This window comes from Glycine max, chromosome 6 (assembly GCF_000004515.6).
Source record: "Glycine max cultivar Williams 82 chromosome 6, Glycine_max_v4.0, whole genome shotgun sequence".
Lineage (NCBI taxonomy): Eukaryota > Viridiplantae > Streptophyta > Magnoliopsida > Fabales > Fabaceae > Glycine > Glycine max.
In genome coordinates, this window is record NC_038242.2 from 11,996,789 (window position 1) to 12,057,736 (window position 60,948).

Sequence of the window (60,948 nt, forward strand, 5' to 3'; positions counted from 1 at the left end):
ATTTTTTTACATTGTTGATGTATAACTATTTTTCTTTAATACTGCTATCACCTTCTACTATAACTATTTTATTTTTAACATAATTTATGATTGGTTAAAAGTGGAAAAACTTTTTGCACCTGTACCTAGAAGTTAAACTAAAATTATATTCCTTCAAAGATTTCATAATTGTAAAACTAATGTGAGCCCGTATCCGCCAAAAATTATTGGACTTGTTGTGTATTCTTATTTATTAGAGTCAAATGTATTCTCTTTAGTGATTAGATTTCTTAGCTCATTATTTGATAAGAGATAATACACATTATTTGTAAATTTTTTATCTGTTATATTTTTATATGTATTTTCTATATTAGTTGAAAATACTAACACTTACTTTTGTGTTTCGTAGATAAAATTAAAGATAATGTTACTTGAAACGTGATCAACTATTTAAATATAAAAATCAATCCACTTTGGTGAAAAATTAGTCCTCTCTAGTGAACTCAATGAATCCCTGTTTGGCTTACCCATACTTACATTACATGTGTCATTGATTACTAATAAGGGAATCGGAAGGAACGGAGCATGACCAGGTCCGTGCGTGGAATCTGAGATTGTTTTTGTCAATTTTATAGTGAAGTAAAAGAAAGATATTTTAAAAATAGCAACTTACTACTAAAAAGTTGAATGCTTTGAATATTGGTGTTATAAAGCTTTTTGGTTCCCGCATGAAAATAACACGGCGCAGAAAACGAGCAAACAAAAAGAAAATTGGCAGCTGGTGAAGAAAAATACATTTAAAAAAAAATGGTGGCCGCGAGATTGATAATGGTAAGGTGATGTTTATCCAGATGGGAGGTGGGGCCCAGCGAGAACGCACGTGCGGAGGGCAGATGAAGGGGCTGCTCATAAGTGTAAAGGGTTACAATAATTTGATGTGGCCCACTTGCCCCCATACGCTGCCACTTTCTCTGTCTGTTACTTCAGGTCCCACGTGTGGAGTACCATGCATGGTCCTTAATCCTTACCAGCCTTGCCTTTCAACGTCACCCCTTTATTAATTTACAACAATCTCTATCATTTTCTTATTCATCAACAAGATTTTTCTAAATGTTAGTATAAAATATATTTATTGTATAAAACTAACTCAAAATTAACCTTTAAATTATTTATATTATTTAAGGTCTACTTTTATTTTGTCTAGTCAACAAATATTTTTTAATAAATTTTATCATTATATGTATAAAATATTATACTTGGTGTCCGGTGGTATTTTAACATAATGTTTAATTATCAATATATTCAAATTTGTTACGCTGCATGAGATATTAATACAAGATTAAATGATGATACCAAAAATTATACTAATGATGAATGCACGTATCAAAATTATTCTTTCAAATTAAAACATATCAGTGATCTTAAAAATATTTTTGATTTGTATGTTCTTAATAAAAAAATTGTACGTGCAATGTGTCGTAACAATTTTTATTATGTGGTATGAGAAAATATTTATAACGTGAGAGATTATTATTTATTTTACTATTATAAAATAAATTTTTTACATCGATTATTAATGACTTTTAATATCAGTTATTAATTGATGTTGAAACTATCAACGTTAAATTATTAACGTTAATATTAGTTATTTAAAAATTGATGTTATTTTTTGGTTTTTTTAATATCTTATTTTTTTTTTAATTGTCAACCTGTAATTAATTCGAATCGTAACTTATCATTTAAAGTTGTAAATAAACACATAAAATTAGTCATGCACCAAAAATTATAAATAAAGTATATTAATATATCATGCACCAAGAATATATATAAACATTTACAAATAAAATATACAATAAATGTGTTCAACATGTTCCAATATTTCTCACCAAATAACTTATAAACAAAAATTTATAAATTGATAATAGTAGAGTAGTGATGTACTTTAATTACAAACAAAGTCAAAATAAAACAAAGTTAGAAGTTGTATATGGAAACTCAAATATAATTTAAGTTTCAAGAAGCAAATTCCGTGATTGTGAAAAATTCCTCCATCCATATTGAATATTTGTCGTCTTCCTATGATAATTATAAATTATCTTACACTCCGTAGTCTCTTCCAAGTTCAGATAGGTGAATCTTGCAGCTTTTATAAATGTGTACATGGTACTCGACACATCCTGAAATTAACATGAAATTCAAATTCGATATGTATTTGAATTTAAAATTTGACATACAGAGAAATGCTTAATTACTCACCAAACTGTTGCAAGTCACTTTGTACTTAGTCAATAGGACTTAAAAAGTGATTGAATTACGAACTTGGTGGTACGAGAAGTGTCATTTAGGGTAAGCTTTTGGTTTAGAGATGCTTTTGAAGATGGTGGGGAAGAAAACACTTTGTGCCTAGTGGGTCAAGGTGACCTAATGATTTCCAGTGAACCCATGGAACTCTCTTAGTTTTGTCCATCTAACAAGTAAAGCTAGGCTCACCAGATCTTGGTTATATGTGACCAAGTACATGTTGCCACTAGAGTGTAGCAGATGCTAAGTAGGCTCTAGTTCATTCTTCATTCTTCCATCTTATAGCAAATGACCTACTGACTTCACCATAAGACTACATTTAACAAGCAAAGTAATATAAGCAAATGTGTTATATCAAGTCATGTTTATTTTAGAATAGTTTTAAAATTTTTAACCTGATCAATAACATAAACAATGTTGAATATTTCCTCTGCTTTTTTGTTAATCTTCATCATTGTGTTAGCCATTTTCTTCTAGTTTTATTGATGTCCATCCATCGTTTTTAAACTTCATTTACAATATAAACATGATATTGTCAAACCATCTAAATCCACTAACATATCCATGCACAAACTCACTATGCATCATGCTTATCTAGGAGCTTATACCATGCAACTAATATAATGAAGAGGAACTAGAACCATGCAAAACATAACCTAAGGTTAATCTACAACCAAAATAGAACCTAACCTAAGTAAAATTTTCATTGATTTCATTGTAAAAAAAAAAGACCAACATTGTCCAAAACAACTAGAACCATGAGCAATCAACACAATGTTGAAAATACTGTTGAATCAAACCAAAATACTATCGAAAACAATCAATACAACCAAAATAACCAGAACCATGAACAACCAACACAATGTCAAAAATACTGTCAAATCCAACCAAAACAACCAAAATAATCAGAACCATGAATAACCATTGTTGAAAAAAGCTTCGAGAGAAAAACATACCGTGAGAGCGAGAGTGGCATGACACCTACACCGTGAGCAAGAGTGAAACCGTGAGCGAGATTTAGAGTGAATGGTGGTCTTAGCGCCGCGAGAGTGATACCGTGAGCAAGACACCGTCAGCGACAGTGGTTTCAGTGCCACGAGAGTAAGAGTGAGACTGACAAAGGAGGGTTCGTGAGGGAGACGAAGCATGAGGGAGAGACGAGTGAACGGCCAAAAACGCGAAAAAAATTTATAAATAAGACAATACAACGTCGATTTCTAGAAAATCGATATTAACCAACTCATGTTAACATCAGTTTTCTAGAAACTGATGTTAACAAACTTAAGTTAACATCGATTTTTTGTAGAACCTATATTGACAAAATCACATTATTTACAATTATGCCACTGTATTTTGGTTTACATTGATTATCTATGAAACTAATGTTATTCTACTAATGTGAAAAGCAAATTTTGAAGCAAATTTTGAAGTACTGTTTATTTATCTTTGTTTTTTTTAATACATGTATCGTTGTTTAGAGTTAAATCATATGTTTGGAACTTGCTCAAGCAAGCATAAAATTTTAGTTCAGCACACATTGTAGGAGACCAAGTCCTTGTGAAAAGCATGGTGGATTGAGAGAAGATGTTTATAAATACTATTTGATCTTAACTTTTAAGTGATATAGAATTTTGTGACTATCAAAATACCTTCTAATCAACTTAACTCAAATTAGTATTGTGTTGATAGAAGATAAATGAGATCATCTTAAAATTGATAATTAAAAACTCCTAATAAGCAAGTTAATGTTAGGGAAATTTAATTTTATATATATATATATATATATATATATATATATATATATATATATATATATATATATATATATATATATATATTAAAATTAAAGGTGTTTAAATTTTCATAAATATTTACAAAGTTTTAATTAATTTATTTATTTTAAAAGTAATCACTTTTAATAATTTGTCTTTAAAAAATTATTCTTGTAATAGTAACACATTTTTCTTATTATATATAAAAAAATTACTCATTTATTCTTGTAATATAACACGTGTGTATGATTATATACAACTTGAGTCGACGAAACTAAGACAGATATCAGTAAAAAGAACCTTATTTAGTATCGGTTAGTGAATTACCTAATGACGAAAGTTATCACATTCTACATTAGCCTTATCAGAAATCGACTTAAAAAGTCACCACTTTAGTTTTTGTCACTCACGTCATCAGTTTTAGAATTGCTATAGTATCCCGCCTATAACCGATACATGATTCCCTTCCTGTAGTGATTTTTATGAATATAGAAGTCGAATCTTGGAGTAAATAAGAGGAGCAAAGAGCAAGTAAAGGAGAACTCTAAAAAACGAATAGAAATGAAAGCATGAGAGAGAAGAAGAAGAAGAAGTAAAAGTCTCCTAAGTTTTATTATAGAAAAAAATTCTTCTCATTAAATATAATACATGTTATAAATTTTAATGATATATTATAAGAGTATTCTACAAAAGAAATTACTTCAATAAAAATCTAAATTTTTGTACGTAAATTATTTGAATCCTTTCTATTTAAAACATTTTTCTACCATAAATCATTCATAATCTTACGCAAACAATTTGTCACATCAGACTAATTAAAAACAAAAAATCTCACACTAGCTAGCTTGTTTGCTAATATATACAGCCTTTGCGTAGTCAAACTCTATGGTGTAGATATCTACGAATTGAATTGGTTTGGGTTTAGGGTAAAATCAAATCCAAACAAATTATATTTGATTAAATTAATTTTGCTCAAGTTTTGAAATTCTTTTTAGCCAATCCAGGCCATCGGGTTATAATAAAAATAAATGAATTATTATATTTTGAAGGTTTAATTTATACTTACTGTCTATTTTATATAATTATTTGATTTTATTCTAATGCATGATGAAAGTATATAAAAAAACTTAATTAACGATGAAATAAAATAAAAAAATATGCTGAACCAACTATGTAACCCCACCAATTGAACATGTAAAAATATGTTGATCTTTTTCAGCCACCTCATTTAACTATAAGAAAAAAATATTCAATTTCATTTTAACAGTGAATTTCACAAAAGATTATAAAATCGGAGCCTTATGGTCGTCTGCAATATAAATTATTTTCAATATATAGTGTTAAAGAAATCAAATATTAAAGCTGAAAACTTTATATATTATTATATATGAAGCTTAATACAAGTACTCATCAAATATAGTGGTAGACAATTAGACATCATAAGTCATGGGTGTATGCATGGTGTTGAACCTGTGTATCACACGGTTCGAGTAATAAACCAATTAGGCAAGCAAGGGGAGAAATTGTTGCGAGTTGCAACCAACGAAATTGGAAAGGGCATGAAGAGAGAAAAATGGCGTGACTCATCGTCCCGTCTTTTGCATTTCTACAATTCTACTGATGGATCTAGCAGCATATATGCCACCAATCATGGGAGCATAAACGACACTCCATGCTCGTACACGTTTCACATTACTAGAATCTTTTCTTAAAATCATTTGACCATATAAATACTACACAACGTCACAACCTGTAAAATTCACGCACTGATCAATGATTGTGCATGGCCCCCCCTTCTTCCTTTTCCTCTCCTACTACTGTACCGCAACGTTTTGTCTACATGTCTTTGTAGTTTTGTTGGATCTCTTCAGTTTAATTTCGCATCACATATGTTGTTTTATTTTATATTTATAATCTTTTCAAAACTTCTGATTTTATTTGATAATTAAAATAACATACATTCATAATTGTCTAGCTTCACTTCATATTGAAATTCAACAATAAATATAATATTTATAAATTTGGAACATTGAGATTAAACGATACTGATTTTTTATTATTAATTTCCAGCATTGGGTTTTCTTAAGCAGTTCACCTTTCAATCTTCTCCCTGAACTAAATTAAAGAAAGTGAATTAAATTTTTAACACAAACTAAATTAACTACATGGATTCAAAACAAAGAAAAAGGAAAATATCTTGAGTTAATGTGCTATTTCTTTAGAAGATATGCAAGACACAAAGAATGCAGCCCCCATTCACTTTCGGATTTTAGTTACAAATTCCATAAAGCTTAAATACAAACGAGATATTTCCATATTTTTGCAAGGAAGGTGCTAATGGACAAAGCCATAAGGACATCTAAGAACTTATAATGTTTCATATAACTCTCTTCTTTGTCAGTTAATTGATGGAGAATAATCTTAATATGTAGATGACTTTTCCATATTTTTCCTCTTGAAGTATATATACTCTTCTTTAATGCTCTTATTATGGATCTTAACCTCTTTTGTTAAACTTTCATCATCTGTGGTCATAGGATGTTCAACAATATTGTTTCCCAGCAATTTGTTCCCCTAGCTAATTGTCCAACTTGAATTTCAAGATTCTTGATGGAAGCTTTGGTGTTCTTAAAACAACTTTGGGTGACTTAAATGAAATCTATAAAGAAATTATTGATTCATAATAATTGGTTTCACCACAGAACTAGCATTTCGACTATGTTGATTGGATTGGCATTGCTCTGAATTGCTCCCAATACACTTTCAAGAGTGTTCATGGCTTAATAGCTTCTTTTTTAAAATCACAGTATATATGCTACCTCACAAATATGGAGACAAGAAGAGAGAGTGAAAGTTTAAAACAAAAAATCAAAATAAGGAAAAATAAAAGAAAACACGTAAAATTAAAATAAAGAAGTACAAGAGAAATATCCAAAACAGACAATTGAGAATAACATCGAAAAAATGTCAAATCTAACAACTCTTAAATTTAATGATATTGAAACTAAAAGCTCAGACAACGATGCCCAAACCCCAATGGTTACTTGCTTAAAACAAACTACCTCAACAAGTATGCCGATTACGTTAAGTAATATAATGATATGTAAGTAAAATATCAATCCCACAAACATTTTTACAGGAGTTGCCAAATCTTACTACGTAGTATTAAGTTTTTACTAGTTGAGCTAACATCATATAATATTTTTTAAAAGAATAACATCATGTAATCTAATCATTCCTAAATGAAAAATAAGAAATAAAATGCAATTGAATGAAAAACATGCACTGATATGCAAGATATGAACAAGGACTAATGGTGATTAAGCGCTAAGGAAATAGAATACTTCTATATTAACATAATCTCCTTTCCAATAATGGCCAATGCCATCACTAACCGTTCAAGTCCATTAATTAATTTTTTAAAATAATTTTTTTATATTTTTATTTATTTAGTTAATTTTTAAAACATGAAAAAAAGTCTTCATCCCCCACCCCTAATATTTCATGCTATCTTGAGGAGAAATTTCAATTGTAAAAAAAAACGAACAAATTTTGTATACTTTCTATTTTTCCTAGAAAAATAATAAAATTTGATATTTGCATCATACTGCTCCTCTCTTTATTTTTTTCCCTAAAACATACAATGAATTAGTTTTGCTTTCTAACGTAATCATGCATGTTAAAATATTTATTTAGGTACAAACAAGTATCTTATATGATGCAATCTTATTTAAATTAAGTGTGATTACTGTAAAACTCATCTCTCAAGTATTTGCCGATCAATCTTTGCATTAAGTATGTTTGAGACAATTAATTAAATTAAAATAATTTCATATCAATCAATCTTCGCATTAGTATGTGTTTTGAGAAACTAAAGTTTTAACATTCGACTTTTTTATTCAAAAAAAAAAATCAAATTAGTGGGATGTTAGAATATTTACTTAGTCTCATTATTAGATTACCATAGTATCAAATAAGTTTAGTCTAATGAAATACTAATCCGAAACTAGTGAGGATTTTAAGGAATCATCATATGGTGATTAATATTTTAAACTCCGGGGTCAATTCAAGCGGGGGCGGGGCCCGAAAGCGATGGCATCGTATAGCAAAGGCGACGCTGCAGGGTAAGCGTTCCGACAGAACCAGATGGTCCATTGGCCCACGTGTCACTCACCCTGCGCGTGCCATTCTGATGGCTGTGGCTGGGAATGTGCGAACCACACGAATCTTACTTTCTTAAATCCCATGTTGGGCTTCTATGATGTTGCAAAAGCTACATTCACATGCCTCGTATCAAATACTACAGTTTTGGGTCAAACAGCTCCATCACTATGTACATGGATGTCCGTGATACTTTCAACAATACTACGGTTCGGTAACTTAGCTAGCTAGAAGAAGAAAAAAATTTAACAACAAACAAAACCATAAGGTTCCGTTTCAATTTTTTTAATTTCCAATTCTCTTTCCCTGATTGATTTTTCTGGCAATGTATTCTTTTTCCTTTGTTTCGTGTAGTTGGGTGAAGGAACAAATTCTTTGGATATGCCAACCTTATTGCTTTCGGGGTTAAGTGAGGGGTAAAAAAGATTCTTAGGGAATAAGCACAATATTAAGAATTAATGGGTAATTTAACCGTACGTACCACCTTATGTACCTTCATAACGACAATAGCATTGTAATTATCTAATTCAAATGGCAGATTAAGAGGACTAGAGTGTTTCCAACTCGTTCAGAGTTGTAACCCGGACAATGGAACAAGAAACGACAGGAGATGAACACAAAATAAATTAAAAGTAGAATGAAATTATTAAGACAGAAGAAACAAATACTATAGCATTAATTATACAAATACATTAGTCTGAGCTGTGAAGGGGACTACTGATAATAAGGGATGGCCATGGTGAGTGCTAGCTAGTATTTAATAGGTGAGAGGTTAACTTACGCTTCAAGATACTATATATATATATATATATATATATATATATATATATATATATCCAAATTAAATGCAGCCTTATTTCCTTCAGGTTCTGTTTTCAATTTTCATCACTGTGTATGAACATTTTATTATTGGCATTTCTACTCTTTTTATCTTCAATTTATTTTTTATTTAACGGAATAATATGTATTTGATTCTTACCGCGTATAAAATTTTGTCCAACAAACGATAATTACAAACCGCCGTGACCCAGGATCAAAAAATATTCAGAGTATACGCTAGTAAGAAAATACCGTAATTTAATATAAAAAAAATACCGTAATTGTTTTTCTCTAAACAAAGGCACATATTGCACATGTTAAGTTTAATAAAATAAAATCAAACCCCTTCTAATTAGTACTCGTAATTTATTAAAAATTGTTTTTGTCTTTGTCTAATGGTTTCCATTCTTTATTGTTGATTATATAAATATTAGTGTTCTGGCACAAGGTTTACCAATACGTGGTGGCCACTGGAGGAGGACATTGTCCCAGTCACAGAGAAAGTAATAATTTACCGCATCTATGATGCATCACGTGCCTAGCACGACATCCATGGAGAACAGACAAAATGGATTCATTTACTCTTTTTTTTTCTTAATCAGAAATGAGCAATCACTGATGAGTTGAAGATTCTTGATAATTATGAAAATACTAGTTTCGTATAAAAGGTTGGCAATTATGAGATCGGGGACTTTGATCAAAGATGGTTCAACCTATTTTGCTATCCGTGGGGGAAAGTTGAACTTCTTAAAGCTGTTTATTTGTGGTCCGAACTATTATTATTAATCATCCTAAATCCTGTGACAATAATTACCTTAGCACTCAGTTTTCCTTAGGTCAAGGTTTGGTCCCTTTCTCCGTTGCTTTTATCTTTTGACAACTAACATTTACTTCTTATCATCCTACACTCCTCTTTTTTACAGTCTTCATTCTAATAACACCCCACCATCCACACGGGCACAAAATGAAAAATGTTTTGAGAAATGGCAGTCCACACAATTTGATTTGTCTATTTTAATTTTCTCTCAACTTGCAAACAAAGGATTGTCAAGCATTTAATTCTGAGGTTGTTCCAATAAGCGTGCACACTCAACAGAACGACACGGGTGGTGGCACCTACGTTGGTCCTAATTCAAGTGGGTTACCTGTTCCTTTTTGTTTTTTAACAGGAAAAATACATAAGAAAATGGGATGTGAAAGTAACACGGAGAGAGATGATAAATACAGACAGACACAGACAGCGTAGTATTGACTCCTGATATGTGATGCTGAATTAGGCCAAAATTATTTATGGCCAGAAGAGGTGAAAATACTATTTGAGTAGAGTGATACTTTTTCCTACAGGGTAAACTAGCAAACAAAACAAGAAGGGTCAGAAGGCGCAGAACAAGTTGGGGGAGGGGAGGGTATAAAATTGTAATTCAAGAAAATTTATGTTATGAGTGATTTTAGAAGAAGCATGTTTTGACAAATTATATCGCAAATCGGAGCAAAAGTTGCAGTTGATCAAATGGGGGGAAACAAATCAAGAGGCCTAAAGAAATGGCCAAAAGATCCTCCACTTAGTCGCCATCACTGGGGTCGCCAGATTGAACAGAGATCCTTTTCAGGATTATATCTGAATGAGAAAAGTACTTTTGAAAATTCTAGGAAAACACAGATGGTAACAACTGAAGCTGTTTATATACAAGTTAAACAACTTTTTTTTTTTGTATAAAATAACAAGACTACATACATCAAAGGCATTCATTCCCCCCTTTAACCGTTTCCCCCTTGTGTCTGAAATAATTTGAAGCGGCAAAGAGGAAGGAAAAAACTTTGAGGGGAGCTGAATCCGTCATCTCCTCCTTTTCTCTCTTCTTGTCTGTTTCCCAAAGAATCCACATGACACTTCCGGAATTTGTTGCCTAATGCTTGCTCAATTCAGGGGTTTCTTTAATGCTCATCTCCACCATTTCAACTGCATTGAAACTGTCATCTTCATTGGCTATGGTTGACTGAGAATCAATCCCAGATCCTGCCTGAATCTCCTTGAACATTGTCAACACTTGAATCATCGTTGGACGTCTCCAATGCCGATCATCCAAACAGGAAACTGCAATCTTCAGGTGCTGCAAAAGCTCCATCTCCAAATTGGGGTCTTCCTTCATGAGCTCTGGGTCAAAAATATCACTTATTTTCAGCTTGGCATGTTGTTTAACCCATCCAACAAGATTATTATCACCAAAATCAGCCGAATCTGTTGGCCTTTTCCCAGTTAGCAGCTCCAACAAAACCACACCATAACTGTAGACATCACCTTTGGTAGAGCATCTGAAGCTCTCATAGTACTCCGGAGGAACATACCCTGGTGTGCCTGCCAGTGTGCTCACACTCAAATGTGTATCCATAGCACTCATATGCCTAGCCATTCCAAAATCAGAGACTCTAGCTTCCAGGTTTTCATCAAGTAACACATTGCTTGACTTCATGTCTCTATGAATGATGTGGGGGCTACAATTGTGGTGAAGAAAAGACAATCCCCTAGCAGCTCCAATAGCAATTTTCCTCCTAATCGACCAATTCAACTTGATCCCAGCTTTCTTCGGATCATGAAGAACATCCTCTAAGCTTCCATATTTCATGTACTCATAAACCAAGAGCCTCTCTTCCCCAACCTTGCAGTATCCCAACAGAGGAACAAGGTTCCTGTGCTTGATCTTCCCAATGGTCTCCATTTCAGCAGTGAATTCCCTGTCCCCTTGGCCGCTGACATGAATCAGCTTCTTGATAGCCACAACACTTCCATCCTTCAACTGAGCCTTGTAAACATCCCCAAACCCACCAGAGCCAATGAGACTATCATTGTGAAAGCCATTGGTAGCGTCAAGAAGGTCCGCAAAAGTAAGCCTCCTGAGCGGCCTCTTAAACGTTGCAAGGTTTATGCTAAGCGCTTCCCGGGTACTGGTGTGCTTCCAGCTCACGTTGGCAGGACCCGAATGCAAATTACCATCAGCATAGGCTTCAAGAGCAGCCTCCTTCTTCTTCCTCCTCTTCCTGGTCTCAATGGCAATAATGATCAAACCAAAGACGCAGAAGAGGGAAAACAACAAACCCATGGCCACACTCCCCACCAGAGAAGCCTGCCTCCTGTGAGACTTCATATGTTGCGCATTCCCGTTATTCGCCGGGTCCGAACCACATGGGCCGAGAGGAACTCCACAGAGACCAGAGTTGTTCTGAAATCTCGCCGCAGGGAAAGTATCAAATTGACCCGACTCAGGAATCGTCCCCGTAAGCAAGTTATTCGACAGGTCAATCTCAGTGAGCAAGGAAAGCCCCGTGAGACTCTGAGGAATTTGCCCCTCCAGTCTATTACTTGAGAGATCAAGGATGTTGAGATTCTTCATCTTCCCAAGCTCTTGAGGAATGCTCCCAGACACATTATTATGACCCAAATTGAGAATGTACAAATAGTACATGGCCCCAATCTCCTTGGGAATACTCCCTGACAACATGTTGTGCGAGATATCCAAAAATATCATAGAACCATTATGGTTAAACGTTGGCTGCAACTTACCTCCATAAACCCTAGTGAAATTGCACGGGTTCCTCGTCGAAATCCTGTTCAACTGCTGCTGACTGATCCCGGCAAACTCCAGCAAGTTCCCCGCACCATGACACTCTTTGCTCCCATCGTTCTTTATATACACATACGTCTTCCCACTGATGAAATTCACCGCGATCTTCCCCGACTGCTTGAACAGCTCCGGCGGAATGGGCCCGGTGAGCATATTAGTATTCAGATCCAACCATATTAAACTAGTACAATCGCCGAGCTCCGGCGGAATCCGGCCGGAGAAAGAGTTATTACTGAGCTTAAGTATGGCGAGATTAGAAAGCTTCCCAATCCACCGCGGAATCTCGCCGCTGAGCCTGTTGTTGGAGAGGGAGATCCAGTTCAGCTTGGTGCAGTTAACAAGCCCAGAGGGAATGTTCCCAGTCAAGTCGTTGAAATCCAGGATCAAATTCTCGAGGCTTTTCAGATACATGAGCTCCTGCGGTATTTCTCCATGGAGCTGGTTGAGCCAGATGATCAAGTCTTTAAGCTTGGAAAGAGACCCTAGGCTTGGAGGAATAGTTCCCGTGAGGAAGTTGAAACTCAAGTCCAAAGCAACGAGGTTTGAACAGTTGCTGAGCGTGGGTGGAATAAAACCCGTGAACCGGTTGTTCTGCAGGTAAAGTTCCTTCAGAATATTATTATTCCCAGCGTCACCACCGCACAGCGTTGTCGGGATTGAGCCGCTGAAGTTGTTGGAGCTAAGATCCAGCGACTCTAAAGTGGAGAGCTTCGTCAGAGACTCCGGAAGGGGACCAAGGAACGCGTTGAACGCCACCGCGAGCTCTTTGAGGCTTTTCATTTGCGTGAGAACGTCCATAGGCAGCGCACCGGCGAAGAGGTTGCTGGAGATGTCGAAGGACTGAAGAGAAGTGCAAGCGCCGAAGGCTTCGGGGAGAGCGCCTGAGAGGTTGTTGGAGGAGAGATCGAGCTGGAGGAGAGTGGAGCAGAGGTCGGCGAGGGGGAGAGGAATCTGGCCGTGGAAGTGGTTTGAAGCAAGGTACACGAACTGTAGCGAACCGGAGGGAAGGGAAGGAACCGGACCGGAGAACTGGTTGCTGGAGAAGTTTAAGTAAACGAGGTTCTTGCAAGGCGAGAGAGTGCGAGCAATGTCGCCGAAGTACTTGTTGGCGGAGAGGTCCAAATACTCAAGCGAAGAACACTCGCCGAAAGTAGGAAGCGTAACAGAAAAGTTGTTGGAAGAAAGGTCTAAAAACTGGAGAGAATTGGAACCGGAGAAGTCGGTTTCGCCGGTGACTTTGTTGCCTTTCAGAGCGAGGTGTTCGATTTCAGGGTTGAGAAGCCAGGGGAGGATACCGGGGCCGGAAATCTTGTTGTAGGAAAAGTCGGCGACGAGGAGGTGGAGCTTCCAGTGAGAGGAGTCGAATTCAAGAAGGTTGCTGGAGAGATTGAGGGATTGGAGGTTGGAGCAGGAGGAGAGAAACGACATGTCGTTGAGGGAACCGGAGAGGGCGTTTTGTGATAGATCTAGGGAGGTTAATGTGGAGGCGCACTTGGAGTGGGAGAGAGGAGGAGGCATGGCGGCGGGGCCGGAGAGGTTGGTGGATTTTAAGGAGAGTGACTGGAGGTTGTCGAGGGTGAGGAGGAAGGTGGCGATGACGGTGAGGTTTGTGGTGAGAGGGACGCCGGAGAGGTCTATGGAAGTGAGGTGCTGGGTGTCGTTGCAGGTGATGCCGGTGAATGAGCATGGGCTTTGGTTCGGGAGCCAGTTCGGGAGCAGGGTTGGGTTCGGGAGAGAGTTTTTGAAGCTTAGGAGTTGCAGAGTGGGAACCGAAGAAGAAGATGCAGAACAGACGGAGAGGAAGAAGAGGAGCAAGAGAGAGCTTCTGTACAGAGCTTTCATTTTCGCCAGATATGGAAGGTGAAAGGTTAAGGAGAGTGAGAGTGAGAGTGGTTTCTCTCAGAGGCTGTGGTCTGTGTTAAGGGTCTGAGCTAGCTCTGCCATTAGAGAGAGAGAGAGAGAGATAGTGTGTGTGTGACATGATATCAAGTATGAATATGAATGAATACTACTACTACTACTGTAGAGAGAGAGAGAGAGAGAGTCAAAAGTCGCAGTAAGGAAGTTAAGAAGGGTATTTATCAAGTGGAAGAGTGAAGACAGCTGTTGCTCACATGCCATGTGACTCTTCCTGTTCGTAAATCTCTCTAATCTAAGCTTCCTGTTTATTTTTATTTTTCCCTATTTCCACTCTCCTCCATTCTTCTATCTACAGTCCTCTTTTCTTATCATCAACTTAAATTATTAATGTTATGTCCTCCTTGTTCTTTGTACAAACATAAATGTATTCAATGAGAAACACAATTTAAAAATAATATCATTAAAACACAAAACCGCACAATAATAATGGAGTGTGAAGATTCATTAATAGTAGTATTTATGATTTAGTAACATTTATCCTATTTCTGCTTCCTTCATCTTTGCTAAAAACTCTCAAAGATATTGTCCTTTTATATTTCCTAAATTATCTGTGTACATTATTAAGAAATAGAGTGATAGTAAGAAAATATCAATTAATTTTATTTTTTAAATGCTATTATCTCTAAAATATGTTTGATTTAATTAAAAGGTTAGTTTTAATGATTATTTTTTATCCTTGATATCAAATTCTAATAAAGGGTAAATTGAAAAAAAAAATATTATTTTTTAATAAAAATTAATGTAATTAACTAAATTTCTTAATTAGCCTAACATGATCTTTCTTCTTCTTATATTTGAGACAGTAAGATTTAATTTGAATATAACTAAGACTCTTTGGTTGTTTGTTAGTAATTTTTTGTCATTTTATCTTTTTTATTAAACAAACCTTCATTGAATTTTAATTAAAATGTCTTGACAATTTGATTGTAAAATCTCTGTAAATTATTAAGATATTCATCTTACATATTCCAAAAAATATATTTAATTTGTTGAATAATAAGTTAAGTAAAGCGTGCATGTTGCACAGGTGAGTTTCATTTGTGAAAAAATAATCATTCACATGAAAATTGTTCTACTTAATATTCGTTACACATCAAAAACAGATATTTTAATTTGTTAAAAAATAGGTTAAGAAAAACATACATGTTACATGAGTGAGTCTCATTTATAAAAAGATGGTCATTTAAGTTTATTTTGTTTTATTTGTTATATGTTAAATATCTCAAAAAATATATTTTTTTTATCTCTTGAAGAACATATTAACAACAAAAGTGGACATGTTGGACAAGTGAGTCTTATTTATGAAAAGATGGTCATTCAGGTGAACTAGTTATGCATTACATATGTCAAAAAAGTATTTTAATCTTTTGAAGGACGGGTTAATAAAAATACACATGTTACACGAGTGAGTTTTATTTATTAAAAAAATGTTCATTCATGTGAATTTTGTTCTACTTATTATGCGTTATATATCTCAAAAATTATATTTTTTAATCTATTGAAGAACATATTAACAACAAAAATACACATGTTGTAGGAGTGAGTCTTATTTATGAAAAGATGATCATTCACGTGAACTTTGTTCTACTTTTTATGCGTTACATATCTCAAAAAAGTATTTTAATCATTTGAAGGACATGTTAACAAAAAATGCACATATTGCATGAGTGAGTTTCATTTATTAAAATAATGTTTATTTAGGTGAATTTTGTTCTACTTGTTATGCGTTACCTATCTCAAAAATTATATTTTTAATTTATTGAAGAACAGGTTAACAAAAACATACATATTGTACGAGTGAGTCTTGTTTATGAAAACATTTTCACATCAATTTTATTCTACTTGTTATACATTACATATCTCAAAAAAATATTTTAATCTATTCAAGAGCAAGTTAAAAAAATGTGCATGTTTCACAAGTGAGTCTCTTTTATGAAAAGATGGTCATTCATATGAAATTTCTATACTTGTTATTCATTACATATCTCAAAAAACTTATTTGAATATATTGAACAACATTTTAAGAAAATTGTACATATTGCATAAGTGAATATCATTTATGAAAAGATAGTCATTCACCCATATTTTTTTGTCCTTAACATAAGTTACATACCCCATCAAGTTTATTTAAATTGATCGATGAACACTTCAACTAAGTTGTGTAACATCCCGACGAATCACATTGAAAAAAAAGGGATCCAAAAGTCGTATAGGTATAAGGTCGTACAATTGAGAATGACTTATATGAATTAATTGATACTACCTATACCAATAAAATACATATACTTTTTGGAAGTTTATTACATAAGAACTTCACAGTTAGACGTGTTTGGCTTAAAACAATTATGTAATGAATGACTTTCTGAAAAGTTGTTCAAGAATAGTAAATTAAGGCAAAATATACTGAAAAGTCTCGTGTTGATTTATGGGAATAATCATTTATCTTGAAAGCAATTGAAACAAATTATTAAGGTCTCAAAAAGAATTATTTACAAATGATTGTGACCGCTAGAAAGTTTTCACTAACAAACAGTTTGAGTGATAACTGCCGAGAGATTAACCATCACAAATGTTACAAGTTATGCATATTTCACAAATTAAATTTTAAATATGTGCAAAAACTTCTACCGTCACATTCAAATATTCAAGTGATTAATAGGAAAATGTTCTTATTAGTTTGAATGCTTGCAAAAAAAAATATATATATAACAAACAATTCAAAGCAAGGAAAAACCTTATAGGTTCTTTAAGAGAAGACAAAACAAAAAGAATCAATATTAAACAAAATCAAATTTATTGTTTTTAAGATATGAGTGAAAATTAAAACAAAAAATCAAAGAGTCTCAAGGAGCATATAATTGATGACGCAATTAAAGGTACCAAAATACTATACAATAACAATATGAATGATAAATGGAACATTGTTCAATTAATGATCCTAACATTGATGTTGAGAAATCATTAGAAATTAGGTAACATTTAATGTTATTAAATTCCTCAGTGCCCATTGTGAATGAATGACAACAATGCCGTTTGATGAACATGAGAAAAAAAAAATAAAGTTGTTCTTTAAAGCAAAATTTTGACAACGGGTATTTATAATATTTAAATTAATTAAGATCACATTTTAATTGGATCGAGGGAGCATTTAGGTGATCAAGTATTTTGTTCAACAAGGTTGATCGAGACATTTATTGAAATAAGTTCACAATATTTATTTTGATGAGTTTTACCTCAATACTTGGTGAGATTTATTAAGACAAGTTGAAGGGTTATAAAACGGTTATAAAATACTTTCACAAGTCTAAATATACTTTATACAAATTATTTTATACGCATGCTAAATGTAATAAGGAATGAAAATGGTATATTTAATCCACAATAAAAGCTATAAATCATGAATTATGAATGAGAATTATATGACGTTAATTTATTTTTATCTTATTCCGTTTTTAAAAGATCAACATTCTTTTGTAGATGTATTTTTAATCAATCCAAGAAGATACTAAAGTAGTTATTTTTATTAAAGTGATTTCTCTTTCGATGATTTTTTTTGTCACCATATAATGCGTGTAAAAATATTTACTAAATTTATCGATAACTAATCCTCATCGAAAAAATTGATTAGTTATCCTTAATAGAGTTTATCATTTTAATTACATTTTTTATTCATAAATTTTAAATATAAATTTTTGTTTAAGAAATATGAATCTAATTTCACTTAAACTAACGACATATATATTGGTGTTTCAGTGATAATTTAAGTTCAAATATTAGCTCCATAAACACAGAGAAAAAACAAAATCTCCTATATACTTACTTCTTTGGGCATTTTGACTCTTTAATATGTAAAAAGATTTTTCCTAGTATAACTTATTAATAAGCATGCCAACAAAATATGTTAAGGGCGAATTTGCCTTTCCTTGTCCCCTATCTCCACAAAAAGCAGTGCAAAGTTTGAGGTTGAGTTGAAGAGAGACAAAGATTAAAAAGAAATTAAACCTAATCTTATCCTTGTTAGATTTTATCAAATTAGGAAAAATCTGCAAAAAACCATCTCACATTTTTTAAAAAGTTTCAATTTTTTTTATATTTTAAAATAAACTATATATTATGTTATTAATTATGCCTTAATTTTATTAGCAGATAATAGTTAATAAATCATAAAGTCTTCCAAAATTAAAAAGTATGATATAAATGATATTTTTAGTTAAATATATAATATTAACTCTATTATTTAATTATTATTTAAATTTTTTACCTATTAAAAAAATAATTTAGGTTTTATAAGTTGGAAAAAAAAACTTGAATCCAAACCTAATCGAAGTGAATTTTTTCCACCAAAGTCAAGTTAGGGTTAGAATGAAACTATACACTTAAAACTAATTAAAAAGAACCTAGTATTAGTTAACTTGAAAATTGATACATTAAAAATCATAAATTGATATTAAAAATGTTTCATTAGCTTCTTACTCTTTTCCACAAATTCTTAATTAGCCTTTATATTCTCTCTCTCTCTCTCTCTCTCTCTCTCTCTCTCTCTCTCTCTCTCTCTCTCTCTCTCTCTCTCTCTCTCTCTAAAGTTTCATTCTTGTGGTTTATACCTTTATAGTCGTTATCTTAACTTTCGAAATCGGTTATGAAGCAAGAATGGTTAATCTACTTCATGATTACATGTACTTATTGAATAATGTTGCTATATCAAATAAGAAATTTCAATTTTCTAAAATGAAAAGCGTGCGTTAGAAAACAAACTTTTTCTACAAAATAACGAAGTAACAATGTGTGTTTTCTGATATAAAAAAAAAGTGTTTGTCGGGGTTATATTATCAAATATAATTTTTCTAAAAATAATTATAAGTAACACCGCATTCACTTATTCAATCCAAATTTAATTTTGTTTTCCGTTTGAATTCCACTAGTAAATGAACTGGTGATGAATTTTATCAACAAAAAGTGAAGGGGGTAGTGGCAGAGGTAGAAATGGATGGTATATAGCAATTCCTGACTAATTAATTACTTGGATATCATCAAATGAAAAAGAAGTGAATGAATCTCTGCTAACGACAACAAAATTTATCGCCTTCACTTCAGTTTCAAAACTTTCTCCACTCTCTCGTCGCTTCCGTAACAGTGTACCTTCCAGGTTTTACTATCCTCACCAATCTCACTACTCACGTTTCTGTCTTACCTTTTTTTTCTCTTCTGCCAACACATGTTTTTTTCTGCTGACCGTGAAAATCCACATACATACTTCTTGCCATGTGGCACTCATCTAACTTGAATAACACAGTAAGGGATTTCTTTATTTTTCTTCTTAAGATATTATATTTATTTTAAAATAACTGTAATTTAAACTTTTTATGTATAAGTAGTATTTTTTTAATTTCTTTATAAAATTACTAATTTTATTTCACATTTCTACCTTTATTATTTCTAAAAGTTTGCCTTAATTATATTTTTAAGTGTTTCAAGTATCACCAATTTTATGCAATTTTAGTTTGAGATTTTTTTATCAGTTTTTTAATTACAATTTTTTACCGGTAGTTTATGAGATTCTAAGTAAGCCATTTTTTCCCTTCAAAAAAAAGTAAGCCATTATTTTTTTTTATAGATTTTTCTTATCTACAATTAAGACCTTAAATGTTGTTAAGATATAATTTTTTTTATTATCTTCTTAATGTTTTTGAATAAAATTTATATTTTTATTGCCTTCTTAAATGTTCATAAGAGAAATTTCATTTTCTATTGTCTTCTTAAATGTTCTTGAGATCAAATTTATTTATCTTTATTGTCTTCTTAAATGTTTTTCAGTTAAAATAACTTTTTATTGTCTACATAAATGTTCTTTTCAATGTATTAAAAAAGTACCGAAAAATTATAAAAATAATAATAGTTTAATACTTTTTGGGGTTAAGTAGTTTAAGTATATTGTAATGCATTGATGCGTAAGCTACTAACTAAAAAGTTTTGTTGTTAAATGAGAGTGATGTATCTGGCAATTTGGTTGAGAATAAGAGAATATAACTCAGCTGCTTATTATCGTCCATGAATTATTGTAAACTTATCATTTATCTTTAATTTCTATGAAAAAATTTATATAGATGATTTTTGTTATTGTTTGGTTAAATGCTCTTGAATAAAGTTTCTTTTTATGTTATCTACTTAAATGTTCTTGAGATAAAAAAAAAAATACTTTTTCTGTTGTCTTCTTAAATGTTATTTCAATCTATTCAAAAAGTTCCGTAAAAAAAAACTATTTTTTGATATATTTTAATATATTGATGCGTAGGCAATGACTAAATATAGTTTGTAGTTAAATGAGGGTGAAGTGTGTCAATTTGTCACCGCACCGCTTCGGGCTTCTCTCAGCAAAATGAACGGTGGATGAAACAAGAAACAATATTTTTAACTCAGTCTCTTGTAATCTAAAGGGTCCATCCAAACAAGTAAGTGGGGCCCAAATTGATGGGTCTCTCTCAGCATGAATAAATGGGCACTGAAAATGGGGAAAAAAGGTTTGGGTAGTTTTGTGAAAAAAAGTCAAAATAATAATAATAATTTTTTAAAAAATTAGTAAAAGGAAAAAAGAAATGATGATGATGATTATGACGTGGAGGGACCTCAAGCTGCGATCAACACGTGCTACTGTCCAGTATGATTACGTGGCCAAATAACAGAATTTCTATCCACCATATAGGTAGCTTTGACTGCATGGTTACCGACACGTTGGCCAACATTGCCAATTCACACGAACCCGTTTTTTTTCTTCTTTTTTTTTCACGGTGAAATTAATGACCAAACATATTCTACGCATAATAATTGTGTTTGATGATGCTAATTAATTTTGGTATAGGAGCCAATTAAGCGAGGGAAGAGAAGGATCAATTATGAATGCGAGATAGGGATAGAGAGGACACCACACGTGCACAAGCACGCGCATAAAATAATTGAAGAGTTGGAGGGTCCTACATGAAAGGACTAGGGTGGGTCCAAGTACCTCGTGTTATTAGAAGAAGAAGAAGTAGTAAGAGGAGGTGTGTGTTGAGAACATTGAAGAAAGGACTGAAAGGGGTGGTGGGTAGGGTAAGGGATTATTAGGATATTAAGCCTTAAGGACGTGCGCATTAGGTCATGGTCTAAATCTTTAAAGTTAAATAAATAAAAAAGTGGTGTTATTTGTTAGTGTAATGTAATGAAAGTTCTATGATTATTGTTATCATCTAGTGCTTAGAAAGAGAGAGATTTTGGAGGAACCAAAAAAAAAAGAGTGGGTCTCGCCGTCTTTTTGGTCTTTCTTTGCATCAAAATAATAACAAGTACAAAAGAGAAATGAGAATGAAAATGAATGCCACACGGGAGCCATGACCTTTTGAGAGCGACCCTACCCAATTATTTTCGCAATGAACAACGTAAATGCCAGAGAGAGGGGATGGTTACCATTCACTTAATTTTTGGTTACATTACCAAGCTAATAGCACTTGAATTAGCATTTGTGATGCTTGATTAGAAATACTTTGAGCCTTTTTTATTTTGGTTTTTCCATAATGGGTTTTGAAGCTGACCAAATGCTTTTTGTCCCCCGCATAGGCGTTCAAGATAGGGAAGGGCTAATATGAAAACATTAGTGACATAGATGAAGGTGTGTTATCGTTGATATTAATTTTGGAAATTTCAACTTTTTGACGGTGTTGGCTCGAATTAGAATATCATTCTAGGAAAATTATTTAATGCAAATTTTAACACGTGTAAATAAAATCTACTTCATAAAGCTGAAACTTGATAGTGTAGAAATAGATACACACACAAATAGCAAGTGTACAATTATAAGATCATCTAATAATTTCCATTTCCCACTGAATTGTTAGGCCAGGATGGCTTGGTCTCTCTTGCACAGATAAATTCAATAAAGTGGGACCTAATAGCAGCTGTATTAGAACCTAAATTTTGGCATTTATTGAGCAGATTTCTCGGAAAAAAATTCTTTATCATCATTCTTCCTACCGTAATGTACTAATGTTATACAACTAAAAAAAAAGTTCATATACTTTTACAAAACTGAATTAAATTTAACTGGTTTTTTTTTACAGAATTAAATATACCTGTTAAGTGAACTAAAAAAAAAGTATGAAAAAAATGCCACCTTTGTTATATTGAAATTTATAAACGTCCAGTTTTTTGTTCTTTTTTAAAGCAAAAATAATATCACTAGCAAAAATTATTTTTCCCTATTCCACGGTTTTGTGGTACTTGAATCTTTCCTTAAGGGAAGATCACTCGCCAAAGGAAGGAATGACAACAAAAAAATCGTTGGAGGAAAGATCCAAATATTACAAAGAGGTGGAATTAGAGAAATTGGTTTCACTTATGATTATGTTTTCCTTTGATAGTGAGGTGTTTAAGTTTGGGGTTGAGGAGCCACAAGAGAATGTTAGGAGTTGAAATATAGTTTTAAGAGAAGTACGCGACATAGAGATTGAGTCTTTAGCATGGGGAATCAAATTTGATGAGGTTGTTAGAGAGGTAAAGGAATTGAAGGCTTGGACAATATGCTAAACACATGTTAAAAAAGGGAACTTGAGAGAGTGTTTTGGGATATATTTATGGTGGTCAATGAGAGAAGGGGATAGTGACATGATCAATGAGGTTGATGGATTTGAGGGAGAGAGATTAGAGGTAGGGGTGGGCAACAGTTGAGTACGGCAAAGTTCGGGTTCAAAATGTTCGATTTGTTGAAAGTCGAGTTTGAGCGAAGACGAATTGGTTATTTTGGGTTTACCACACCATCAAGCTTGTTGTTGTGCCTTTTTTAACAAGAAAAGACAAAACTGAAAATCAACAACAATGTTAAGGGGAAAGAGAGTTTAGGTAGGATGGAACATGCATTACTAGTGTGAAGGATGAGGAGGTGAAGTGAAGCTATGCAGGCATGAAGGAGATCAGAGATAAAGTTTTTAAAGTGTAAAACAATGGAGTTGCAAACTTCTAATATCAAACTTCATATAGTACTTTTCCACACTCGTTGTAGTTCATTGTCATCTCATAATTTTCTTGTAAAATTTTATATGACATTTTTTCTTTAAAATATTTCATGTTAGTATTTGGTGAATTGACCAGGTGAACAATGCAATCCAATTTCAAATTTCAAAGTTAAATATTGTCACATTAGTTCATGTTTGACAATGATGTCTATTAGCATTAACACATCATAATAGGCCACATTTTTATATTTACACTTAAGAAATAAATTTTGGCTCTGGACAAGTGTTTCAACTCTGTCGGTTCAAGTTTTAATGGGAAAAAAATTCAAGATTGCACTCACGTGTAATTAATTGCTGGGTTATTGATTTTACATCTTTTTTATGTGATTAATCGCCTAAGCCTATCCAAGAACATTTCATTTTATTTTTTGGTTATTTTGGGTTTGAGTTGGACCTTGATTTTTTGCGTAGTCTTTAGTAAAGGTTGTTGAGGGTGAATAGGTAGGTGGCGAAGACAACAAGGTTTATGCTAAAAGATTGGAAGTGTGACAAAACAATGATGGTGAATGCCTACTACAAATGAGGAACATGATTTTCCCAGCATCTTGGACTCCATATCATGTATGTACTTGGAATGAAAAAATGGCTTATAATTTGAAAAGATTAATTTTCTCAAGGTGATCATGCCAAGCTCATAACCATGCTTGAAGCAATTGTGCCACAAGACGTATGGATTTGCATGCATTTTTGACAATGTGGGTTGATATAATAAAATTAACAGGTCAAATCAATTCAATATGTCTATAATGTTTTAGAAGGACAAACTCATCTTGTATAATATATAGTTAATGGAAGTTAATATAAATGGGGTACTAACTAGTAAATGAATTTTTTTATTGGATGAGCCACGATCTTCAATACCATTTGAGTGTTTTAATGCTAAAAGAAAAAATCATTCATGCAATAACAAGAACCAATTAGAAAAGACAACCGCATAGTCTTGATTCTTGATTATACTTAATTCGATACTATGTAGCATGTGATCAATGTAATTAAGCAAATAATATAATATATGCATAGATCATATTGAATAACAATATAACATAACTGTTGTAGATGAAAGCACACACATGGTTGCCTTTATCCAGATTTTCCAAGATACCCTCAAAGGATAAACTTGTTCATCAAAAGAAAATTCATTGGCTACTTTAAGCATTTTTGATGGAGCTTGTTTGGGAGCGTTGTGCATGTGAGGATAATGAAAGATAAATTTTATTTTAATTACATAATTTTATATATTTCTCATAAAATTCTTATTGCAATACAAAATGTTGAACTAAATTTACTATATTTTTAATATTTTTTGCAATATATATTTATTGTGATAAAAATATCGTGATAATATTTTTTTTTGTATATTTATTGTTTCAGAAATCAAAACATAAATGGATTATTATCTTGAAATAAAAATAAATACAAATATAAGTGAAAATAAATCATACACCAATAGTATAAAATAATTTTATATTATCATTTAATCACAAATTCTCATGTATGTTAAATTTATTAATTTTCACCGTAACTACCTTAAGTTATACTATCGCTCATTTCAAATTAATTGAAAGTGTAAAATTTTCACACTAACAATATATAACCATTAAACTCAAAATATAAAGTTGTAAAATAATATGTATAACTCATGTTAAATTTTTAAGTGGGTTAGATAGACTAATCTAGTGAGTTCAAATCATTTTGTCATCCCTACTCTTTGATCCTTATTTATGAAAATATATAATATCTAGAATGAAGGACAAAAAAAAAATCATTTTTTAAGTACAAGGCATACATTTTCATAAATGAGAAATCAAAACAAAAAATTATTTTCGAGGAATTAAAAATGAACATTTTTATGATATTTATAAGATAAAAAATATATTTAACTTAATAAAAAATAATCTAAGGTCCCATTCCAGGTGATCTTTTGTTTCCAATTTTGAAATTAGTAAAAATTATACCCGATTTCAATTTTGAGTGTTGAGTTCAATTTTAGTTTTGAAATTTTAGAGGTTGTTATAAGTAGAAATAGATAAAATAAATTCATTGTTCTATTTTATCGTGTTCCATTATGAAATTATGCAATATAAAAAAATAATTAAAAAGTGTTAAAAAAACAAATTTTTTTCTTAAAACTAAAAAAAAATATTGACACAAACATAATAATAATAATATGCCGGATTACATAATATTATCGAACAAAAAATTACACGTGCAAACAAAAAAAAAATGGATAGGGTTTATATATAAAAAATGAAATAATAATAACAATTAAGTATAATACAATTATTTAAAAAAATTGTCATTCGAAGTTACACATAATAACCTCTATTGTTGTATCATTTTATTTCCATCTACTAATAACAATTAAGTATAATACTTCAATGTTTTCCCTTTCCTCACCGAAGCCTTCTTACACACAATTACATATATTTAAATTTCCATTTTGTTAGAAGAAGTTATACTAGTAATAGAAAATTTACAAAAATTGGTCTTTATCCTTTGAAACCATTATTCCAGCCATAATAGAATCCATCTTTCACACACACACCTTTTTCATTAAAAATTTCTTTAGTTGATAGAAGTTGGAGTAATAGAAGAAAGTGATAAAGGTTTCACTCTTGTTCTGGAAACACCATCACCGTTCTCTCACGCTCACATATTTTTTCATACAAATAGTTTTAGGCTTACGAATTAGAACAATATACAGCTTTTTAAATAAAACTTTCTTTCTTTTTTGAGAAATATAGAAGGGAGAAAGAAAACTTTTTGGGCCTATTTTTCTTGTATCAACACCACAACTCAGAGTAAAAAAAATAATTAAAACTTGACAGATTTGGGGTTAACAAAGAAGAGAAATCAAAATTTTATCTAATTGCTTAAACAATTAACAACAGATTCAAATGAAAGCTTGAGCATGATATCCCCTTCATCAATTAATACACATACTCATACACATTATCACACATACAGAAAAATCTTCTTTCAGAAAACCTTCAAATCTACTCCCCTCAAACAAATCTTTGCTTCCCCAAAGAGAACGACGACCGTAGGCGAGAGAGAGAAAGAGTCGGCAAAAGAGAACTCACTGACTGACAAAGGCGGCAATGGGTGGCGACGACCAACGACCAGCGACCAATGAAGAACGACGGCGAGAGAGAGGGTCAGGTGGAGAGAGAGAGAAGTCGTGGAGACTTGAGAAAGAGATCAGTGTGAGGGATAAAACAGTTTTAAAAACCTATAAAAAAATAAATTCCTCAATTTTACCCAACACATTTTTGTTTTGAATTTCTATTTTAAAATCAGAAATAAAAAACTTACCACCACTCTGAACCGGCCTAAGATGTGATTTTTAAAACGTTCAGTACAAAAATAAACAAACTTATCATAAGATTGAATCATTGTAAAAAAAACTTTTGTTATCAACACATTCTAAATAAATCAAAAGAAAATTCCTGTTTTTTAAGTAAAAGTTTGCTTTACTTTATATCAATTATCGTTATATATAATAATAATAATATAATCATCAAAACAGTTTGGAGCATAGTACATTAAAAAAAACATGTCTCCCTTTCGATATTGACATCTTAGGAGGAACATGGTGATAGTGGCAATTCTCATTCAGTCAGCAAGATCTCAACAACAAACATAATAAGCCCAGCAAGCATAGGCTTTCTCATTGGTGATCTCATTCTGCTACTATAACGAATTCACCCCTTTGATTCCTCCCTATTGTCCTCGGCAACCAACAAAGTTCTCCATCATCGGATATCCTTGATAGTAATAAAGAATACTCTACAAAAGTCAATATACCCAAATTCCAAGAACTGGTTTTATTTTATTTTTTGTTTTGTTTTTGATAAAATGTGCATGAGTAACCAGTTGAAAACTCTTCTGAAAATGTATATATTTAATAAATTGTGGTAAAAGGTTTTTTAGATTAGGTTTCAATTTTAAATTATTTACCTGAAAGTTAAGCTGTGAGAATGATCAGTTTATTGAAACAAAGATTATCAATAAAAAAAGAAGTCTTCTGAAAATACATTTTGATCATACAAATTATCGAATTGAAACAAAGTACTAGTAAATTGAAGAATTGAATTAGTAAAGTAACAAAAATTACTTTTTTTTGCCGAAAATGTATTCTAAAATTCTAAGCCAAAGCTCAATTTTTTCCTGTAAAAGTAATTGACAGGTAAAGAAGCATTTTACTTTCTATAATAAAAACAATGCACTGTGGGGAATATCTGAAACTAGCAAGTAGCAAGCCGTGTAATTTATGTGAAAATGAAATAGTAAAAGGGGAAAAAATAGCAAATATTTTAGCTTGGGTTGGGACAGAGCCAGGTGCTGACCTGCTGCAACAGAAGTGCTGGTACGTGACGCCTTAAATGTCAAATTTTAACCTAATTTTTACTGTTTTGCATGAATGCATCATTCCCCATGTCTCAGAAAATCAGGCTTTTATTACAGGCCCTGCTTTCCCATTGTCTCAAAAGTGCTGTGTAAAATATGCAGATCTAGCTGTTGTTGGGACCATGGCAAGTGAATCCTACAAAAAACTTCCAGAAAGCAACTTCAATTATTCAGGATTACGTTACTGCGAAGCCCACCTAACATAACGTTAGGCATTTACTATGCTCTTTTATTTAGCTCTGCCAATCGCTGCTACAACTTACTTCAAGCTTTGTTGTTTTTTTCCTACAGACAAATCAGTGCCCAATATATTTTTATTCATCATAACATATATTACTATTATTTTTATTTTATTTTAACTGGAGAGCATATTAAACATAATAGGAGGACATCATCCTCATTTTGTAAGTGAAATTCCTTCCATTAAAACCTAAAGACTGGATTTCAAGGCCTTACAAGGTAAATTAGTCCCACTAATAATCCATAGGTTGCAACTTGGTCCATTTATTATGGATGCCCATGGGCCGAGTGGTCAAGCAATATCTACTTTTTACTTCCTGTTCATTCCTGTATGTCTGGTTTCTTTGTTGAGTGTTTGCTTGCTTGTTTTAGCACAGCAATCCATTTGAAAACGAAATTGATACTTAATAATTTACGAAAGGTTATATTGAATATCGATTCTAAGGTGGAGCCGAAGTAATCACACTACGACTATAGAATAGTAGTATATAGATCATCTTTTTTTTTTTTTTTTGCTGCATAGATATAGATCATCTACCAACACACTCCTAAATTAGAATCCAACACATCTTTTTGAATGCAAATAACGTATAACATGTCTGTGCTACCATCGTAAAACTTTCAAAAGTATTTTATAGAGTAAAACATTTCATAACTAGGTAATCCAAACATGCTAATAGTTGTCATGAGTAGAAGGTAACAACGGAACCAACCCTAATGGGAAAAATGGAATTAAACTTTTACTATAAAAGTAACAGTAACATTTTCTGTCATAAAAAAAAAGGAACATAACGTAGATTTTTCCATCCCTTAACGCTGTTTCCTCTCATTTCTTTCCCAAACAATTCATTAACACATAAGAAAAGATATAACCATGATCTATAAATAATTGGGAATTCACTCCTGGTATAAAGAAAATGAACCAGCTCGCCTAATGGGCACCTGATTTTTTTCATGCAGTTCACCAGAAGTTTCATCACTTTTTCTCTAATTAGTTTCTATTATTTTCTATTCCTTCGTATCTGGTTCAGAGGACACAGGTAGTGAACTATAATCTTGTGTTTTGGGGAGGGAAAAGCTACGACGCTCTTTCCCCCCTGGCTTGGAAGAAGCACTGCCATACCAAACCATTCCTGCTATTGCGATGATCATGCCTAGAACAACATGTAGATTGAGACCCTCTTTTCCAAAGAAAATGAATCCTAAGATCAGGACCAGGATAGTCTTCATGTGACCAAGGACTTGGAACGTTACAGCCGTGAACCTACCAATGCAGATGAACTGGCTGAGGTTTGTCCCTACTGCGATAGTGCAAGACAGAATGATGAACAACTGCAGACAGCAGGAGCAGCTCAGTTTAATAATAGTATTCCAGGAGTCACAGTATTCATTATTGTTTTCTTGAGTAAAGGTAAACTATACAGTATTTATAAAGTTGACATAAAGTGTATACATATTTGGATTCTCTCCTTTTTCTTAGGAAAGTGACAGTCATTTTTAAGATAGAAAGACAAACAAAACGTGCAGAGTCTATGCACAGGAAACAGTTGGTCCCTCTATAGAATAAATGTTCTTAAAAAATGACAGTATTTTCCTAAGGTAAAGGGATAGGATCCAAATCCACCAAAAAACAAAATGACAAATAGAACATTTGGTTCTAAGGAAGACCAAGGATGGGCACCCTCACAAGATCTGTGTATACTGAGCAACCAGTTATTGATGAGTACCGATTGCCAAGAATACACTGCTTTTATGAATAAAAAGATCTATATGCATGCTGCTGCCTACCAGTATAGTGATACAAGCAAATTTACATGGATGCAGTCAGTTTGTCATGCCTTTTACAGGTACCATATGGATAGGCACACTAATAATCATATTTAGCATTAGTCACAAGCAACATCAAAGACCAAGGAAATTATTGTAGAAGCACCACTGGCAAATCAGGGTGGATGAAATAAAAATCTCCAATAAGTCATAAATGGGGGACATGATTGGTCTACAGAAACAAGATTATATAAATATAATTAAAATTTTCAACATTCACAGGGAACTTAAAAAAAGTAATGATTCAAATAGATAGTTCTCCTCTAGAGTCTAGACTGTACATGATAAACAGATCTGATAGATCTTTCTTAAAGAGAATTGCTCATAACATGTTCATATTTTAAACTAGATTGGTCACATTAAGAATACAAAGAACCAAACATTCAGTATCTAAATGAATTTAAAGGATTAGTTAATGTCCCCAAGCTGTACTAGTTTGCACAAAATACAAAATAATTGTGTCACTTTTAGGATTACTTTCTTTTCCACTCTAAACATTTTGAAAGAGAAAATTAGAAACAAACATGCATTAGATTTTACATTGAGATGGTATTAGTTGTAAGGCTAAAGTCAACAACATATCCGCTAAAGGGAGCAAAAAAAAAGGGAATGGTAAAGAAGAATGCATTCGTTAAGAATGAAATGCCACCTCTTCAAAAGAGACTGAAAAGGTAATTTCACTCTAAAAAGAAAAATGATGTTGCATTAATGGAAGTTATCTTGATTATGACACTTTGAACTTCAAATGCTATTTACTGACCCTAAACAGCAAATCTGGAGTTTTGAAAAACTCTTAATGGAAGAAACCTTCGAGAACTTATAGCTGCCAGCAAGGCTTACAGGATTTATAAATTCATAATTAGTTAAGGCTTAGGCTTAGGTAGGGTTTGGCCCGACTTATTTTTAGCTTTTTTTCTCCTTAAAAGGAGATGCTGAGCCAAGAAGTATTTATATAAAAGTTCTTAAAATTATAAGGAGCTTATTTTATAGTATACATACATCTTAGGAAAAAAGGAGCTACTTAAAAAGCTCCTTGGTTTTATAGTATACATACATCTTAGGAAAAAAGGAGCTACTTAAAAAAGCTCCTTGGAGTAGCTTCTCGTTCACTTTTGCGGAACTTTTTTCCAGCAAGACTCAGGATTTATTTTTAGTATCAATAAAATAATTTGATGTAAATTAAAATAATTTTACACAGTATTATTTTATAAATATATTTTTTCATTGGACGGTGTAACTAGTTTTAAATAAAGCTAAAGTATTTTAAAAAGTTACCAAATAACTTTTGGCTCAAAGGAGCTTTTAAGCTAAAAAAATGAAATTTGAGAAACAACTACTTTTCTTTAAGTTCTTATTTTTAGCTTTAAAAGTAGTTTTTGAGTAAAACAAAAAAAGTTGGGTCAAACATAACCTTGATCTTAGTCAACCAAAGGATTCTTTCTCAATGTCACTAAGCAACCTGACACTGAAATTAGGCAGTCGAATTTGGTACCCAGTTCCATGATAAGCAATGCGCAGCATATTAACCTCTATAACAAATAGGAGTTCACCATGCAACAGATACACAACATTCAAGATTAGTCCATACGGTTGCAAGTTACTTTAAACTTCTCACTAGGGGTGGCAAAAATGACGCATCAGATAAATCCACCATCCAACATTCAAAAAGTTCTCACCAAAAAAATAAGGCAGACTAAACCCGATACATAAATAAATTTCACAAGTCTCTGTTTCTCTTCCTCCTCACAACAAAACATTAAAAAAAAAAAAAAACTAGAAAAGAAATAGAGAAACTTACCGTGGATGTCAAACCATAGCCGTAGGCATCAACTCGTTTGCCAGTCAACCAGTAGTCCATAAAGGGGCCTACTAGAAGTAAACTTGCTGCCTGTGCTGGTGCAGTATGGCCCAACAAGTTAAATGACCCAATAGAATACTTCCTCTGAAGAAAATGCACGTACTGCCAAAAAAAATTATGTTAAATATCAAACCAACAAGACTTAGGAAATGAAACCCAAATAAGGCAGGAATAATTAGAACCATTGTGAACTAAAACAAGTTATTGAAGTCTGTTGTAGAAGAAAAGCATCTGAGAATACTGCTTGTGATAAAAATACAGATAAACAAACAAATATTATTGTAGGCTTCCTAATTTGTCATTTTTAGTTCTATAACAAAGCTATTAATTGCTATGTACACGAATGTTGCCAACAAGCATCATGAACCAAGAACTGAACATTTAAATCTGGAACTGCCTTGGTGACATGGAATTCAAACTGATTGGTTTCTATCTCCCAACTAAAGATTCAGGATTTGATGATAGTGTATGTTACTTACATACTGTTGCAGGGCTGTGCTCCAAACTGCTATTACAGCAGCTATGAAACCCTTTGCATTGACACTGACATCAGTGACTGTACAGACAGCAACGCCGAGCAAAACCAAAACAATACTAAGCTTTGTGTCCCTTGAATATCGTACATTGTCCAAGACAACCTCCAGGAAGCAAGATACTGGAATCATGCTCAGCTTAGCAATCTGACAATTTTATTTCAAGGAATAATTATTATAAATATTATCTAGAGTTTACTATAAAGAGGGTTCAAAATGTTATAGGCTACTAAAAGCCTTAAAGTTACCTGATAGAAACCAACAGAGTTCCACATTAAACTCACATTCATCCCAACAATGGAGAAATTTGCAAACAAGACAAATTTGATTATATCAGATAATGGAAGATGAGAGGTCTGGATATATCCCAACGATTTAAGAATGAGTGTCAACAAGGTTGTCGTGGCAAAATGGAGACCAGTTAAAGTTGTAGCTGCATAATAGCATTATATGATATAGAATGTCAGAATTCAGGAATGGTCCAGAAGTTCAGACTTCAGAAGCAACCATCTGTAGCCTTACAAGTTACATATAAAGAAATCATATACCAAAATATTCTTTGCTTGACTAGTTATAGAAGAGATTTTTAATCTATCATCTGATGCTATTCTCAGTACTTTAATGCTATTTTAGTTGTGGGATCTACGAATGGTAATACTTCTGTTATTGATCTCAAGTTCTCAACCAAAAAACATGCAAATGAAAAGGTTGTTTTGGATGAGAAAATGTTTTTGCAGATTTTGCTCATATTTTAGGATTTAACACCACTGATACAAAAGGTTTGCAGACTGTATGACCTCAGCTTGTCATCTGAATGCATACCTTTTGCTCAGATTTTCTCTCAACCACTCTTTTACTGAAAAAAATAGTAGCTTACAACATCAGTGATGCTAATTTGTCCCCTATTCAACTACCAACAAGACATATGGATGCCTCTTTCAAATCCTAGGATAGTCAGCACAACTGATACATATCTTGAATGACTTAATCCAAGAGACTAAAGTTGTACAATCTGAATGACACTAACAGATAACATCAAGGTGAAATTACACTCATAAAACATGCAATTCTATTGTACCAAAAAGGTTTCTCCTTCTTTACTACTTCACATACACAAACACACATACATACGTGTATTACACCAAAAAGGAACACACAAGATTGGTAGTTTATCCAAACAACAAATAGAAAAGAAGCATGACATCTTTAAAATCATAGGCATGACAGATCAAAGATTCAAGAGAGGAAATGGGAAAAGTCATGATGAGGTCATACCAAAACTAAAACCATATGTAGCCATCAAGGCCTTATTGACAAGAATAATTCCCACAGACGTGACCACATTGAACAGCCATGATGCTGCATCAATGGAAGCCTTCCTATCACCCTTGCTTACAGAAGACATGTTGAACTAGATCTTCCAATACACTAACTGAATTCCTCAATACGCTGCCTTCATGCAAGAAAATGTATCACTAGTTTCAGAATCCCAAAAATTTATCTGTACAGAAAAACCAGTCATCAGTATAAACAGATATTACTATAAATAGAGTAAAATTCTCTTCCTGCTCCACATTTCAGAGAGGGAAAAATAAAACAAAAAATGCAATTGTCTTTGGAGGGAATGTGGTGGGGGTAAATAGTGGGAGTTTATATTAATTCACAAGGGGACTTATAACCAAAGGAAAACAACATGAAATATGAAAAATCTTATCCACCCTTCATAAACATCTCCGTCCAGAAAGTTGACATCTGCAGCAGAGGGATCTTTCTATATATATATATATATATATATATATATATATATATATATATATATATATATATATATATACACACTACACACATAGATATAGATAGATATATACAAAGTTAAAAACAATTGATTCTGAGTTTCTTATGAGAAGCCCCTTGTTTTATTGGTCAAAACATCCAAAAAAATAGGGAAACAAAAAACAGAACTAAAAATAAAAAGAAACAAGTCAAGGCTAAGGACAGGGACATGGACATTGAAGTTCACGAAATACACACTTAACACAGTGAACTATGATTAACTAAAACCACAATCCTACATCCTCAAAGACACGATTCAGCTAATAAAAAACCAATATCAAGCAAAATCAGACCAAAATACAGCAATCTCATCAGATCCATTACTATTTTCAACAATATATAGTAATTCACAGCAGATTCGAGCTCCAAAGTGAACAAAAATAACGAAATTACAAAAACTCTGAAAGCAGAAGAAAAGAACTTGGGCAGAAATCAACCTCAAACGGAAACCCAAGTACGGATCCGCGATCCCTAATAATTAAAGACTGCGGTAGTAAGGAACAATAAGAATAAGAATCCACAAAACACATGAATCTTAACAGAACGACAGAAACAAAAAAGCATGGTGATATTGATATATTACGTGAAGGAGTTAAACGACGCACCGTTTAGAGGAAGGCAACGATGTGGTGGTTCTGTGCTTTCTGTGTTGGCTTTTAAAATGGTGCGTGGATGGCTGGGCTGCTTTAGTAACGTCCAGATTCAGGGATCGAAGGAAAGCTGAGTTGCGTTTGCGGGGAAAGCAGCAACAACTGCAAAGTCATCGCCAACGCCAAATAAATACTACTAGTCAACTCTATTTCATTTTTACCATAATTATATTTACTCTATTTAATCACATTTATGATGTCATTAATTACTTGCTACTATGTTTAGTCAGGGCAAAAAAGATAGCCCATCAGAAAGGTAAATGTTCCTTTGCCCCACCACCACTTTAAGTTAGGTTTTATGATTAATTTTACACTTTCATTCCATCCTACATATGATTCATATAATTTTTAGGATTATTAAAAGTAAATAAACTTATTATATGTCATAAATTTGTGATTATAAAATAATATAAATTTTTTTAACTATTTTACACGATTGTCATTACATAATTTATTTTTTCTGTTATTTTTTTTAGTAGAGACCATAGTTTGGAATATCATTTTATTTGAGTAAAATAATTTTTTTACATAAATAATGATAAAATTTTCATTTTGAGCATTTAATATATACAAATTTTGAACTTAAACTTTTGATTAAGAGATATGATATGTATAATGGCTCTTACAATAATTTATATAATATTATTTTATGTGTTAATTTCTCTTTATTATATATATAATTTTTTTCTCTTTTCAATTTTCTCTCCTTGTAAGATTTATTGTAGAAATATAATTTCTCTTTGAATAAACTGAAACAATTATGACACAAATCTACGTAACTAGAATTTGAAAATAAATTTTTGATTAAGCCGAAAGAATCTCGCCCAAGTTATTTTTTTATGACTTTATTAGTGTTGTTTTGGTTTGTGTTTGGTGTGAAAATTTGTGTGTCTTTTCAATTGGTGTGAGCATGAGCGTGAAGCTTATTTTTTGGTTATTCTCCCAGTCCCACTATTTTCGTCGTCCCTGTCTGTGTAGTTGGTGTTTATTATCCACAATAATTTATTCCGCGCTTTTGGGAACCAAAGTGCCACCTATGTTTACGTGAAGAGTTTATTTTCTGGTTAGTAATAAGTTTTCAGGGGAAAAAGAATTAGTTGCTATGTGTCGATCATGTAAACGTCAACATTTTCTTTTACTACTTTCTGAATTTTAATACGTCAAGTATCACATAAACAAAAATGATGAGACTTATATATAGTTTTTAAGGTCCTTTTAATATTATATTTTAATTTGAAATAATAACGATTTGCGTTAAAAGTTAGCATAGATAATTTTGATTTAAAAACTACATTTAAATTTTGTCTTAACAAAAAATAGAAAATAACTATCTTATAAAAAATGATTTCAAAGGACTCATGTAACTTAATTGTTAATTTTCTTCATTTATAACGTTTTTTGTTTTGTTTTACTGCATCATATAACGTTCTACTTCATCAATATATATATATATATATTTTAACTGAAAGGCACATGCAGAACCTTGATTGAAGGATCTAATGGCATGCATGACACTAATATATACCTCCTTTTGACGCAAAGGGTACACGGATGCTTAGTTTGGAACTGCTTCAGTATTATTTTTTTAATAACTTAAAATCACCTTCGAGATCTATTAACACACTTTTCGTCAAATTCCTAACTTGTCCTAGAAAAAGCGTATTGTCTAATTGTATTCAAATTCACTAGGAAACATCAAAATCCCAGAGGAATATTTTAACGCAAAGAGATATATGATGAACAATTTCCATCTGTGGAGACACAAAAGAGGTTGATTTTTATATAAGATTGTTGTAAAATGTTTTACATAATCATTTAATAAAAAATTATAGTAGATATGTTTTTTAAAATTTTATCAAGGTAAAAAAATTTATTATACATGTCAATTTAATAAAAATATAAAATTTCTTTACGATTCTAATAGATAACTATTTGTTCATATAAATATAAAAGGGGAATAAATTACTCTTACTAAAATTACTTCTTTTAATTATTTTTTGTATAATTTTATTAATATTGAATTAAAATATTTTATTTAGCAGATCAAGTTTAAAAAGATATATAAAAATTTTAAATCATCTGATAATTGATTAAATAAATTTAACATAAGTCACCTTTTAAAAAATTAACGTATGAGTTCTAACTTAACAAGCAATTTTCCTAAACAAAAATTAACAAGCAAATATTTACCACCAGTCTACAGCTATGGTACCTTACAATATGACGAAAAAACGGAAAGCTTCTATGATTCTATCAAGTATCAACTGTGAGTCAATTCCCTCTCCCTCTCATGAGTATAATAGACAGGTAAGGACATATTTGTCCATTCATGTTCTTTAAAATTTCCAATGAGGTGCATAAAGTAAAAAACGAGGTGTAGGAAAAGATTAAGCCCCTATTTGTTTGTAGTAAAAAAGAATTGAAAATGAATAATAAAACAAGATAGAACTTATATTTTTACATTTTAATTTAAAATTTTCATCTCAATTTATTTTCATTTCATTATACCAAACACTCTATAAAATTTCCTGCATATTTTGCTCCCTAGATTCCATTACATTCTATTTTACATTTAAGATAGGACTTTCCATAATGCAACAGAGTGCAGAAAGCAAAATAAGAATGAGCAGAAAGTAACAGTCCAGGCAGCAATGGTCCCAGCTAATAAGATGAGCCCAATGGGAGCCCAATAAGAAGCTGGTCCCTACCTCTCCCGTTCAAATTTGCTAGTAGCAGACTTTTTTTAACAAATGCTAGACTTAAAAAAATTAAATACTTGATTTTTGTTTAAACTAATCATTTGACCTAATTTAATCTTTAAAAATTAATATTCAATAATATTTTTTTTACAGAAATGTTGAATAGTACCTTAAAATTATAAATGTCAGTCATTTAGCCCTTCATTTATTTTAAGCTTAATTGTACTTTTAGTTTTCATAAGCTAAAATTAACTTATAAATAAGTTAATTTATAAAAGTTTTCTCGTATTATTCCTAACCAAAAAGAAGTTCTCTCATATAATTAGCTTGTTTAAAAATTGTTATTTAACTTATGTAAAAATTAATTTTAGCTTATGAAAAAAAATTCATTTGTTCTTCTTAAATTTTTTTTATCTTCTATAAGTATTTATGGAGAAATTTATTTAAACAAACCTTCAGAAGAAAAATAATTTTTTTGTAATTAAGGCCAACTACATGATTATAACTTAGGGTTAATTATATAAAAAATATGAGACTCTATATTTATCCTCTGTATAAAAGTGTTAATTATATATAAAAACATAAGACTCCATATTTATTCTCAGTATAAAAAATAGTAGTATCTTTTGACTGTGCATAAATGTAGATTGATCACACCGGTGATCAACCGTGTAAATGCCTTGTGTATTTTTCCTTTTTGTTTACTTCTTTTTGTCTATATCATAATTGTTATGATAAAAAAGGGTCTCCTGGGTTTAAGAGGAATTAAATGGACACTTATTTTTTTAATTAAATTATTCCTACGGTCATTGTGTTAATTTTATTTTCCGTATTACTCTTTTAAATAGTATGCTATCTGAATAAAGAATGATTCTTTTTTGATCTTGGCACGGCAGCTAAGAATTGAATTGGCAAAGACAGTGTTAGCATCGGTGGATTTGTTTGATGGCATGCAGCTCAGACATTGGAGGACTTTTGAAGATTGTTGTTTATTTGGTAAAGTGGAAAACTGAAGAATTGGAGATTGTACAAATAAATAGAAACAGATAGTGAAAAGACAAAAGAAAATTGGAAAACGTAAAGAAGGAAACTGGCCTCCAAAACACATGTTCGATCCATTAAAAAAAAATGGTTGTAAAGTGCAAACAAAACAACAGTAGTAACTGCTAGATATCATGTGTAAAATTTAGAGCGAGGACTCAACTCTTTAGGCATTTTGCCTTGTTTTTGCTTTTGTACCACAAAAATGTACTTGTCGTCAACATTCCTTATCAAGGAAGGAGTATATTATTGAACCTCTCTTCTTATGTCTAACGTCCGCAATATATAAAATTTATGCATACGAAATTGAAAGTATTGACCGGATCAGGGAAAATGACTGCTCTTTAAAAGTATAATTATTATTCATTTCACCTTAAATTCAACAACTTAGTTTCAACTAAATATGAGCTCAACAGTAATTATCAGCTCTAGAAGAATATTAGTAGGGTGAACTCAGGAAATTTTTTGGCCGAAAATAAATAAATAATTCTTTAAAATATTCTGATCGATTTAAAAAATTAAAATCTTCTGATAAATATTTTTTCATAGATTTACTTTAAAATCTTCTGATTGATCATGTACTTTAATGTATCAACTTTTCTACACCATGTTAGTAATTGGATGATAGTTGCACTTACTACCATTTATCCTAAAATTAATAATTAGTCTTGTATAGTGTAACGCGCCGCCAGTGTTTTCAGAAAACAATTTCCATATATATGCTGCCGGTTCGTTAGTACCAACCATAGTTGTTACTAGTTGGTCTCAGGAATAATAATCCAATCATTAAACTTCAAGTTTCAGTGTCACGCTCAATCACCGTTGACGGAGAACGCATTGGTCTATTCACCATCCTTCCAGTATTCTTGGCCATGCCAGCACAGCTTAGAGGGACGCTTCCATTTAGCTTCTTCTTAATGCTTTTGCCAGTGATGAATTAAATCAAATCATATATAGCCCCCTCTCTGTTTGTAGCTTTCAACCATTATTAACATTAATTTAGTTTTTATATATTAATAATATGTCACCTGATTCTTACCGAAACAGAAATATCTGCTATCAATTAATGGGTTGCGTTTGTGGCAAGTTTTCTCCCCCTCGAGAAGAGAGGCCGAGACCACCGCAAGTGAAGAGAGTTGCAAGCAAAGAGGGTTCGAGAACTACGCGTTCCTCTAAGCATGTGGGAGAGGGTGTGAAGAGGGAGACTCAGAGACAGAGAGTGAGTGTGAGTGTTAATAAGGATTCAACTGCTAATGATGGTGGTGTTGTAGAAGGAGAAAAGGGAAAAACGGTTGCTAAAAAGGGCAAGACTACTAAGGATTTGGATGTTAAGGAGGAGAAGATGGCCGAATATGGATTTGTGGACGGGTGGCCAAAGTGGTTGCTCGATAATATCCCCGCAAATGTTTTGGCTAAAATTGTTCCAAAGAGCGCTGATTCCTTTGAAAAACTTGCCAAGGTAATATCAACACGACCTACCAACATTTTGAACATTAGCTTAAAATGTTTTAGACTTTTTCAATCGATTAGAAATTATATATAGTAACGGTGACTACGACTTTTGGCTATGGTTGATAAAGTTAATAAACTTACTCCATATATATGATAATATGTGTGATTGGTTCACTTACTCGTTTTGTTTATGTTAATTTGGCGAATATAATTTATTTAACTTACATTGCATTGCATAATGAAATATTTGCGTAATTTATGTGACATGCATGGAGAAACTTCCTTCAGAGTATAGAACTCCCCCAGTGATGAAGTGATTTGAATTTTGATTTTGGGTTGCAGATAGGACGTGGAACATATAGTAATGTGTACAAAGCAAGAGAAAAGGGCACGGGAAAGATTGTTGCTTTGAAGAAGGTAAGGTTTGACACGTCGGATTCTGAGAGTATCAAGTTTATGGCAAGAGAGATCATGATACTGCAGATGCTGGATCATCCCAATGTGATCAAACTTAAAGGACTGGCAACATCAAGGATGCAGTATAGTCTTTATCTAGTTTTTGACTTCATGCAGTCTGATCTCACCCGCATTATCTCCCGACCCGGGGAGAAACTCACCGAAGCACAGGTTGGCTTTCTAGCTACCTGATTCTTTTAACAATTAGATTAGAATTTTAGATGTTTGTGTTGGAGATGATCAAAATAATATATATAAGTGAATAACAGAAGTTAATTTATGATCTAATTTTTGGAGTTAAATTAGTTGTAAAATCCAAATTTTCAGATATGAGAAACTAGGTGACTGTTGTTGGCCCTACACGACCACTCGTAATCTGATCATTTTTATCTGATTTTTTTAACAGTTAGAAGCTTAGAATTTGGTATGTTTGTGTTGGAGATCTCATTTTTATTTAGAGAATAATGTATATAAGTTAAGAATAACTGTTACATATATGAATTAATTTTTAGAGTTAAATTAAGTTTAAAATTCAAAATTTTAAGATAATATTAGATACAAGTAATGACTATTTTTTAGTCTATTGAATCATTCGTGATTGAGATGTTATCGAATCACTTGCATTCTGTCTTACAAATTTCATATTCAAGATATACAAAGAAAAACTATCCCCTAAATCATCTTTTGAGTTGAGTTATGGTCAACTCAAATTGTAAGAGTTTGTAATATCAGCACTTTGATCATTATACTAAGAATTAAAAAAATGATTACCTTAGCTTTGTTTGTCAATAACTTTAGGATTTGCAGTCTTTTTGTGACATAATGTAGTTTTTTATTTTATTTTATTTCGTACCAGATCAAGTGTTATATGCAGCAGCTCCTTTCTGGCCTGCAGCACTGTCATGAGACGGGAATCATGCACCGAGATATCAAGGCTTCTAACTTATTAATAGACAGAAGAGGAGTGCTGAAAATTGCAGATTTTGGACTTGCAACTTCCATTGAAGCTGAAAGGCCACTAACAAATAGAGTGGTGACACTTTGGTATAGGGCTCCAGAACTTCTTTTGGGTTCAACCGATTATGGATTCAGCATTGATCTCTGGAGTGCAGGGTGCCTGTTGGCTGAGATGCTTGTTGGAAGACCTATTATGCCTGGCAGGACAGAGGTAACAGTTAGCTAACTTGAGCATATGATCATGAAAGATTTTAGATTCCCATTAATCTCAATCTCATGCATTATAGGGCTCCAGAACTTCTTTTAAAAAAATACGACAAATAAATGAATCCAATCCTATGTATCTAACCTTGTGACTTGTCTACTAAATTAAACTATATTACTCCATGCATATATATATTGTATCATACGGTCCAATATTGCTAATTTTTTTATTAGCAAATGGATGGCGCTAAACTGTCGTCTTTACCAACAAAGTCCGGCAAAATGTCACTTCCGTAATGAAACAACTTTGTTGAGAAAAATAAGATTTATTTCGGAGATCTTCTTTATAGTATTTTGGAAAGTCCAACTCTCTATGTTTCGAATCTCTATACCGTACGGAAATACTATCAATTGTTTTCGTGTTTGATTTCATTTTGCAAGGATTTTTGTTTGAATTTGACGAGGGCCCAAAAAGTTAGTGGAAACAAAAAGGAAATAACAAGGAATTACAGAGGACATCATAATTTAAGCAAATAAATACCTTGCCGTCCAATAATTTTTAAATTAGGAAATTGGATACTATTTCTTCTATTTTTGTGGTTGAAGATGCTTTCCTTTTACGTACGACTCCGAGAGAGAAGGTTACAATATTCATGTCTGCTCATGTCTCATGCATGTTAGAGGAATTCTTGGTTTTCTTTTCTTGTCTTACTAATTCTATTTCCCCTCTCTCTTTTCATTCTGGATGGACGTATACATGGTTGTTTATGTCCTTTTTTTCTGAATTGTCTTAGTAATGTCTTTTTTTATGTCTTTTAAAAATTTAATATGTTTCTTTTTTGTGTTCGATAAAATTAGAAGATAAATTAGCTCATTAAATGAAAAATATTCATTAAAATTAGTTGCTAATTAATTGATCGTATAGAAATTTTGGTAAATGCATATATTTTTTATATGTTAATTTATTTAAAATAATTCTTTTTTCTTAAAAATTAGGATAATGAATATTTTATTTTTAAATATTTTAGAGATTAAAAATAAAAATGGATTTATACTATAATTTTGATGATTTTATATATCATAAAGAAATGTTATTTGATGAGAATGAGAGTGAAAGAAAGTGTTCAGAATTGTTAATATAAAAAAAATGTAAAAGAAGAATTCTAATAAGATAGTAAGAAAAAATAGAGAAGAAAAACTAAAACTATAAGTTTTTTTTAAAGTTAAAACTATAAGTTTAAACGGTATATAAATAGGGTAATGAAAAGTCTTTTAAGTTAGTTTTTAACTTATTTAATTACTTTGAAACTTATTTGGCAAAAAAATATTTGAAAAAATACTAAAAGCTAGGGATATGAGCTGTTTTTCCAAACAACTGTATATTGTAATAATCAGGATCTATTATGAAGAAAAAATTGAAATGAAAACTTCATTAGGTTTAAATTTTATTACTCCCTCCCTCCATAAATATAATGGAGTAATAAAATTGTATTGGAAACTAGTAAAATGAGTTGATTTTACGAAGTTTTCCGTGTGTATAGGTTGAACAGATTCATATGATCTTCAAACTTTGTGGTTCTCCTTCAGAGGATTATTTTAAAAAACTGAAGCTAAGAACAAGTTATCGGCCTCCAAACCATTACAAACTAAGTTTCAAAGAAAACTTTCAGAATTTTCCTTCCTCTTCCCAGGGTCTCTTGGCTACATTTCTTGATCTCAATCCTGCCCATCGTGGCAGTGCTGCCTCTGCTCTCCAAAGTGAAGTGAGTTTTTCTGTTGTTGCTAATTATGCTTCTTGCTTTTTTTTCAGTTCATTCTATTTTGATTGATGATCTTTCTCTTACAATATCTTAAGTTATTCTTTTGGTTCTTCTATTATTTTAAATTATTCAACTTAGTCCTTCAATTGATAAAATGTTCAATGTGATCTTCTAGTAGCCAAAATATATGCAATGTGACCTGTTTTGTTTATTTTTCACTAATGAGTTAGCCTTGTCCTATGTGTCAGTGAGAAAATGGACCAAAAAAAAAACCACATTGTATATATTTTGCCAATTAGACAACTAAATTGAACATTTTAATAATCAAGAAATAAAGTTGAGTTTTAAAATTTTTGTAATAATGAAGCTTGGATTGGAGGAACAGAGACAACTTGGAGCAAGATTGATCACTGTTTTGTACCATTAAAGTAATTTGGGTGACCATGGACAACAAGCAATTGAATAATAAAATGAATCTTGCAAAATTGTTTTTGGAGGTTAACTTTAATCCACCAAACTTAATACTGCTGATCTTGGAACACTTCATAAAAATTCCCAAACAATGTATATTGCTCTCAAATTGCAATAAGTTAACTTTTTAGTGCTTCCAGTTCTTCAAATGTAGTCCTTTAGCATGTGACCCTTCAGCTTTGCCAGATATCCCCAAAGACGAGGATGAACGCTTGCAAACTAAGAGAGGCAAAAGGTATGCTATTAATTACCTCAAGACTGAAAATGTTTTTTGTCTCTCCATTAGTTGGACATTTGGACTACTTGTGAAGAGTTGAAAGTAGAGGACAAAATTCAGTATAAGGGGATTTCCAAATGTTATATTTCTACATTCTGAGCATTGAACACCATATGAACTAAATTGTCCGTTTTTTTTTGGTAGCAACAGAATGCAGAATTGGCTTTCAAATATTGAAGTGTTTGTTGCTTTTCATCATGTAGGCAAAGGGTTTCCAAAAGGGGGCAATCATCTCAAACAAGTAGAAGTGATGCTAGTCAGTCAGAAAAGGTCCAAATTACTGCTGAACAACCCCGTGAAGATACAGAATCGTCTAAAGAGGTGAGTCATGATCACACTTACTAAAATCCTTTTAAACAACCTCGTACTATGAATTATGTAATGTTAATTAAATATTAGTTTTTCCATAGTCAAGAAGACCATCTGACCATGTCAAACTTGGACTGTTCAATTGTGGCATGACTTGTTATTATTAGAGAAATGTTGGTAACAATTTTTACTATTCACTAAAATTTATTAAAAAAACAAAATTTTCAGGTTTCCATTTTTTAGTTAATAAGTTTTTCTTCCAACTGTATAGTTTTTAATATGTTTAAACTAATAGTAAAGAGTTTAAAGAATGTGTTACAAAGTGGGATTTGCTAGCAGCCTTCTTATTATTAGTATTAAAAAGTGTTTAATCGTCACCACATGTCTATTGAACAATGCATATTACAGTTTATTGTATTTTTTTCTCACTTCACTTTTTATTCCTCATTCTTATCATTTATTTTTTGTTAAAATTTATTGGTTGCATTAAGTAATTAATTTTAATTATTTAGATTTCAAGAAAAAAATGATAAATAAAAATAATTATTCATAAAATAAGTTGATTCCTCTTTTTCTATATATAATCATTCATAACAAGGACCTGCACCTAATTATGTCAATAAGGCATTTTTTTTAAAGGAAATACCATAAGCCATTAAGTAACAATAAAGATAATAAATTTAGTACATTTTTGGTTTTGACAGAAGAATATGGAACAACACAAGCAGGGTCAAGAAACTGGTCATAGTGCTAGCAGCACATCATCCGGTTCAAGACTCTTTATGACCGAAGGGAGCACGAATGCATCTATGTCCCCAGTTTTTCTCTCTAGTGGCAGTGTCAGAAAATCCCCCAAAATAGAGGGCCACCCTAATGCTCTTAGGAACATAGAGAACTATAGTGCTCTCTTACAACAGACTTCTGTACTTGATATGATCAACCGCAATGAAGGCAAGGAATTTCCTCAGCTTCTCAAATCATTCTCCGCGTTGGATTTTCGACTTGATTCTGACAAGCTATCATAAAATCTCTATGCCTTACGTAACAAACATATTTAATTTTGATCAATTCTAAACATGCTTTTTTTTCCGTTATCATTTAATTATGATCGTCAGGTCATTAAAAGAGTTTGACTGGTCGAAATCTTTTAAGTAATGTGACGTGAGATGATTAAATGTTAATGTAAAAAAAAAAAAAAGAACTTTGGATCAAAATTAAACTCTAAATAAAAGGCTGGGCCGTGGAATTTGATTATCTGCTTAGGGTGATTTGAGTGCTTTTATTCTAGTATTTATATTTATTTGAGGCACACTTTCCTATCGGAAGTTGTGATAAATAAACGAGTCCCTATTCTGGACACGTTGCAGCTTAGTAATTCTACAGAAATAATCTTCGAGAGTGAAATAAACAGTATAGGATATCCGTTATGAGATTTGCTAAATTTAGAAGATACTGCGATTGTATTTTCGTTTGGATTCAATCTGGAAATCTTTTGTACCAAAAGAATCTGCGAAATCTTTATCGTGAATATACTTTCCTTTATGATTGAAGCTGTTGGCATGTGCTATATATAAGGAAAAAAATCGCTGATAAAAAAAAAATATAAGGAAAAAAATTTCAAGTGGGATTTGAAGATTTTAGGAATTCAAAATAAAACAATGTTGAAGACGATGATTAGATTCCCTTAAAATAATGGGAGTTATTTTAGAAGATAAAGTATATAAATTTTCAATAATACGCATTTTTTTATCAGAAAAAATATTATTTAAAGAATACAAAGGTTAACTGAACCATTTACAAAATAGCCCTACCTTATTTAAAATTTTAAAGAGAAACAATAAATAAAGTCGCCTATTTATGACTTATGAGAAATCATATAATGAACTTCGTATTTTTCTTTTCTGCATATATAATTAATTGCAAAGGAACTGAAACTTTTTAGTCTCTTTTTTGGATTTGTTCACATTCAGAAATGGGGGTAATTCCTTCCAACTAGATTTTCTTTAGATATGAGCCTGAATTCAAATCTTGAATAGTTATTGCTAGAGAGATTTGAATCCATTATTACTTAAATAAAATCGATCTAAAAATAAGTAAGGTTTAAAATTAAATTTAAGAGATTTTTTTAACTTTAAATCAGAAAATTATAAGTCAAATTTTTTTTACTAACTTACGTAGTGCATTTTTGTTTTAAAAAACTAATAACAAATACTACTTATTACTATTAGAATCTAAAATTTTGAATACTTAGATAGTATTTTTTTATTGGTAGAATCTAAAACTTCACCTTTAGAGTATGTTTGGATGAGAGAATTTAAAATTCTCAGGAATTTTAAATTTTAAGAATTTTAAATACTTAAATTGAAATTTTTTTATTTTTAAAATTTTGTGTTAGAATAAAAAAAAATTAAAGTTATGAGGGTGAAAAAAAATGAATGAAAAAAATGAAAAGATATGATTGATGTGCTAATTATTCGTGTTCCTCCATGCTCACATCCGATTGATGTTGCACGAGCTCTGTTTCTTGAAGAAGACGGTAAGAAGAGAATTTCAATTTCTCACTTTTTAGAAGGAAATTGAAATTCTAAATTTTTAGTTGTTTAAAATTCTGTTTTAAAATTCCAAAATTTTAAATTTTTCACAAAAAACATCCAAAACAATGAATTCTAGAATACAGAAATTCATCTGATACTTTCATCATTTAAATTCTCTGATAAATTACTTTCCTCAGTTAAAATCCTCTATTCAAACGCACTTTTAATTATTTTATATAGACTTGCATTCCAAGTGGCCACTTGTTAGAATGAACTTCGTATTTTCTTAATTGAGCGAATTTTTTCTCCTGTAAAACAACATTTCTTCTTTTATTATCGCATGCTTCGATCTTCAGTTCTTCTACTCACGTTAACATGCACAATCTAACAAGTCAAAGGGACAAACATAATAAAATTGGAAGCAAAGCATGGTTTAGTAATTCACTCATAGTGATAATAGTGGTCTACAAAGCTTGTTTTTGATCCATTTGAAACTGCTGCGAAAAGAGGATTTGAGCTTAGCTTCAATGGTGTACATGTTGTAGGATGCTACCCTTTTTCTTCTTTTGAGCTCTGGGTTACCATTAGTGGCCAGAACATCTCTTTTGCTGCTTCTTGGACCGTTGAAGCTGTAAGATGTGGTTCGATCCTCCAACCCAGCCCTGAAGTCGTGATAGGAACTGGAATGATGATAGGCAGAGAAGGGTTTGCCTTTCTCCATGTTCATGCACAAAAATTGAGACAAATTAAGGCATTGCACATATAGAAAAATGATCCCAATTTAAAGGGGTAACGAATGGGTAATTACTTAATTAGTGCGGTCTGCGTGTACTTGAATTATCACCATTCTTGTCCAATTAATATGATATATAGTGGAGTATGGGGCACGAGTCAGTAAGCTTTTCCAAGATGAAATCATTGAAATGAGTGAGTTGTGACATTATATGTTAATGCACACAAATCATTGTAGTATCTACACGAAAAGGTAGATACTTAAAGGTAGTTTATCCATCCATTCTACATAAATGTTTGTTTTCATATTATTAAAATTTATATAGCAAATAGATATTTTAAATATATAAATTACATTGTAATTAAAATTTATTCTAAATAAATATTAATAATTTAAATTATGATATAAATTTATTTTAATTGTTTAATTTAGAGATCGATAAAGATATAAGAGAGAAAAATAAAATAAGAGTACTTTAATATGGTTAAGAGAGAAAGCTTTTGGCTAGCTAGTTAAGCAAATGGTATGTAAATATACATTTAAAGAAATGAAGATCAGAGAAAGAGAAATTCCTCTCCAGTTTTGAATAAAAAAGATGAAACCATTCATTAACTATAATATTTGATAACTTTGTATTTTTTTTTTCATATAAAAATTGAGAGCTTTGGATTATAATAGAATGTAAAAGTAATTAAAATTAAAAAAAAGCGTGTGAATCAAATAATAATATAATTAATTAAAAATAAATTGCATAATACTATTTAAATAATTTTTAAAACAAAATTATAAATGATTAATGATAGGTATATAAATAGACAATTAAAAAGTGCCAATAGTCTTTGTATCCATAATTGTCTCTATAGTGTTGGTTGTGAAGGCAACCACAATGTGATATACTGATATTGATAATTGTGACAATTACAACAACAAAAATGGTGATAAGAACATTATAGCAGAATTGACAACGATAAAATAGAAAATATTGGTGGGATGATGATAGTAACACTATGTGATAGAAATAATGGTGGTGGTGGTACGTGTGAGGTGATAATGGTGACTAGATGGCGAAGACAATTGCAATTAGTAGAAGCACATATTAATAATAAGGGTGATGAGCTCTGCTACTGATAAAAAAACAGTTTATAATGTTGACAAACTATTGTTAATTTATTTTCCAAAAAAAAGAAATAGATAGAAAAGAGAGAGAGAGGGGTATATTAATATACAATTGATCACAATGAATGGGGGGCCAGTCACGATTCACGACAGAGGCAAACAAAGGTGGTGACGTCTACAAAACGCCAGTGGAAATGCCAAGTGCCTCTTACAGAAGCAATACAATTATCATCCCCCACTTTAGTGATCAGACTTGTAAGCAATCAGATTATGGACCGGGGGAATTCCATAATGTTTTGTCCTTAAATAAAAGTTAATTTAGAAGGGGGAAAACAATAAAATGCCTAATTAACATCAAAGTAGTTGTGATACATACAACCACTTATTTTTTTTTTAAATAGAATTTCAACAAGCTATAACTTAAGTGTATTTTAAGAAAAATAAAATTCTAACTAACTAAAAGAACTCTTTGTAAAACACAAGCAAAAATATGTTAACAAATCTCATATATGTGTATAGATGACATGGGTGACAAAACAGGCTTGGCATGCCAATTGTTGGTTATTTTAACCTACTTTCTTCTATATGTGCATAGATATGGGTTGGGATCGAGTTATCAATCCACCAGCCTATTTCGGTCTCTAAAATAAAAAGTGGGGCGAGGCAATCTAGGGCCAGTTTTTTTATAAAAAAAAAAACTAAATTAGGTAAATAAATATGTAATAGTGCAAAATTTTGAATTTTCATTTCATTTTAGTATGGATTATGGAAGTGATATTGTGTTTAAGACCTAATATGTTAATTAGGGTATGATTTTCTTTAATATTATTTTAGTTTTTATTTCTTTTTTCAATTTGTTTTTGATGGGTCGATCCACTTTTAAATGGGATGGCTATATTTTTCAATCCGTATGTTAGAAAATGGCTTAGTCATTCCTAACCCATTTTGTTCATGCTAACAACAGAAAAGACTAAAATGAGTTTAGATTGTCTTGTTTTGTTATCCCTGTGTATAAATAGATAAAAAAAAGTATGAGATATAAAGAAAATTTCTTTCTATCTCATACTTTTTTTTATAATTAGTAAAAATACTATTCTTTTATATTAACTCAATCAGTGATGCAAATTTTCAATAAATCAAATATTTATAGTGATGTTTAAATCATAGAATTGGTGTAGTGATATAAGGTTTTATTGTATTCATATATGGGAAAACGATTTATTTAGCGGAAGAATTCGTGTTCAATTTTCTCTATGTGTAAAATTCTCTTGGGTTAGCGACAATCACATGAATTGTAGGATATCCATGATCTTTGACCTAAGAAAAAAATTATTCAATATTTGTTTTTTATTTTTTTTAAAATTATTTTATGTTAAATTGGATTTATTAATGAAGTACTAAATAATTGGCCAAATTATTAATTTGGTCTCTCTATTTATTTAATTAATTTAATTTAATCTCTATATTATTAAAAAGTTTAATTTGATTCTTTAATTAAAAAAATTGATGCAATGTTGCCTAAATTTGCTTTAAAAATTATAACTTTGTAAAAGCAATTTTTTTAATATTTCTGATTTCTTATGCGAATTAATAAAAAAATCATAATAACATATAGTCTACAAATATAATTGCTCAATTCAGGGTATCTTGCTAGTTTGATGTTCACCCAACAAAAGATATTGCTAATTTGACAATTAAAATCCAAACTTATTTATTGAAAGACTATTTAAGTATAAGTGTAAGGTGAATTTCAATATCGTGTAAAAATGAGAAGGTTAAACATGTAGTGTTTATCCTCCTCGGTTGCATAACAAAGAAAAAAAACTATGAAAGAAATTCACATTTGATGAAAAAATTGTTGAAATACAAATATGATATGAAATTTCATATTGTGAATAAAAAGGTTGAGTACTATAAATAAAGACAAAACTCATAAATCTGAGTTTGATTGTTTATAGTCCATCGATATAATTCTCTTCGGTGTTTACTCCCTCGGTAGAGACCATCATCAAACCATGAAAGGCTAAAACCATAAATTGTACACGCTTACCAGCACCTCATTACATTTTGATAACAACTTATGGAGGTGCATGAAACAACAGTCACCATGAAATTATGGTCAACTCAACTCTATATAACACAAGTATTTGTTGTTGCCTGGTTGAACGTTTTTGGAACTCTCATAAAAAAAATGCCTATTAGGGACTGAAAGTAAGCCCATAATGGATTTTTTCTCTTCTCCGAAAAGAGAAAAGCCCATCATAACGGCATCAACATTGATTACAGTCATTAACTATTAAAAAAAAGTTCCAAATTTTTGGAATGTCCATCCAGTCTTATCGTGCGGATTCAGAAAAGAATTTCATGAATAATTTCACACTAAAATTTTGATAAATAAAAGTTTGTAGTTTGATAAACCTTAGAGTTATATTCAACATAGTGAATTTTTTTTCACTCATAATAATCTTATTTAATTTAAATAAGGTCATTTAACTTAGTGTAAAATTTTCTTAGGCTCACGATATTTACACATCGTGAGTAAAATTAGTCTCTGACTAATATATTAAAAGACATCCATAATTTCTGACATAAAAAAAACATAAAAAATCTTAATGGTCTATAAAAAAATAGTTACTTATAATTTAAAACATATATTATACATTAAATTAATTTAATGAATAATTTAATAATTTTGAAATTTTATAAAAAATTGTAAACATGATCTACTCAATAAAATCTTTTAATTCAACAGTTACATTATTAAAATTTAAGATTCATTAAATTTTTAATCCCTCAAAATTTATTTCACAACTTTTAGTTCTCCTTAATTTCCTGTCATCATTTGTAGTCCCTAAAAAATTTCTTGTCTATTTTTAGTTTTTCATTTATTTTTATTGATCAAAATTAGTTCAAATATATAAAAATGATAGACTAAAAATAGACAAAACAAAAATTAATCTTGAGTAGTAAAAATAAATGAGACTAAAAATGGGCAAATAAAATTTGAGGACTAAAAATGTTAATGAAAATTAAAAGAGGATTAAAATTAAACTTTTGAAGGACTAAAATTTGGAATATGAAAAAATTGATGGAATAAAAATTTAATTAATCATAATATATATATTTTTTCTTCCAACTCTCGCATACCATCTAGAAAGTCTCAGTGTTGCACTGTCAAGAAAGTAGAAATACTCAAATACAATCTTAATTAGGTAATTGTCCAGAATGCATTTTTCCCCGTTGCTATTCTCGTGATGGCAGAAATTAATTTCTTAGCAAGCATAGATTGCATTTCACGACAATATGCATCATAGCGACATTGTGGGTGTTGTGGGTGTACGCAGTTACACACAAATTTCGAAGAAGAAAATAATTATTAAGTAATTAATGTGATGTAGTCAATCAATCAATCTTAGTTTTGCATTGAAATAAAATTAATTGACAAGATTTGGTATCAACAACAAATTTGACACCTCTTTTCCAATTTTTTTTATATAATCAGAAAAGATATAATCTATCTTAATTAAAAGATGCAAGTGTCGAATCAACTATGCTAATAACTTTTGATAAAAAAATAAATTAACACTTGGTATTATTTGAACCTTTTCTTCTCCATATATTTTTTTGTTGTACGTATAAGCAAAAAATATCATTATTGATAGCCAAACCCAGCCCAAGATGTACTGAAGCTAGTACAAAGTTTTGTAACAATATCAACCCACACCAAGACCCCATTTAAAACAGGGTTCTTAATTAATAGTAGCTCCCTCTGAGAACTAGTGATGTATCTGCATAATCAGCCTTCTCCTACGTACGTACGAAGTTATGTTGGTAAACTAATAATTGAAGGGTTTTTTATTTTATTTTTTTGGTAAGCAACAATTGAAAGAAATTTATATAAATGACTTAAAATTGGATATTTTAAGATATTGTGCATCCTTCATTGGTATAATATGTTCATGAAATGAAACATGCATGTCGGAAAGTAGAAGGGAGGGAAAGGACGAGGCTAATACTTGTGAGTTATGCGAAGGGACACTGTTAAGCTAGCATAGAGGAGCAACAAAAGCACGTGAGTTTGTGCCCTGGATCCCTACTCATTTGTCCAACTACGAAAAGACAAGTTAAAGCAATTAGTTTCATTCACCATTCATGACTCAAGCAAAATCCGAAACCAAAGCTTGAATTATAATTCTCCTAATTCTCTAAGCCACATGCTAACATGCAAAGTTACATTGCATTGCATGCCATCACGTGATGGACCAAAAGTGAGGCTCATGCGGAGCCATAGGTCCGAAAATAAGAGTTGGGACCACGCACTTTTTTTTTTTTCTTTCAAACAAATTAAACCATGACATTTTTTATGCATGTGACGGTCACGACGTGGCTCGAGTCGACGCGTTTCGATTGGACCAAGGATGTGACCCCACTGGCCCCTACCCAAAAATCTTGATGCACAAAATGGTTTGAGACATGGTCACACTCTAGTCCAATTACTTGTTGCTCAATTAAGTTACCCCCTTCCCTTTAATTTCTTTGGTTTTCTTCCTAGTCACAACTCCTTCCTTGGATTGTTATTTGTGCCTAACATGACAACCATATTGCGATTGGAAATGTACAAAAAGTTGAATTGCAACAATCGTTTGGGTGGTGTCCTCTCTAGCTTGTTTATTAACCATCATTAACGGAATAAATAACTACACAAAAGAAAATTCTTCTAAATGGTAATTAATTAATAATCACGATTTGCAAATTAAGATGCACGCAAATGATGAGGAAATCTTCTTGACTCCAACTAGGGGTAGGCGCGCGGGAAAAGGAAAAGTTGGCTTTATCGTATATCCAGTTCTTATCTTCGAAGCAATTAATTAAAGGAAATAATAATAATTTATATGTTCTATTTCTTTTAATTGGATTTTCTTCAAAGTTCAAAGCATGTACTTTATGTCACTTGGTAGGTTGTCTCTATTTTATGCAATATTAGTCTTAGCTAGCTTTGTGTGACAAATAATAAATGAATAATTCCAAATTCTAGCATAATATTTTCTTTCAAATCCTCTTATTATATAAATAAAAAAAAGTGTTATATACCTCCAACATATTAAATATATTTATTAATTTTTATTTAATACTTGCTTTATTTATAACGTAAGAAGAAGACTAATAAGTAGATATCATAAAATAATATAACATTACTCATGTCTCATCATAAATATTATTCCAATAGATTTTTAAAGATACGTAGGATATTATTGTTTTCCTAAAATTTTGAGCACCAATTTGTTCACCTTTGAGTATTTAAATTAAAATTCATTTTAAACATTGAATTACTATATTGATCTTTTTTGGACCACTAACGTGGTCTTTCCTACATGTTTTTTTCTTTTTCGATGAGGAGTCTTTCGTACATGTTTTGAAGTATCAATTTCAGGATATCTAATCAAGGAGATATGTTGTTGAACTAAAGGATCGCAGGTAATAACTAATGAGTTTTTAATTGTTACTTGTCTTAGTGCTTTTTCCCTTGAATATTTTAGGGTACCAACTTTTCAGACGAGTGGATTTTCTTTTCTTTTCAGTTCTCCTCTTTCAAAAGCAACAGTTCGAGTTATTGTTAATAAATGTAGGTAACCTTTTCAGCAAGAATTCCCACATTGGTTCACCGTACCGTGGGAAACTAAAGAGAATTGGGTGCCAAATATGGTCATATGTTGTTAAATTTTTGCAAAATAATATTAATATTTAGACTGATCAATGGGGCATATCAATATAATATCCAATGCGAGAATTCCCACCATAAGTGATGCATGCTACATGGGAAAGCATTAACAATCATATTCCTCTAGGATCATATAAATAAAGTAATTTTTTTTAAAACAATATTAATTGGGTTAGGTACTAATTAGCCGCCTAAACGAGTCAGCAGTAGCTGAGAACTGGTTGACTTTAATAAAATTTAGATCTTATCATGGTTGGTGGAAGGATTTTCATTTTCAGATTATACTTGGTCAATGAATCCAATCTACTATTCAAAAGCTATATAAGAAATATGCATTTGTATGAGTTTGGCTTTTTTACCTCTAATTAAATATATTGTCTTTGCTCATGAAAAAAAAAAAATACCGTGATTGTTTGTCAATACTGTTCTCTTTAGTCTTTTCTAGTTATTTTAGAGGATATATAGCATTGGATGTATTTTTGTTTTATAAGAGTACTTTGAGATGCTCCATTCCAAAACTACCGTATGATTTAGTTTCTTGGTGATTGCTTAAGTAAAGGGTATATCTCTTTATTAATTTATTTATTCCTAATCCTTCTTTTCCATCAATATTTGTCTTTGATACTTGTCATCAATATAAGTTGATGTTCAACTTATAGGCAATTAAGGGACAATGCAGCCCCACAATTAGATACATCAGCACTCCTTCCCACGTGATTTTTTCTATACATAGCATTGTTGGTCGCCTTATTTGAAAATGAACGAACCATCAACTATTGTCGGTTATCTATTGTGGTTCGTTATGTGGTTTCCTTTCTTGTTTAGTCTAGAACTATGCATCATGATTAATGGAAATGATATTGTAAAAGGACATAATTAATTAGATATAAGAGGGTGCCTACACAGGATGCAACTCTTCCTAATTTCCTATCCTATTTCTATGCATGTGGTAGGGAAAGTGCCGTGTGCTTGGGAGAAAGTGTTGCTCTGCCTGCCAAGTCTGGGTAAAATGTCTAATATCAGGTTTTTTGCTGTGTGATAAATTCAAAATTTTTATATATTTAATTACATAGTGATGGGGATCACACTAACATCTCCAAATTATATATAAATGAAAATTAGCTATATGTACATAGGCACTTTCCACTTTGGGTCTGCATCAACTCCATATTGTCATATTGTGCATGTATACATATTGTGTGAAATTAAAATTTACAATGTCTAATTTTGAAACGGTGCAAGAATATACAGTGCAGAAAATAAGTGGAGAAGAGAAAATTTCACTCACACGCCCCCGAGAGAGAGGAATTGAATAACCTTTTATAGTATATGATACTCAAACTTAATTTTAATTGAAGCAAAGGCAACGTGAGCCATTAACCTTTTATAGGAAATAAAATATGAAATAAAATAAAGAGTTAAGAACAAACACAAAGTATATTAGGCAATAGCAAAGTCTACATGGAACTACTAGTATATATATAGTGCTCTGCATGTAATCAATCAGCATATGAAGTTGAAAAGAGATTCTCAATTTCAGTTTGCAATCGGTGCAGTTTTTACAGGGCAGCTAGAATCATGAGCTGTAAATGGTGTGGCCACATAAAATAGCTGGAGGAAAGTCAGTGAACTTCTCATGCTACAAATGTTAAAATCTAATCCATCGATATCCATTGCATGTCTCAGGTATATCCATATAGGAGAAGAGGAAAATAACTAACAATTTCCCTTCCTCCACATCATTTAAGATTTATTTTAGAATTCAAATGTAGATGAATGGTTAACGCTTGGTCCAATAAATTAAATGTTTCTTGAGATACTTCCAACAGCTAATTTTACACACTAATACTAAAATATGATAGAGATAGATATAAAGTGTCTTTATATATAATATGTCTTTATATATATACCAAATGAAAGAAAGAGAAGTTTCATAAATTGCGTCAGGCTGACGGTATACATATGTAGGGAAAACTGAAATTCAACGTATTATATTCTTGAAAGATATATATAGGAAAGTAAACAAGTGATAACTTCAATTTTCTTTTCATTTTTTTCTAGTGGTATCTTTCTTTATAAGTAATTTTGTTTAAGATATTGTCTGACATTACATATGAATACTTTTTTCACTACTTTCATTAGGGTTGTGTTTATATAAATGTTACATCCCGTTTAACGGAAAAATAACAATTTTCTCTAGTCACGTTGTTATATTAAAAAGTTAAAAGTGCTTTAAAAAATGGATATATAACAGATTCTTAACTGGTTCCCAAACACACTAAGAATTCAAACCTTTAATTAGTCTGGTTAATTAAGAGGAATTATACGCCCAATTCCCCAGGTGATTCCCTTTTCATTATTATAAATACAGCCTTACAACTTACAAGTCCCTTGTACTTATACGTACGTAGGGTATTCTAGAAAAGAGGAATTGGAGCCTCCCTCTTCTTTTAGGTATAAGTTTATATTTTAGTCCTTACTCTAGATTATAATATATTTCTTTTGTTTATTATTTAATTTAGTCCTTAACTTCTAGATTATTTTATTTCTTTTATTCAGGCACCATATATTTTTGGTTCCAGATTTTGTTGATTCACGAATGACGGAGTGCGAAGTGTTTGGAGACACAAGGTGCCACAAGTAAATAACATGAAAGGAATGAAGCCACTCCTGGTCTTAGCTTGGATTCTCTTTTCCAAGCAAAAGGGTGTCATTTTCAGGCAGGACAGAGCAGGAGACATTGATTTGAAACAAAATTGTAGCCATTGTTTTTCTTGTCCTTGAAGAGTGAGACTGCATTGCGCCACATGCTTGTCTTCATATCCTAGTGGCAACTAGCTAGTTCTCTTTCTGCCTATAAAAAGAGGGTAACTAGAAGATTTTGATGCAGGTTCAAGGTTTCTCAGTAATACCATAAATTCAAGTAAGATGGCTATGTCACCAAGCAAACGTTGCCTTCTTGTTGCTTTTCTCTTGCTTTGCTTCCTTTCTATTAATGCTACAGGTGAGTTTGCTTCTCTGTGTCTTGCCAAATTAAATCGGGATTTTGTTTTTCTGTGGTTATAAATTTTACTTCACTTAGGTTAGATTTTAAAAAAAATTGTTAATTTTTAAATTATGTCCCATTTAGTGGTAACATAACATATAATGTTATCATTAACGGGTAACAAGAAATATTTTAATAAAATTGAAATTTATGAATACCAAAATTAACAAAATAAAATCACATTAAATCATAGGACTAAAACAATATTATATACTCTTCAAATTATAATTAATTTGTACGCATATAATCCAAGTTTATAATTTATGTGGTCTTTGGTGTTTCGCCTTACAGCCAGAAAATTAAGAGAGACTAAGGATGAATTAGCTCCAGTTTTGACGACTGAGAAGAGCCATGAAAATCAATTTAAGCCAAACCAAGGAGGGGGAGGGGAACAAGATCTTGGTGACTTGGCTACAATGGACTACACTCCTGCAAAAAAGAATCCTCCAATTCACAATTAATTATTAGCTTTTTTGTTTTCATTTTTGTTAGGGAAAGCACCATATCCACAGTGCTTTTTCTGGAATTCTGGACTTTGAAGCTAGGAAGTTCCACACTTAGTTGTTTTGAGCAAGCACCAGTGTAGCTGCTGCGTAATCATATATAAATTTAGAAATTTAGAAGTTAGAACTTATATGTAAATGGTTTTTGAGATAAGATAATATGTTGAGGGGGCATATTTATTATTACTGAGAAAAGTTTATAGAATTTGTAGAAACAGATGCATAATATATTCATCGTCAATATTATTTTTCCTCAGAATCGCGTTATATTTCCCTATAGAGTACATCTCAAGTAATTAACTGGAGTTATTCTTGATTAAAGAAGATATATAATCAGCACGCTAGCTATAAACAATTTAAAAGAGAAGCCACGGTGGAGAATTAATCAACTTGAAGCTTTAATTTCTGCTGACAGAAAAAAAAAACTTGAAGCTTTAATCAATATATGTTTTCTTGTAGTGTGGTAATTAACATCTAGGAATGCGTGCTTGAAGTCAACTCTCATATTAGAACTTAGAAGAAGCTGTAGAAATGCATGAAGGTAAATGAAACAGTTATATATGCAGACACAAATGAGTGGATCAGTCGTCACAGCCATTATAGTTAAATTATGCATTATACATATAACCAAAAGTAGTACACTACACATGAAGACAAAGGAAGGTCCAATTAATATAAATGTGATAATATATTTGAAGAATAATTTTATACTCCATATAGCATTTACGAATTTGAAGTTATAGGTTCCCAAGATTTCATGCTACTACAAGTGCCTTTAATTATCAATCATACACTCGTAGAACAACGCTCAGTGATCAATGTTAAACTTACAGGAGCCAAAGAAGTAAGAAGTATAATCAGTAAATGTGATCACTCACAAGTAGGCACCTCCAACCAATTAACCTTTTTAATTTGTATGCTTAATTATTGGTAAGGGTAATATATATATATATATATATATATATATATATATATATATATATATATATATATATATGGATGAGAAAATTGACGATTTATAATGAGATGAATATATCCTAGTTAGCTAGCAGGTGATCGGCAAAGAAGCTCTGGAACTAGTACGTAAGCCCGTAATTCAATATTGTGAAGGAAATAATTAGAGAATAATATAAAAAGTATGGGGAAAAAAAATAGAGCGGTAATTAAGATTGGTGAGAACTTAGAAACAAATATATCAAATTATGGAGCAAGCCAAGATTCCAAACATATCAGTTTATGTCATTATTTCATCACTCATTATTCAATCATTCCAGACAACAGTTCTTGGTATCTGTTGATAAGAACCAAAAAAGAACAACCATCAGAATCGAATATATAATATTAAATTCCCTATATACATAAAAAAAAAATACTATGCACAAATAATAGAGTGAATGGATAAGTTAACTAATTAAATCCAGCTATCACAAAACATATGATCTGTCATAATCTTCTTTACAGTATAGGTATAGGTGCAGCCATTTTTCATGCTCACTTGACTCGTAATAAAAACTACGAGTTTACGAATTTATGATGAAGAATCTTATAATTAATTAACCTTAAAACCCGAAATTGATGAATTATAATTGTTCAAATTAAATTAACTCAAATGGACTCAACAACTTGGCCAGAATACGTGTCTATTTATTTTAAAGTTGGTTAAAATTGATTTTGATAAAGTGTTAACGTTTAATGCTGGGTTAATTGGCGTGAGCGCGTTTTTATTGATTTTCTATGAGTTAGAAGAAACCTATCTGCTTTAATTGTTGATTAATTATCACTGCAAAGTCTAGGATGAGAGCTTGAGAATAAAACAAGAAGGGTACTGTGAATAGGTTTCTGTTGGTTGTCACCCTTGTCTGCAAAAGAATTCGAGGCTAATTTTCAATTAGTGTGGCCTGGGAAGGGCTTCACAATTTTCAGTCCTTTTGCAAAAAGATTACAAGCTGGTTCCTACTTCCTAGCTACTACTGAAGATAAAAACGCTTATTTGGTCTTAGTAGTTTACTTATTTTTTAGTTTTTTTTAAAATTTATTTTAATAATATTGAAGATAAACTTATCAAAATAATTAATTATTTAAACTTATTTAAAAAAAGTACACATACAAACTTATAATTAAATAAATATTCATTACATAAGAATTTAATAAAAATGTATTTGTCTGACTGCACCTTAATTAAATCTATTAAATTATTTTTAATTGAAGTTTACGTTTTTTTTTTTAATTTGAAGGGAGGAGTAGAAGTGTAGAACTCTGTACAAGAGGGTTTTTCCCATGCTAAAACCAGAGAATTGTATGTTTCCAGTTGATGACTCTCTGATTACACATTTATTAGGTTTGAACATAATTTCATATTCATTATCACGCAATTGATTAATGCTCAGAAAGATTATACTGCAAACCTTTTAATCTATTTGAGTAAAACTAAGTTTACGTACCTATTTTACCAATGCCTTTGATATGAGCTTGATTGTTGCCTCCAAATGAAACTACTCCTCCATCATCCTGGTCAATATCCAAAAACTTACTTTTGTCTCTAGTCATGCATCTGAAACAACCACTGTCCAAGAATCGATGTTTTCTTCTTCTAGTTGACATGAAGCAATTTTTTGAGGAGGTTGCTTCTAGTACCTTCATAGGCTGAACTTTGATATCAACGAAGTGGATTAGAAGATCACAAAAAACGGGATTAAATAGTGACACT

At 31.5% G+C, this 60,948-nt stretch overlaps 3 protein-coding genes across 3 annotated transcripts; 1 reads left to right on the forward strand and 2 right to left on the reverse strand.

The window, feature by feature from the left end:
• Positions 1-10,621: 10,621 nt before the first annotated feature.
• BRI1A (brassinosteroid receptor) lies at positions 10,622-14,705 on the reverse strand. The gene is given in 1 exon segment (NM_001359015.1): positions 10,622-14,705. A coding segment is annotated over 1 exon segment (3,555 nt). The 5' UTR covers positions 14,495-14,705; the 3' UTR covers positions 10,622-10,939.
• Positions 14,706-28,923: 14,218 nt separating this feature from the next.
• LOC100800306 (UDP-galactose transporter 2-like) lies at positions 28,924-35,061 on the reverse strand. The gene is made up of 6 exons (NM_001252966.2): positions 34,920-35,061; positions 33,757-33,982; positions 32,730-32,914; positions 32,428-32,628; positions 31,889-32,050; positions 28,924-29,595 (listed from the first exon to the last, which is right to left on the reverse strand). The coding sequence occupies exons 2-6, from the start codon at positions 33,884-33,886 to the stop codon at positions 29,272-29,274; spliced, it is 1,002 nt and encodes a 333-aa protein (NP_001239895.1). The 5' UTR covers positions 33,887-33,982; positions 34,920-35,061; the 3' UTR covers positions 28,924-29,271.
• A 5,480-nt stretch (positions 35,062-40,541) lies between these two features.
• Positions 40,542-45,615, forward strand: LOC100795189 (probable serine/threonine-protein kinase At1g54610). Its single transcript, XM_026128785.2, has 6 exons — positions 40,542-40,783; positions 41,469-41,780; positions 43,315-43,536; positions 44,145-44,239; positions 44,485-44,602; positions 45,295-45,615. Exons 1-6 carry the CDS (start codon positions 40,613-40,615, stop codon positions 45,613-45,615), a joined length of 1,239 nt encoding a protein of 412 aa, XP_025984570.1. The 5' UTR covers positions 40,542-40,612.
• The last annotated feature ends 15,333 nt before the right edge of the window (positions 45,616-60,948 follow it).

Coding starts and splice junctions, on each gene's coding strand:
- LOC100800306 (NM_001252966.2), bottom strand. CDS start 33,886: ATGTCTTCTGTAAGCAAGGGTGATAGGAAGGCTTCCATTGATGCAGCA. Junction 32,051..32,427: donor GCACAGCCCTGCAACAGTAT/GTAAGTAACATA, acceptor TTTTTTTGGCAG/TACGTGCATTTTCTTCAGAG. Junction 29,596..31,888: donor GCTATGGTTTGACATCCACG/GTAAGTTTCTCT, acceptor TGCTGTCTGCAG/TTGTTCATCATTCTGTCTTG.
- LOC100795189 (XM_026128785.2), top strand. CDS start 40,613: ATGGCAAGAGAGATCATGATACTGCAGATGCTGGATCATCCCAATGTG. Junction 40,784..41,468: donor AGAAACTCACCGAAGCACAG/GTTGGCTTTCTA, acceptor ATTTCGTACCAG/ATCAAGTGTTATATGCAGCA. Junction 44,240..44,484: donor CAAACTAAGAGAGGCAAAAG/GTATGCTATTAA, acceptor TTCATCATGTAG/GCAAAGGGTTTCCAAAAGGG.